Raw genomic sequence first — 56121 nt, forward strand, 5'->3', positions numbered from 1 at the left:
CCGCACCGCGTCCCCTCCGGTCCCAGGTGCCGCAGGGCAGCCCGGCCCTGGCGCAGGAGCCTCGTCGTCTGAGGTGCGGTTTCGTCTCTTGGGGACGTTTTAATATGGTGGCGAGCGCCGTTGTCGCCAAGGGCGAGCGTCAGCTGTGATTTATTTTCATTTTTTTCCTCCTTTTAAGTCTCCGTTTCTGCACGTCCCTGCTTTTTCCCCCTTCCATCCACCTAAATGATTGTATATCTAAAATCAGCACGCTGCTCTAAACTATTTTCCCGCGTTTAAGGCTGTGTTAAGTGAAGGGACACATAGCTGTGCTTTATTTCTTCTTTTTTTTTTTCCAGCGTAGGTTAGCAGTGTGGCAGTGGTGGGTCTGTAACGCTTCAGTTCGTGACCTGCACATATCGCACAGGAAGTGACGTGCAGTTTAGTTCAGACGTTCAGCGTAGCTGGAAGAAAGTGTTTCTGCCCTGTAGGTGGGAAGTTTCATGGTAAAAACGTTGCTTAAAATTCTTTGAGACTGGGATCAAACGGGTAAAGTACAGGATATCTAACGTGCTTCTGTCTATATTTCTTGTGAAAGTAGGATGGATGTGATTGCAGCRTAAGTTACAGCTTTCCTAAGGACTCAGTACGTATATAGCAGGGTGGTTAAGTCTCCCTGCCTTACAGGGTATTCTTACCAGGGGGAGAAAAAATTAGTGACAGGAGTTTCCACTGGAATAAAGTTGTTTAACACAGCTCCATACTGAATTTGGCAAGGCCAACTTGTAGAGCCTGGGCGTAACAGGCATCTCAGGCTGCTCAAATGGGCTTTGGGCTTTTATTCTTAGCTTAACATTCTTCTCGGTAATAATTAACCTCTTTTTCTTAGAATGCTTCTGTGGAAGTGCATTTAGTTTTGTGTAGTAGCTTCTGTGTGTATAACAACCATATTTTTAAGTGGTTTGTTTGCATATTATGTTGTTTATAATTATTGTACCGTGCTCACATGGTCTTGGAACATAAAATTTGCAGTATTTCTGCAGAATGCCGGAGTACTTTTTTTTTTTTTTTTTTTTTTTTTTTTTTTTCCCTCTCTCTCTCCCCACCTCCAGTAGTGTCACGGCAACTTCAGTTCTTTTACTGTAGCAAACGATGGAAATCAGCAGAAGATAAACTGCCTTCCAAAAGAGTGACTTTTCCCCTTTGTGTAAACATGGCAATCGTGATTATTCTTAATTGTTCCTCTTTCCTCTATGCACTTAACTGTTTTTAAGTGAGAGAATTTTATGGTGCTCAGGAACTGAAAGTATTTTTGTGTTTGATGTATACTGACCTTTGTGTAACAGTTAACAAAACACAGGGATCACATCACATACTTTTGGAGAAATGGCTTACTTTACCCAAAGAAGAAAATAAAGTTCATAGGAATTTAGAGATTGTAAAAAGGTGCACAGGGATGTCTCATAAAAGTGAGTAGCAYGTATAATATGTTACACATAGCACTTTGAACAAATAAAACGCTATACAAATTTTAAATCCTCACAACACTCTTGGGAAGGCTGCTAGCAAGGATTATGTTGCCATTTTACCTGTAGGAAATGTGGAGCCATGTAATGTGTAATTGGTGTAACTAGAGTCCATCATTTTGAAGTTTAATGTTCAGAACTTGGCTGAGTGCTGCATAGCCACCTAGCACCTACAGAGACAGGAATATATGCACAAAAATGTACATATAGGTGATGCCCAAGCCATAATTTATGGCTTATTTAATTAGCTTGTTGCATTAGCCTCAGAGTAGTTCATTGGAGGTGACCCATCTCTTGTAATGTAAGCAGGAGAGCTATTGATGAAGTGTTACTTCATGATGAACTCTTGCAGCATTTTGCTCTTTTTACCTGTCCTACCAGAAATTCTTATTAGGCAGTGTGGATACTGTAGTGTGGTACACAATTGAAATGTCATTGCACAGAGGAGGAAATAGTTTTTAGTTCACCTGTTTTATTGTGAAGTAGATCTTATGTTGCACCTTGCTTTTCTTGACTGTGGGTGTTAACCTCTTACATGTCATGCATTTCAGAGCAAGCAGTCAACTTTACAGGTATAATTTACAGGCATAACATACATTGTAAGTGAGGGTTTACTGTGCTCTTACTGTAGATCTAGAAATTTTCAATAATTTTTGAATGACTAAGGACCCCAAATGCCAAAATTTTAATGTATTTTATGGCRTTTAGATCAAATATTTCAAAACAGAGTGTCAATAGATCTGTACTGGAAACTCAAATTAATTCTTGTATAATCATAGCTTTGCTGTTGCATTATCAAGGCTGTCTTGTCAGCAGATAGCAGTTCCACTCTGCCGCCAGTTTATTAATAGATATTGAAGTTCTGGAATAGTTGCAGGCCCTGAGTCCGTGTTAATAAACTTAAGATCTGTAAGTGTACTTTCATTTTAATTTGGCTGAGCTCTCCTGGGCAATATCACAAATATACCATATTTTGTGTTTGCTATGATGTACGTGACTATAATACAACTATCCTTCAGTGCTACTTCCTGCAAGTCAAGCATGTCTCTGACTTAAGGCTGCCTTTTCATTATTAAGGGTTGAATTAAAATGTAAAGCTAGTTTTTMCCAATGAGTCAGAGTCAAATCAAAATTATGTGACACCGTAGAGGCATGTTCAAAACTAGAAGGGAAAAAACAACTGAAAACTTGGGTTCAACAGAAATGTTCCGTACTTTAGCATGCAAGTTTTTGGTTGTGTAGAAATGTCATCTTTTAAGTTTTCCTGTATTAGAGAGACAAACATTAGAAACTGAGAGAATAAAACAGCAGAATTTATCTGAAAACTTAATATAACTGAAATTAAGCTAACAATAAAAAGCCCCATAGTGCTATTCTAAAATCTTTTATCTAGTACTGCCATCCTTTTCCCACAAGACCTGTCACATCCAGGCAGTGAGCAGACTTTGGTTGTGAATAGTCCTGGCAACCTGCTCCCTGCCACTCTTTCCTGAAAATCCCACAGCCATCGTGTAACTTGATAACAGTCCCATACACGACCAAAATGCAGACCTCTTCATCACGTGCTGTGTGTTGGCCTTAGGTTGCACAGCCAAAGGATGCAGGTCTGGTCTTGTATGCTGTGGCCCTGCCCTGTCACTGCCTGATGTAGACCGGTTAAAAACCATTACCATGTTTGCAGAGTTGCAAGTTACTTTTGAACCGTCTCGAAGCATAAATTATTTGAAATCAACTAGATTTCCCACAATCTAGTTGAACAACAGTAATTAATTCCAAGGGGATTTGGGGAAGCGTGTTGCTGTTGTTTTTTGGTTTTTCTTTTTTCTTTTTTTTTTTTTTTTTTTTTTGTTTGTTTGTTTTTTTCCCTCCCCTTTTCCCGGCGCATGCAGCTGCAGCTGCACGGCCCGTGCCTCAGTTTCCCCGGCACCCGGTNAGAGTCATAGGTAAGCTTTCTAAGTATTTGTTTTAGAAAACCTACTTAAAATGCCAGCAACTAAGGATGAGCTGTTTATGGTATGTCCACCTACATTAAACATTTGACTTATGAATTTCATTGATGGAGAAGTGTATTGAGAATTCTATGTGTTGCTGACAATTATGGAGCAGTTCAGAGACGAGAATGATATATACAGCGAGGCAATTGGGTTTTGTTCCCTTTTGTATGTAGTTTAAAGATGATGAGATCCAGTGACCGATTATGTCCATTGTTGTACAAAGTAAAGGTGTTCATATAAATTGCTGCTGAACATGGAACTGATAATACCTCCTTATTTAACTTTGGTTTGTAAAAATAAAAATGCTGGAAGGACTGTGTCCAGTAGTAGAATACTCATTCTAAAAATAATCTGCAAAATTGGAAGAAGTTTAGAAGARGATTGCAGGAATGATTCAAGAGCTGAACAATGTTTTTTGATTTGAGTACCTGAGGCTTGGTTTTAAAGAACCAAAGATGTTAATCAGAATTGAATCTGAAGTAAGTAGCATCTGCAACTTCTTGGCCTTTTTCAGAAAGTAAGCTATAAAGGTGCTAAGTTGGGCACCCAGAAGCAAAGATGAAAAAATGAGGTACAGCCTTATCTCTGTAACTTAGTTTAGATACATTCCTAATATAATTCAAAATAGTATTTAAATTCYGTTTAGCTATAGCAGTGGAAGATGTTCCTCATTCATCTACAGAAGAAAATAGCTGTAATGTAAGCTAGAGTTTGCATTTATAGCATAAGTTACACAACACCAATTGCATGTGGATGATTTTGGCATGCTAATAAATCACTAATAAGCTAAACTTAACGTAAAATTTTATTTACTTGTACACATGCAAATTGATTGAATGAATCAAATTGCTTTCTGTAAAACATACTGATATTTCACTTGTAAAGAATGCTTGAGAAAGATACTTGCATCCCAGTGATGAAAACAGGACATGCTTCTATGAGAGAGCAGTAAATTTCCSTGTCTAGCAGCAGCTAAGGTCACAACTGAACGACAATGTTACTTATCAGAAATAAAGGGAAAGGCCTTTCCCTAGGGAAGAACCTAAAACAACAGTACAACCCTTCTGTGTCCTTTATTTGTCCCACCCAGTAGATTCTAGCAATACTTTACTGACTGCTGAATGATTATTTATTTCTCAAAGACCAGTAATTTTAGACTGTGACAGACCAGCAAGCCAAATTTTCATACTGAAGTCTTTCTCCCTGACTGCTTGATTATCCAGTATTTTCCGTTTAAAACAAGAATCTGCTGTCTGGGCTTCAGTAACATAAAAAATTAAATGAGACAGGTGCTTTGTTAATTATTGGTAATTAAAATGAATTTTAATTCTTGAGAATGCAACATAAAAGGTGGTTCAGTCTGTAACAAGCTGGGATAAAGTATAACCTGATAAACTGTTATCTCTGCTTCAGAGGCACGCATTTCTTTGGAACGAGTGAGCTGTYTAAATGTTAATAATATATTTTAAAAAGAGTTTGGGAAAACAYCTGTAGTTTTAGGAATGATACTTCAGTGCTTCATAAGCGTGTTTTAAAGAAGTTGAAAATAGAATGATTTCTTAAGACAGAACTAAATCAGGTAGTCAAATCACTGAGAAGTAGTAGTACAGTGTTGGGCAGCTCTGTTAGATGATGACCTGAGCAAGAACTGTCTGTATCAGTTTGTGACAATCCTAAGTTATGTCCATTTATTAAGAATCTAAGTTGCTTTTTAATCAATGGATTTTATTTTTTTTAATTTTTAATTTAGACAACTCCTTTTTTTAAGAAGTTGTGCATAGGTCTCTTACCTTCTGGCAAACTGTTTCTAGTTGCCAAGTGTAAAACTTACTTCACTTAAAACTAGTGGGATTGCTGACTGGTTTTATATTGTTGTTTTGGATTTTTTGTTTTGATTCCTCTGCAAATCCCAGAAAGGGAAGATGATGCTTAGAATTRGGTTGAATTTTGAGAATATTTGAGTACAAATAAACTTAACTAGTCAGAGAAGCTAGCTGTAAAGAACTGGCAAATCTGAACTCCCACTAAAGGTGCTGCCCACATGTTAGCTACAGTCATTTTGTGCTGTGGGTTTATTTGTTTCAACCTACCTAATAAAGTGCAGCAAGTGCAGAGGAATCAAAGCTGGAATTTGAGGCTGGCTGAATGAATAATAGAAAAAGGTAGGCATATATTTTAGGGGCTGTTCATGGATTCTTTAGGCACTTTATTTTTTTTCCCATTTGTATACTTTGTGTGTAGTAAGGGCAGATGTTTGAAAAACTGAAAATAATAGCATACTTTATTGGTACTGCTGGAACTGGTAGATACAAAAAATAAAGATACTAAAATTAAAAATTTGTTTGAGTTTTCAGAAAATATTGATGAGTAAATATTTTTCTGAGTCTTGCATTGTGTCCAAAGCTAAGAGATCCAAAAGTTCTGTTTATGTGAACCTTTCTTTCCCAAATTTGCTACCAACTAAAGGGACAGATAGATGTTAAAGATAATTTAGAGACWGCTTCCTATTTGGAAACACAAGTGGTTTTTTTTGTTTTGTTTTGTTTTGTTTTKTTTTGAGGTGGGCTGGGGATGGTTAGTGGTGGTKGTTGTTTTTCTGGAACTGCCTCTTTGCTCCCCCAGATCATTTTATTGCTGTATTATATGTTCAGCGAGGTTATTTAAAATGAAAAGCACCAGGTGTCCAGCATATAGAGCTAAATAACATGGAAATTTAACAGTTCTAGATAAAAACTGTTTTTCTGTATTTGAATAGGAAGAGGTGTGTGGCTAATACAAAATTTAAATTAGTTCTTGCAAAGTTTCAGCATTTGATAGAGGAAAAGGGTGCATCTGAAGAAGCATTTTCTTGTTTTGTTCTGGAGGAGAAAAAATCATCATTCATATCCCCTGAGATAAAATGCATCCTTAGCAGCTTAACATATCTGCAGTCTCTATATCCTGCATGATTTCTAGTCTACATATTTACCAGTCAGTATCATGTATCTTTATATACAGCATTTGTTACTATTTGTACACAGAGGCAGAGGTAATGTTTGTTCTGTGGATCTTACATAGTTTGTATTCTTTAAATAAGACTCAATACATTTATTTGGAAAASAGGCAAATGCCACTATTTTGTCATGCCATTTTGTCATGCAGTAAAGTACAACTTTTTACTATTGCRAATTTTATAGGGAGAAGAATAAATATATTTTTCAATCTGTAACCAACTGATTCTTGACAAACTTACTCTGTGGAGAAGGAGAAGCATTGGTATTATATTTCTAAACTTGTAATCTGCCCTATATTTTCCTTTTTTCTCTTATCTAGAGGGCAAAAATCTTTTACCAAAATAATGTGTTTATTTTTAGATTATTTTCCAAACATACAGTGGCACAGATCAACTTCTGTTTATTGATTTGTTGTGTCAATAATTCCATTAACTGTGCCTCATATAATTCAGAATATGCACTACTGCCCAAACACATGGTGTGGCATCAGCAGCAGGGGACAAGAAGGAATGAGTGTGAAGAAACTAAAGTTCAAACAGCTCTTCCCTCCTGTGCTATTGAATTACTTGGTTCTAGCACACGGTGTTGAAGGAGACTTTACTTAGAGTGTTTAAATTGTTCTTACAGTTTCTAAGTCTTTCTCCTTTAAAGACTAAATCAGGTGAAAGCTTGAAGGGAGAAAGTGAAACGTAAGTGGAAGCTGCCATGAGCTTCATTCCTGCCTCTTACACAGGATGTTTTTGCAATGAATGCTTTTTCCAGATTAAGTAGGGAAGACGTACTGGGATATCGCGTATAGTAAACCTCGAGGTTGTATCGGATCCATCATTGCTCCTGACAGTTTGCGATGGCTTTCACACGATGTCCCAGAGGCTGCGCCTGCCTAGTGTGGGATCTGCTCTTCTGTTTTCCCTGTATCCTAGGTAAATAGTGCGTTCATGTCCTCTCCTCAAGTTCAAGCCGCTGCGTAAGCAGACGCAGACAAAGTCACTGATAAATTGTTACGAAAGCTTGGTTGTTATGCAACCTTTAATTCTATTAAGTGTCTATGTTTTAATCTTTGAATATTTCTTTTTTTTCCGAAGCATCTTTTCTTTTTTCTTTTTGTTTTTTTTTGGAGGGGGGGTGGGGGATAATGTCATTAATAATTGTGACTTTTTGGTGAAAATTTTTGAACTTAATTCATAATTAGGAGATTTTTTTCACAATGTTTTTCTATCCAAAATAATCTTTGTKTGTAAGCTTTAGCCGTTTTAAGGAAGACGGTAGAAATAAATTCTGCCATAATAAGCTGCTRTGATAATGTTATTGGTAGATGCCTCCATTCCTCTCTTGTTGTTTTCTCTTCTCCTTTCCCTTTTCTTCCCCCTACCTCCAAAACAAGTTTTCAGTGGACAAAAAGTGTCTGTTTTGTTCCTCAAGATCCATACTAGAAATCTAGGACTAATAACATGAGCACCGCATGCTGTTAAAACGAGGTGAGGAAAGGCTGCTGGGGCCAAAATTAATTTCAGTCCTACCTAGCAAGCCCATGATCCCTTTCTTCTTTCCCTGCCCTTCTCATCTGGCCCCCTCGTGTTTTGGGAGAGTTGGAAGAACTCCCATCCTTTAGCTTCTTTTACAGTTTTGTCTGCCTTCCCTCTCTCCCTTTCCCCCTCTTTGCCTTTCTCTTACCAGGCATATGTGTAACAGCTTGTTTGTCTGTGCCCTTATCTGGCAGCTAGTCGCTGTCTTGTAAGGGCCTGGTTTCACCTTTAAATTGCAAATGCATGTTTTGCTGTTATTTTTGTGTGTTGCCATTTTTCCCCTGAAGAATGCAATGAAAAGAAAGAAAAGTTTGTCATGGTTTATAACTGATTCGTAATTGGAAGTAACCTCATAGAATACCCAAGGTGTTTCTCTGTCCTGCTTTCGTTCTCTGCTAGGTTTCAAAGAACATTTCCAAATTTTTAGCCACTGTTAATTTCACGTGAATTAGAAAGCATACATTAACCAAAATGGAGGAAGCATGGTTATGCAGATGCTGTACTTAGTTGGAGGAGCTCGGAGGATTTTACTGTTCTCATGCTATTGAGGCATCTGTGAGAAAACTGAAGGATAATTTTGAGCACATTGAACTCCTCTGCCATACTTCAACATAGTCCTGTACAATTATCTGCATCTAAGTTTCAGAAGTGTGAATTCCTATTACTAGCAAGTAGAAATGAATACAACAGATAAATTTGGCCAGTGAAATTATATCTTCATAAAAATAAATCTGCCATCGTTTCCCTAGTTGTCATCTGAGCAGATTTCACTTGAAGTAATTAAGATCTGAAAGACTAGTACTGCATACAGAATAATAAAATGTTTTGTATACATGTTTTTCTGTTTTTTTGTAAATGATCTTTAAAGGAAGCTGAGGTAAGCACCAGTTATGCCTTAACTGCATAATATTAAACTGCTATTGTGGAATTCAGGACTTCATCTATCTTCAGTTTTTTAACTTAAATTACTTTTCTATTTGTAAAGTTCTGTTCAGAAAAACAAAATCTTCTAAAATTTTAATTTCAATATTTCATGTTATATTGTTCTAGGTTGTTGGAAGAGGAGCCTTTGGTGTGGTCTGCAAGGCAAAATGGCGAGCTAAAGATGTAGCCATTAAGCAAATAGAAAGTGAATCTGAAAGAAAAGCCTTCATTGTAGAGGTACAATAAACTTGCTGGAAAACCTTAGGGGCTTTTTTTGTAGAGCTTGACTTCTTTTCCTGTTAAGTTCATGAATGCATTTAGTGTATTAAAAGCTGTGTCTGTACAAGGTAGATACAGTGTCTGCTACCCCCACAGTCCTAGACCCTCCATCATACAGACCTGGAGACCTGCTGGAGCACATTGTAGCTCCCTTAATTCACTTCCCATGGAACCTGTGGTGGGAAAGGGGGAAGAGGCAGGCACACAGGTGGGAGAAAAGTGAGTTCCTGGATTCGGTCCCCAGTGGCGTCAGGATGCTGCTGAACTACACACAGCAGTCTTGGAGCTGAGAAACACTGCCAGGTGCTGCGGTATGAACAGATCCAGAGTCATGTCGTATCTGCTCTGAATTAAAGTTTCTCATTTTTTTCAGTATAAGATTTAGACATTTATGTTTARCTAAGTCAGAGGGTTGGATTTTTCTTAAACTGTGAATGTAATCTGAAAATACAGTCAGGTTTTTCTTGTTCTTTTACAGCACTGTGAAAATTAATATTCTTTTACCTCTAATGGAGTGTGACAGCTTCAAATATGAACATTTACAGTTCACTGTTGAAGTAGTGCAGTCTTAATTATCTAAAGCATTTGTAGCCACATCTGTGTTAGCTACTTTACATAAAAGTTCTACAGTTTTGGGTCTAGTATCAATTATTCAGGATATTGGGGGGTTGGTTTCCTTATCTTCAGTTCAAATCTAATAATGACATAAAATTTCTTGAATATTTTACATAGTTTCTATCTGAATGTGAGATATTTGCAGTTGCTGAGAAACCCTGAAATTAACTGCAGGCATCCCTGTTTTCTAAATTTACAGCCTCTGCTTTTTCCACAATTTTCCAATGTTACATGCTTTTTCCTCCTACATTACATCCCTCATGCTCACAGTCATACCTGTTCTAACAGGACTCCTGAGGGCAGCCACTGTGGGACTCTGCATGCTTTCCTGCAGAAGAAATTCCCACATGTCTGGGAGTTTTTAAAATCTCTTCATACACTCCACTCTTTTATCTGCCCTAATAAGAGCAGGGCCATTAGATCCATACTTGAAAATGTTTCTTAAAATTTTAAGTTTTAATAATATTTAGGGGGGGTACCTTTAAGTTTATTAATATATGTATCTCATTTAAGGGCAAATCACCTCTTTATCTCTTCACTGTCTRCTTCTTTAGAAAGGTCAATATTTCCTAAAATCAAACCTTAGATAAATAATCTAAATGAGTTGTTTTATGTCATGTTACTAGTATTCAGTCAGTAAGAATCTTGGATGTTCAAGATATACAAAATAGATTAAGAATAAATCTCTGAAGATTAGAACTAAAAATGTGATATACTTAAGGGTTAAAGGAACTGTATTTGTAGTAGGCCTGTTGTGTAAATATTTAAATGTTGTTTATTACCATGGTACGTTTGTGATGTTATTAATTTTAGACTGGTTGAATAGGGAGTAGATCTGATTAGTCTCCTAGCATTTTTGTGTTGGAAACATATCTAAGAGAATCCCAGAAATATTTTAAGAATTACTGGGATTCAGGAAACCCACATAGTGCAAGTAGATACAACGATCTATTCTGTTCTATTAGAACTCCTAAGGTGCACAGGAAAAAAATAGCATCAGCTCCCTAGACTGAATGAAGAACAGCATATGAGAGTACATATGATGCAGATGAAGAGCAGCATGCGATAGCACAAAGCTGCCTTAGAAATCTGTGTAAAGGGAGAAAATTACTTTTTCGTATGCTCTTCTCTTTACTTGGAAAAGTTCAGTAGAAAATGGTCTCATTTCTGTAGCAGTCATGCATCTAAACACTAACAATTAGTACAAGCAGCAGCAACTCCTTGCAACTGTATCACCTTAAATCTCATGGCTTATTTTATAGTTATTTTTCTTTTTTTAAAAGAACAATAGTTTTGTATATTATAAAATATTGTTTATGAAGTCAGACAACCATGATTCCAACATCGGAGGCTCCAGGAAGAACACAAAGTTCAGAAAGCCATGGTTGCGCAGTGTTTATTATCTAAGTGGTTTTACTACTTAATGGAATAAATTATTTTCTTTAAAATTAATTTAAAATTTCTTTTAAATTCAATTCCAGTTGGACAAAAATCCAATTAGATAAATAAACGTGTAAACTAGGGCATCAGTCTTTTAATTCCTAAATCCCTGTTATATAGGGTGTAAGGGTTATGGAGGCATGTAAAATTGTAATTACAATTTTTACATATAAACTGTAAATGTGAAAACAAAGCTTTAGCATTTTTTTCTTGTGGTTTGAAATGAGATGTGATTTGTATTACAGCTTCGACAACTGTCACGAGTAAACCATCCCAATATTGTCAAGTTATATGGAGCCTGTCTAAACCCAGTAAGTTATAGCTAGTCATCTTACATCATATTGATAAATCTTATCATAAGCAAGCATCAACCCACAAAAGATATATTTTATATATATTTTATATGTTTTAGCCGCAGTAAGGATATATAGAGAGAGGTTGAGATTGATTGGTGTTTTTAATTTAACTTTTCTGTGGAAAAAATAAATTATTTCAAGAAAACCCCATACACTTTCTAGACACCTATTAAATTTCAGTTTATCTTGGTATTGTACAGAATGACATGTGGTGTACTATATACATAATTTCATTTGTATCTATATTAGCATTGTGATGCGTAGTTTGTGAATCAGTTCCAATTCCCATAGATGCAGTCTTCAAGAGTCGCTATTTCTGTCATAGCTGCAAATGTTCCTACAAATTCTCAAAGCAGAAAAGCAACGACTGTGTCAGGACAGATGCATCCTTAGTTAGTTCTAGTCTGGGATATTTAATTGGTTAAAATAATGTTCCATCACTATTTTTAGCTAAATTCTTTTGTCATTATGTTTAAATTTTTTTTGTAAGCTACTCTTAAAAAAAAAATAGCAGAGGCAAATGAATTGCAATTTGAAGAGAGAGCATTTGTTTTTCAAGATGACGGGGGTGGTGATGGGGGGAGGGGGCGTCGTTCTCTCCTTTCCTAGCACTACTAATCTCTTATCCCTAAATATGTACCATTCAAACTGATCTTGCACCTCATAGATAAATTTTCTGTTAGCTTAGATATGAACACATTGCAGTTCCTCTGAAAGCGCTTTCCTTTCAGGTTACAAAATATGTTGTCTGCCCCTACATTTAAAACATCCCTATTTTTTTGTCCCTTCCCCCGAAGGTGTGTCTTGTTATGGAGTATGCTGAAGGAGGTTCTCTCTACAATGGTGAGTATCACTTCAGCGTAGCGTCTTCCTGGAGCTGAAGTGCTAGTGTTAGGGRAATCATAATCTGATATGTAAAATTCATCTTGAATGTATTTTTTTTTTAAAGAATTCTGAATAGAAAATGGTTTACTTTAAAAATTGTTTTTCAGTACACTGATCTGTTTCTTGATACCAGATTTTTATATTTTGCCTAAGTTATTTAAGGTTTTTCAGTGGGAGAACTTCAGCTGACAAAACTGTCCCTTATTTGTAAATTCCCTGAGCACTTGTTTAGTGTAGACTTCATTAGGTATAGCTGAAAATAAGCATCATGGTTCATATTGGTAGTTATAGCAGAATGCTAATGAAAAATGTTATGAAAAAGATTGTCAAAATAATAATTTCCAGTTTTTAATTTCCATTATTTTTACATTTGGAAAAAGAGATTTTCAGTGGTAGTGATAAGATACTGATAAGTAACTACTTAGGTTCTGTAGACCTTTCTGCTGGGTATGTTGTTGACTCCATTGTATCTGTTGTAATATGCAATAAAGTTCTTTTTAGTTTGTGCCTTTGTTTTGCAGTGCTACATGGTGCTGAACCTCTGCCTCATTATACTGCTGCACATGCAATGAGTTGGTGTTTACAGTGTTCCCAAGGAGTGGCGTATCTCCACAGTATGAAACCAAAGGCTCTAATTCACAGAGACCTGAAACCACCAAAGTAGGTTTATAGCTAATATTTAACATGTTGCAATTTGAATTTAAGGTCATTTGTAATATATTTGTTTTATTGTTTTTGGAAGAAATACCTTTAATTGGTACTGATTTTATTTGATATAGTGTATTCTAAATGAAAGCTGTGCATTTGAGACTTCAGTTACAGAATAATGATGAATAGTGCAGGAAACAAACTGTACTCACTTACCGTTTGTTAAATATGAAAAACATCATGTTCCCACCCTCCATCCTGGAAAAGGATTTTAATAGGAACATGGTTTCTAAGCAGAGGCCTTAAAACGCCTTAAGTTTGCTACTACTGTTTTGTGGTGTTGAATAGGAGATCAGGAGAGTTTTTCTTGTGTCATACTTAACCTGGTGTATTTGAGCTCTTTTCCAATATGATCAATCCTCTGTCTGTTCTACATACTCAGCCAGAATCTCTAACCACTTCTCACCAAAGCAAAAGTGAATAGTATTCTCTCCATTCTGWTAATCTGACTTATCTTGCAGGGGCACAATCTTTAGATCTGACTCCGAAGATTAGGAGGAAATGGGTTTGGGGGTCAGCAACATCATCCCGTTTTGGTGGTGGCCTGCAGTTATACCAGATAAAATTATAATGTGAAACCATGCCATGAGTCTCCAGTTCTTTCCCTAGTTATGATTTAGACGGTTATTAACATGTAACTGAGTTCCTTCATTTAAAGAAATAATTACATTGACTGACATTAATGGGACTCTTGATCATTCTTCTTTCAGTAAAATTATTACTGCAATTGTTAGGTTTTTATCTCTGGCATATGAAATACTAATTTTGTCAACGTATGCTTTGTGGATTACTATGCCTACATATATTTATTTTAAATCTTTTGTGTACAAATGTTAATAAATTATTATATGTGTTTGTGTTTTGTTTTGTTTCTTTTACTRTTTCATATGCTCAGATTATGCCCCAGTGACCTTTACTTATTTTTTTCAAAATTATAAAATTAAATATTGAGAAGCAAACCTGCTAGAATTTCAATTACGTAAAGTTATAGTTGTTAGAATAAAGTTTCAGTGGTTTATTACCAGACTATTTTATCCCACAATTTTGATTTATTTTCTTTTTTCTTGACAGTTTGCTCTTGGTAGCTGGGGGGACAGTTCTAAAAATCTGTGATTTTGGTACAGCCTGTGATATTCAAACGCACATGACCAACAATAAGGGAAGTGCTGCTTGGATGGCACCTGAAGTTTTTGAAGGTAACAGTATTTACAGTGTCGATATTATGTGTTCTTTCTAAGAATGTAACTTTGAAAAAATTCTGATATAAGAAAAAAGAGCATCATTTACATGCACTTTATGTTAATAACCTTATTAAAGTTTAAAGTAAGAGGTAAAACAAAGTCTTGTCAGGAGCCTTTTGTTTAAAAATCAGTGACAGTAGCTTCTGTATGATTGTAAATTGGGAAATAATTATGGAGATTTTCAAAGAGTAGCACTAAGCAGATTGTACCATGTTAACATTAAACAGCTAATTACCTGAAGATCTGAAACCATTATTTGTTGATTTTGAGGTTTACATAAGTGGGACCTTTAGACTGTTGCTGTTTCTTATTTTACAACCATATGCAGCTGAAACAGCCAGCAGGCTTCTTCCCCAGGACTGTGCCGATTCTGAGATTTTAAATGTAATCTCAAACTCTTGTAACATTGAAAAATGCCACCATTATTTCACTCCATATTCTGATGAGCTTTTATCTTTAGAATTTCTTTGTTACTGTCTCTAAATTGAACATAATTACCTTCCTTTTCAGTCCCTCACTTTCTTATAACTCTATCCAAGTCTGCTTTTTTTCTTATCTCCTTCATAGTTTCTCCTTGTCTCTAGAGGTTTGATATACTTCCTCTTTTCCACATACTAAGGAACTCATTATTAACAGTTAATTTAGTTAAGTAGGAAAACAAGCTATTTCTTGGAATATAGCTAGGGAAGACTGACATTTAGTAATTAGGGAGAATTGCTGCCTGATTATTTAGGAAATAATCCAGTCATTAGATTACAAATTAGATACGTCTTAACCAATCAGGACCTTAGATTTAAGCTTATCGCTGTGAATAGCAGGGGGTTTGGAGAAGTCATCTCTGTGCTTTAGGAAACAGGAGTCCAATTGTTGCTGTATTTTGCAAGTGATCTCCCAGACTCTGCATCCAAATAGCCTCTTTTCTTTTTCTGCTCKTAATTAGAGAGGAGCAGCAAATTAAATGTCTGTACTTAACTTTTTGGGGAGGAGTTTCCTCCCAGACACCATCTTAAGAGCCTGTGTTTTGAAGGTACCCGATTCTCTCACATACTGCTTAGAAGACCTCCAAGACTGATTCTGTTGCACTCTAATGCCTAAAAATTTGTCATTATGGCACTTTATGTTGAGGCACCTACATTTCTTCTAAAACTTGTTCACAATTAAATGAACTTGTATAATTCAGGACTCTTTCTTTTGGAAGTAATTAGTCTGTGTTAAAGCTAGATTTTTTTTTTGAGAGTGAGAAATCCCTATCTAAAATAGATTATGAAATAAATTGAAAATATATTGTWATAGGGATTTACAGCACATATCATAATTTCTCTCAAAAATAAATTCAACAAGGCAGAAAAATGTAGATTTTGAATTGCAAATTTATTTTTTGGTTGACAGCAAAAGCCTTGGGTTTAAAGTTGTTTTGTACTTAATATCAGTAAATATTTTTAAAAACAAAGTATCAAATACAAAGACGCCTAGTAATTTTTATGACATAGCGTATCAAATTAATCTTGAAATAGTCATTAATCAGAATTTTAAAGTCAAATGTCTAAATTGTTAAGAACTTATTTGCATATACTATTGTATCAAATCAACAATGGAGTAAATGTTAATACTTAGTTCTGTTTTAGTACTGACAAAGATTTTTAGACAAGAACAATGAATGGGCAGGAGTTGTCTTTGCTGTAATGGCAGACTTAGAGTGCTCGTGGAAATAATTGCTCTGATATAAATACTTTCTTGTGATTTTAAATATTGAGGCACCTAATTTGATTTGCAGATCAAATAATCTAAATCAAAATAATGTCATTTAGACCAGGATTAGCTGAAGGAGCAGGTACTCTAGCCTCAGAACTCCTGTTAGAAAAAAATATTTATAATTGCTTTGGGATAATTGGATAAATTAAGGAATGATTGTGTGCGTCTGCTACTTATCCTGCCTTGTTCTGTTACATAATGAAATGATATAGAATATTCTTGGTATGTTAGATACTACTTTAGCACTGTCAATTTCCAAAGCTACAAGAGGACTTAGCCACAAAGGGAAAACTTACTTGCCCAAGCACGAGAATAACATTACCTCTCTGTCATAGGCTATGTGTCTGTGTCCTACTTTGTACCACATAGGATCCTCGTTCCTTCAATGGGACCAACCAATCATTTGCTGTTGTAGAAGGCTTTGTCCTCTGGAAAGCGACCTCAGCAGATCTTCAGATGCCAGTTGCTGTCAGAGAGTAGTCTAAAAGCTGTTGCTTTCTTGTTGCCACGGTAGTGTTTCGACTTAAGGGATGGAGAGCAAGCTCTTCAGTGCTTGGCTCCATGCAGTTGAATGGCAGTCTTGCTGGACCCCCATTTGCCATTACTGGGGAGGAGAACAGCTGGTAGAAGTGAAGTGTCTAGGAGGGAATGAAGATGTAACCGGAAGGGCTATGGCTGCATAGGAGGACAGACTGTTTCGCTTTTGTTAGTAATCTGCCGTTGTTGACTACTACTTGTTTTTCCAGCATCTTTGAAAAAAACTGACTGATGAAGCTGGCTTTGACATTCCTCTTTAGTAACTTCTGAACCCATTAGGCCATATTTAGCAAATTTGAGAGAGTGTAAAGGGTCTTAGAGATGCTACATTCTTAAAAGTTTTGTAAAGTCAGCCTCTGGGAGAAGTCCAAATTAATGCCTCCGCTGAGAGAGGGCTTCTGGTTCACACTGTAGCCTGTCTGTTCTGTTTGGCTTGCAGGCTGGCCAGTCTGCAAGAGCTGGTCTGAGAGTATGCTGCGCAGTTTGTCGGAGGTATAGGAGCAGAAGATGATGGCTTACAGGGAGAGTAGAAGCTGTTGCAATGGTTTGTTCTATGATGGATATCCACATGAAACTAGGCTTCATTAATTCCACTACTTAYGAAATGATTTACCTCAGCAATGCTTTCTGATTGCATATTACCAAAAAAATCTCTTGGTTATTTTATGCTGTTTTTGTTTCATGCCTAAAGACAGATGAACAAATCCGTAGCATTTATATTCCTGGACTTTATTGTCATGTCATTGGCCATTCACGTTTCTTTTCAGTATTTGCATAAGTTATGATTGTAGAGCACAAATTCTTCTTCTGCAATCTCTGAACATTTTTATTCTTTATTTTATTATCACCTAAATGTCTTCTGCAGCTTTCATGGGAGACCTAGAAATACTTAATTTATGATGAAAGAACTTGGAATAAGTAATGACATGACAATAAGAAAGGAGTAAATAAGGTGGTGAAGAATTGGGAAATCTATTGATTTGTTCACCTAGTAACTTACTGGTTCTGCTAAAATTTGTAATTAATAAACAGTGATGGATATGATAAAGATGTTACTGACTGACATGTTGTGACTGACAGGAGAGAAGTAAGTTCAAGGAGAATACTGAGAGGAAACAAGCCTCATCAGTAAGTCCTGAATGCAGGAGAGTTTTGAAACTTATTAGATCATGTTTGGGAAGACTTCARGTGAAAAGAATGACTTCTAGAGAGAGACATTCTTAATTGGTCGTGCTGTCAAATGATTTCAGACTTAAGTTAGCATAGATCAAACAGCTTTAGAAAACACTTTCTGTCTCAACAAAACTAGTATGAGGTGAAAGGAAGCATATAGAACTATTTATCAGCAGAAACTGTACTTCTTCTTAATGTATTATATAGAAAAGAAACAATTTATTGTGATGGCTTTTTTCCAGGTAGCAATTACAGTGAAAAATGTGATGTTTTCAGTTGGGGTATTATTCTCTGGGAGGTAATCACCCGTAGGAAACCTTTTGATGAGATTGGTGGTCCAGCTTTCCGCATAATGTGGGCAGTTCACAATGGTGAGTTGAAAATACTTTACAACATTTAAAGTTGTATATTTGACCCATAAATTTACTAAACACTAACTCTGCTGCTTAAATAAATAGTTTTTCAGTTTTATACCTCACTAAATGTGCGCATTTGTCATAAAGCCTTGGTAGTTACACACTGCCACCTTTGTGCCAATATGGGATTTTTGTATTGGTTGCTACATTGCTTGTCTTTCCCGCTATGTATAATTGTAGTGCATGAACAAATAGGGGAGGAGAGCTGATTTTGTTTTAAAAAAAAAACGGTTTTTGCTTCTCTAGATTTTTATCATGCTTCATCGTACTTGAAACCTATGTAGCACTTTTACTTGATGTCTTACTTTTTATGGCCAGCATGTTTTAAATGCTTGCTGCTTTCTGTACACAATGTCACTGCATCTCTTGTGTTTATACACAACCAAATGTTTATAAATTGTATTTGTTGTTAAAATAGTAAAATGAGTAGAAACTTGAGCAAAGAAACAACTGAATAGTGTGTAGTACATTTGAAGTAAAATACATAATTGAAAAAAATACATATTTTTTTATATATATAAAATTCTGTCTTGGGCCATAAAAATATGGCCCAAAATTGATCCTTCCACTACTTAGCAATATTTCAGGAAGTTCTTAAGAGCAAAAGCTGCCTCAGAAATACTATTCTTCTTTTATGAGTACAGTATTAAGAATCAAAGACTGACTACTGCTTTATTCCTAGCATTAACTAGAGCTTTACTCTTTAGAAAGTGGTAACATTTTAATTACCCATTGTAATTATCATTGCAATGCATCTTGTCAGGTAATTTGTTCAAAGCACTACTAAAAGAAGAGCTCACTTATTTCTTCATGCTTGTATGTAGCTGAGACTTGCACATAGTGTAAGCAAAGGAATGTTTTTGKCAGTGTGGGTGGTTTAGGGGGGCAGTATTTGTTTGGGGGGAGTTGTCTTGGGGGTGAGGTGAGATGCAATTAAGTACAGGCAAGTTCCTTCAGACTATGATTAGCTATACGTTTTCCTGTACTTATGTAGCAAAATACCAGAAAGAGGTCAATCACTATCAGCCTTTTTATGGTCCACTGAGCGAATTAAGGAGTTTTTCTAACTTCAATTGTAGGTACTCGGCCACCACTGATCAAAAACTTACCTAAACCAATTGAGAGTTTAATGACCCGTTGTTGGTCCAAGGATCCTTCACAACGACCATCCATGGAGGAAATTGTCAAAATAATGACACATTTGATGCGGGTATAAGATTTGTTTTAGTATCATAATCATTTTTTAAACAATTACTTTGTGAAATTATGTTATGGAAGGCATGCCTTTTTTTCAGTGTTTTCTCCACACTTCAGATGCAAATTATCAAAGCAGAATTTGTAGGCAAGACTTTAAAAAGATATGAAACATAGTGGCAGAGAAGAGCATAAATTCCATTCCTCTGCTTACAGGGCCTATGCTAGATCAAACTAATGCTAGTTGGACCAGCAAAATTTTGGCTATTACAGAGCTCTCCTCTCTTGTTGCTTTTTCTGTTTTTCTAACATGGAGATATAAGCAAGTCACTTTGCCATTTCCTAAATTTTAACTGGTCCCCTGAAGACCAGAATATGCATAATTACGTTCTTGAAGACTGCAGAGTGAACAGATGCTGTCTAAGTCTGTAATACTTTTGTCAACAGCAGTACTGTTTCATATGTCAGTTATTTCAACAACTTTTTTTTTTTGGCAGGGAGGGTAGCAGAAGTTTTTATTTTGTTAAATAATCTAAAACTAGAACACAATATGGATAGAACACTTTGAGCATAGCATGTGTAGTATTCGCATCCTTTTCTAATCCAGAAAGCTTTCCATAGAATGCCAACAAGCTGAATTCCTTATTTCTTAAGGCTTTCATTTGCAGTAGTGTCCTTCCATAGTATTAAATATTATGAAAACTTGTTGGGTTGATAAGATATTGAATATTCATTGTTCTATCCTTATGCCATGTTACGCTGGGTACTGCCTGAATGGCATCATGGAAGTGATTCATTATGATTATCACCGGTGCAGAGTTTCTTGGGGATATTCTTATAGAACTAGACTAAAAAAGAGATATCAATGAGAGTCTGCTATAATGTTTCATTTGTAACAAATATGGAGAAATTAATAAAAATAGTCATGTGTTTTGTAATGTATTTTTTAAAAATACTTGCATTTATTTCTCTTTTAGATAAGTAAATTAGAAATTTTTTTTTAACTACTGTTTTAAAAAATCAAAAACAAATTTGTAATTATATATTTTTAATTAAAACATTACTTTTTTTTTTCCACAGTACTTTCCCGGAGCTGATGAACCTCTTCAATATCCTTGCCAGTATTCAGATGAAGGCCAAAGCAACTCTGCCACTAGTACAGGTACACTTGTATAAATGAGAGAAAAGAACAGGGAAGTGAAATGATACAGGTGGATTATAAAGCCCAGTCTCACCTTGATTTTGAACTTGAATTGGAAAGGCTCACCTTTCCAAAATCTTAAGCATTGGCAAGAGTCTGGTATTTTATTAATATCTTCCCCGACGTGATGTTCAGTGTTTTCATCCAGGTAGTTTTGCTGAAGTAGACCAKGAATGAGAATGAACATATGGATAAAGGCTATTTCAGAGTGTCCAGGTTTAAGGTCTCCCTTTTTTCATGAACATTGGTAGCATTTTTCACTCATCTGTAATGTTTAGGAGCTAGTATTTTTTAATATTCTACTGTTCTAGAAACTGTAGCTGCTTTCAGTTGTGATCTCCACTTTTTAAACTTGCAGCTGTTTTATTTTAAGCTGCAATAAGTATACTAATGTAAACCAGGTATAAAAATGCCTTTTATTAGAGGAAAGGTGAATGGAACAAAACCTGGGCTAGGATTTCAGATGGTCTTGGCCCCAGAAAAAAAAATTATAATAGGAAATAAAGATCATTCAGTCCTTTCATTTTGTAGAGTAGTTTTCATCCTTTATTAGTTTTTAGCTGAAGTGTCTTCAACTTCTACTATGTGTTTGTGGTGGGTTGTGGGGTGTTTGGAGTTGTTTTTTGTTGTTGTTTGTTTTTTCCTTTTTTTTTTCCTCCAAACCAATTCCTACTTTTCTGGATAAAATTCCCTGACTGATTTGCAACTTAATGACTTGCAAGTTACATTATAGAATCTTTTCAATTGTAGCATTATACTGACTTTACTAGCTGTTCTCTTCATTCAGCACATGATTTTTAAGATGTAATTTATCTTTTTAAATTATCAATATATACTGACTATTACTTCAGGTATTTGTTTCTCTGTTGTTATTCTAAAGTATGATTAATGATGAACCTTGTCATTAATTGTGAATGAAGGTGCTGATTGTATTGTCTGAAATTGTTGCAGTAGATGTTAAATTAACAAAGCTAAACCTTGAGTTTGAAATGTCATCCTAGTACTTATTAAAAATATTCTGGCTTTTTTCTCCTTTTACGTGTTTATATGAATGAATCTACAGAAATATGCAACACGGCTTTTATTAAAAGTTTTCAGAAAATTACTTTAAAGCAAAGTGAGGCTTCTGAGTAGACCCCAGAAAAGAATACACTTTGGTATTTTTAGTGGAAAGGTAGTTTCTTAATTATTTTTCCATGTTGCTGATTCTAGGTTCATTCATGGACATCACTTCTACAAACACAAGTAACAAGAGTGATGCTAACTTAGAACCAAGTGACTTTCAAGGAACTTCTACCAATGACACTATTAAACGTTTAGAATCAAAATTACAGCAAATGAAAAATACAGCTAAGCAGCCGGTAAGCAAATGCGTGGAATTTTGAGCCATAATAATGAAATAGATTTTAGCTGAATAAATGCTAGATAATGCTAGATATCTATTTTAGTTTATTTTTTTCAATTTAGTGAAATTCAGTGGTCTTTAAATGTAAGGACTATAAATGTACTATATGTTTTTTTTGCATATCCTGATAGTCCGTAGATACATAAAATTTTTATTAAACACTCACAGTCCTTTTTTACAAAGGATTGTAGCAAGGAGGATATTTCACTTGTAAATGTAGACATAAATAGAGAGTAAACTAGATTCCTCTTTGCCTTGTACTCTTGCTTCCTGTAGAGAAAAGTAATAACACTTTCTTCATTGGTGGTAGTAACCAGATGTTGTTTCCAGGCGATAGCTGCAGTTAACAGCAGTGGGCTGGCATGTCCGTAGTGAAATGAGGACAGAGTGAAACAACATATGCAAAGCAGGAAATAGGAAGAATATAAGTCAGTAAGGAGCTCGAAGTGGCAAGACTGTATTGTACACTTCTGCTTTTTTAATTCAAAATTTGTACATTGGGTAGTTGCAAATCAAATAAATTTATTTTCTAGATAACCATTTGCTCTAGCTGCACGGGAATACTTTGCARGTAGTCTTGGACCCTGACGGGGAAGTATATAGGTGGTTCTCAGAGTAAGTTAGTTCACTACTTTAAGTTAGTGGTAAGCTGAGTTGGTCACTAACATAAGTTAGTGATCCTCCCTCAAGAAATACTTTGAAGATATTGAACTTAAGAAAACATTAGTATATTTTCTTTCAAAAGTAGTGCAAAGTTGGAGCCAGTTAGTTATAGTAAAGAACATAAAAAGGCAAGAAAATTACTGAATAATTCTGAAAAGATAAATCGGGAAGCTCTAATAAGATATTGCTGAAATACCAAAACAATTCACTTAATTTAAAAGGATTCCCTAGTTTAAAAATAGCATTTATATTTGAAACTCACTTCTTTAAGTTAGCACCAAAATAATAGTATGACACAAAAGGATTAAGCATTTATATGAATTATGAAAATACTAAGTTTTATTTCAGCTGGGATGGAAAACTAGAAAGATTCTTTTGTCCCAACATTGGCATAATTCTACTCAATTTCAGTCTRAGTAAAGTTAGGTTCTTTTGAAAGTTGCAAGGTATTTGGTTCTATGCACCAATAATAGCTAAAATATTTTCTTTTTTATAAACCATACAATTTTAAATGCTATAATTTTTAAATGCAAATTATAGAAATATATTTTAACCTACATACTTAGCATGTTATGGAGGGGCTCCTGCAGATTTTTTTTTTCTTTTTAAAAATGTGGTTGTTGAAACAGGGTGATCCTGGCCGTTTGAGTTTACCCCCATCTCGTGGGAGCAGTGTGGAGAGCTTGTCAGATGTTCGTGGGCGACCACAGTCAGCCCTTGTTTCAGGAGAAGCCAAAAGGATGAGTGCTGACATGTCTGAAATAGAAGCAAGAATAACTTCCACCACAGGTAAAAATAAAGGGTGCTTGGGGAAAAGAATGAGGAACTGGAAGAAAGGAAGGAAGATTCAAAACATAGTAGTCTTACAGAACGTTAATAAGATTAGCCATGTGAAAATACTTAAACTTTGCATGTATTCTTTATTGTCATTTAAATGTGGAGGAAAATACGGCATTTTTAGCAGTTGTGCACTCAACTTAAAATAAATAAATAAATAAATAAAGTTGAGTTTTGCAATTGAGTGCTTCTAAGGTTGCAGAGAGATTAATTTGTTGAATTAGACTTTTACCCTTCTAAAATAATTTTGAGATTTTTAAATATCAGTCCTACTCTGAGTGCATAAATGTTTGCCTTTGCATCCAATTAATGTTATTCCGTATCTGCTGTCATAATTATTGCTGGGATAACATTTCTTCAAGGTTATTCTAATCTATTGGAATGAAAAGATGGGTTTAAAGTTTGGCACATTCCCTAATAAATTTTAAAATCCTCTTTGACAGAAGTGGGTTTCAGAAAGAGAAACTAGAAGATTACTTTATTTATCAGTATAACGAAGTGCTTGTATCTCTTAAAAACACACACACACACACACACACACACACACACACACACACACACACACACAGGTACAGGTGTGTTGCTGGGTTTGCTTCAGGTAGCTATAAACTGTTCTGTCTAAATATTAAATCCCTGAGTGAATTGGAGTTTTATGTAAGTATACATACATAATTTTATGATGAAAACAATTTTTATTTTTCCCAGAAAAACAAATTAATAAAAGTGCGTATACCTGACAAACACTTTCTTGTCTCTTTTCTTCATCAAAGATACTGGTTTTTAATCCATGCAAACTTTAGGTTTAAGTTTCATATATGAAACTTTTTCTAACAGCACATAACCATATTTTGAAATTATAAGACAAAATTACCTTGGTTAGGCCGGGTTTATTTAGTTCGTTTAGTATTTCTCCACCAATCTTAAAATTATGGTTACTGAGTAACCATAATTAATAAGGAAATACATATCATATTCTGGCTACCTTCTGCATTATGACTATTTGATTTTTATTCTTTACTGTATTATAATTACTCCAGGATCCTGTTCTACTAAATATTGAAGATACTCACGAGATAATACTATCTTGCCCTGAACTGTTTTTATATTAATGTTTTTATTTTAAGCCCTTACGCTAAGATTTGTTTTCTGTACTGTCAGTATTTGACTGGATGACTGTGTAGCACTTCTCACCCTGAATATCTCTAAAGGTTTTCTAACACAGAAGGCAACTCTATACTTACCTGATGATAACATGTTGTTTTCATTTTTAATTATGTCAGGACTCACTTTAGTCTCTGACACTATAAAGTCAAAGACACTATAACATCAAATATTTTTGACAATAGCAGAGATAACTCCAACCCTACATTGTGTGAGGTTTTTAACTTTCCTTATTTGTCTTTCATAAATAGATTGTTTTGAGTAGTAATTATTATTTCAGAATATTTTAAGATTTTTGTTATGACTGCAGGGTTTCTTTTTCTTACAGCAAATGCATATATTTGATATACTAGTTATTTAAAAAATACTTTAGGTATTAGTGGTCTACTGGAAATGAGACCAAACTTACCTGATATTTTTTTTAGAGAGGTGAAACAGCACTGATTTAGTGGGTTGGATGGGTTTTTTGTTGTTGTTTTTGGTTTGTTTTTTTTAAACTGTGTGACAGAGATGATGATACACTGTGAACCTGAAGAAAAAATTATGGCTGGGTTGAGTTTGGGGTGGTGGTAAGAGTAAATAAGTTAAGAATTATTTTATTTTGTTTCATCTATTGTTAGATTAAATGTAAGAACAAATCACATAAGACAYGTTAGTATTAGGTAGCAAGTTTTAGGTGGATATGCTGCAATACTACATTTGGGAGATATAATTTTCTCCAAGTAGGAACTCTATAATCTCAAACTATGCAAGTGGCAAAATAAAAATAATAAAAGGGGATTAGATTTTATTCCAAAGTACGTAACGTTTGTTGAACATCATTCAGAAATGGAAAGGTTGGTGGTGATACTCTGTTTTCAAAACAAAAAATATTCAGTAATAGAACAAAAGAATAGAAGGCAGGAATGATTATCAAGTCTACCAGAACACTAAGCGTAATTTAGAGACAGGTTAGATTTCCCTTAAAAGGAAATGATGATTCAAGGAAACAAAAGATCCAACTAGTAGTCTGTCTGTAAATACGTATGCCTGACACTAAAGAGGAAGTATAATACAAGTTCAGGGAATCAAGAATATTTATATATTCTGAATATACAGGTGACCTGAATGATTTGATTTAATCCCTTTTTGGATAACTACATTTGTTTTCTCCCTTCTTTGTTGCCATGCTGCTTTCTGTGTTTGACTTTTATGTTGCTAACTCTAACTAATTACACATTGTTGTACTGATGGCTAGTTCTGCATTTTTGCTTTTTAACAGTTGCTTTACTATTTGTAAGCATGAGTGGAAGGCAATGCAGTTTATTCTGCATGACATATTCTGCATGAACAATAGTTTAACAAAATTTATGAAAAATGCAATATTAGATATTCAGTAATTTTGCTATTGCCATTTTAGTGTTTTGCATGTGTATTGTGTATGTGTATTTTTTCAGCCTATTCCAAGCCTAAACGAGGCCACCGTAAAACTGCTTCATTTGGCAACATTCTGGATGTCCCTGAGATCATCATACCAGGTATCGCAGACCAGGTGAACGGGTCTATTGATTAAGATGCTGGAATAATGATCAGACTGCTAAAAATACTTTTTGCTCCAGCTGCTCTAGGGCAGAGCTAGAAATATCCTGATAAAATTTTTCACAGTGTCTCTGTAGGGAGAAGCTTGAGCTCTTAGTGCCAACTTTTTATCAGTAAAGGTTTTTTTCCTTTATGATACTGATATTAGATTCTTATTATGCAGCAAAGGTATTTATGCAGTATTTTATTACAAAACCTCATATTTAGTAAAAATGGACTGAAACTGAAAAATCATGCAGTATTTTATCACAAAAGCTCATATTTAGTAAAAATGGACTGAAACTGAAAAATTCTTGCCTAGATAATTGTCTTGCCCTGATCTTTGTAGGTTTTGAGCAACCATTTTTGATCTAATCAAATATTCTAGAAGAACAAAAGACTTAATTACATTCTATACAGTACTTCAAATCCATATTATACTTGAGATTAAACAAGATTGGAGCTTAATCTGTGTAATTTTTATATTCAGTTACAATCTTCTAGAGCTCAATGGGTTTGCATGAAGTATTCCCATTGTGTTTAATGCAAACTAAAATTATTAGAACAGGCTTCTGACAGGAAGAAAATCAGGATAATCAGCACCATAGCCGGTAATTTCAATTGGAAGTCTAATGAATAATTCTCATCTATCCTAAGTCTAAATTTAATTAGAAATATATCTTTTCCTTTCCCATTACTTTTTTGCAATCAAAATGGATTTATCTCTTTCATTCCATACTTCTCAAAGCCTAAAAATAAGTACAATCAATCCCAAACTGTGATAGGTGCACCATTAGTGGTATGCAAGTCACTTCAAAACAATTTGTCAGAGTCAGGAGCTGCCAGTAATAGTATCTGTTGCTAATCAGGAGATCCATTAAAAACTGTGGACCGATACTCTAAATATGTGTCATCTGATGAAGCTTCTATGTAAATCTTGATCATATGTGAATCTTAGTAAATTTCTTTGTATAATATTCCCCAAAGATAAAAATATTGGATATTACAACTGCAACAGTTTGGTTTGTATTTCCAAGTTGAATGCAAAAGATACAGCACTGCACAAGATTTTTTTTCAAATATCTTTATTGAAGATTATGTATAGAAACATAGAATGTCAAAAAGTAGCTGGCAAAAAGTAGCTACCAAGGAAATACAGCACTATCAGTGAAAACAAAACCTCTTTTGCTTTGAGACTAACCAAGCAGCAAGAAATTATGCCAGTATAGCTTTCTACTGTATTTTCAAACAGTCCTGGCTTCCTGTGACATAGGAAATCCTGAGGGAGCAAGGAAAGAGAAAGTGAAGCCACATACTAAGGAGATCTTTCAAGCTTGGCCTTGTCAATAAGCAATGGGAGCATGGCAAATATGCCCTAGAGGTTATTTGGGCACCTGTTACTCTATTTGTCTGCCTATAACAGTACACGAGATTTTTAAAGAAGAAAAATTAAAYGTAAAAAGGTCAGTGAAATCTAATGCCACGCAGTTTTCTCAAAATAGATTGTGCTAGACATGTCTGATACCTTTTTTTTTTTTGAGGTCTGTCTCTCTTAGGCAAAGGGACTCAATTAGATACCCTTCATCTGGACAGTTTTAATTATTAATTGAACTTGACTAAAATAAGCATTCTAAGAATAAGAAATAAGAATTTGGGGTAGATAAACAAGAAATATCGACCAGTAGAATTAGAAGAGTGTGTAGGACTGGAGCAAGCATATGAATGAATTTTCTCAAAGGTTACTCTTAAGGAATTTAAGCCTTAAATGAGTGCCAAGGAAATTTGCTGTTAATGCTTTATCAGGAGTCGCTATTCATAAAGAAGAGGGTTGGAGTGTTACATAGGATAAACTGTGTTGTGACTAAAAAACAATATAAGTAAGGTAAAATTCAYGGTCATACACTGAAAGACTAGTAGCAACAGTCCCTTTAAGATGAGAGCTTGTTAGTGGAAATGATTGCAAAGGACCATAGTATATGCATGCAAATGAAACCAAGCTGGAATAAGTCACTCATGTGATGTCATTGTAAAATCAAGTATATGAAATCTTAGGATTCATTTCCAAAGGTCTCTTTCTGGGAGAGAGATGATGATAATAATGCTATTGAATAAGTCCTTGGCTGTCTGATCTGGAATATAATACRCTATTCTGGTCAGCCATATGAAAGAAACGTAATTGCAGTCTGAAATAATAGCAAGAAGAGCTACTGGCATGGTATGGAGAATAGGAAGAAGATACTAAAAAAGCATGGCTTTTTTTAAGCTCACAAAATGAAAGCTGAGAAATTAATAATTATTTTCTATAAATGAATCTGCAGGTAAGGACTACTAAGCTACTTAAGCTAAAAAAACAGTATTGGCACAAAGTAAAAAAAAAAAAAAAAGATATAAATTGTCTGCAAATACGTCTGGGCTGTATATTAAAGGATTTCTAGCTGTCAGAACAGCTTTCTAGTACAAATCGCAGGGCCAGAAAAAAAGAACATTTCCTATACTTAAAGTATAATCACTTAATCATTATGTGAAAGGGATGTGATTATCTGCATGGCAAAGTAACTATATCTATGTATCTGTATACTTTAAGCAGTGTTTCTCAAAAGCTTCTTGCTCTTAACACAATTTAATGTACCTATTTCTCACCTCATTCTTTCCACTACTGTTTTAGAACACAGCCTTCAATACTGGCCTCTTAGCACACTTTCCCCTTTATAATTACACTTCCCACATCCCCAGACCGAAACCCAGACTAGCTCCCACCCCGTTCCCCGCTTCTCTGCCACATACCCGGCTCCTTGGCACTTYGCTCCACGCGTCGCTGTCGCGGCCCCCGGAGCCCCGCGAGCGCGGACGCTCACCGCCACCGCTGCTGCGTGCGGTTCTGCAGAGCACATGGCAAAGCAGCTGCTTCCGTGAGGACGCAGGGCAGCACGCAGGCATGTTCCCATGAGTCAGCTGCTTTGGGGTAGGGCTATTTTCGAAGTATGAGTGCTCCATCTGCTATCATTGTTTTCTGTAGTATGTTTCCCTGGCTGCTTTTCGTCCATGAACCGATTATGCTACTTTAGGTCGTAAAGAGTAAATTTTGATCAGCTCAAGGTAATGTTTGCAGAAGTAGAATTTTTCAATATATTTCCTGTTCTTTCTAAATAATTCTTTTAAAATAAGTGAGTTGAACTTTTTTCATTTATGATACTATGTTTTGAGACTTAGTATACAAAAATTATGAACTAAAAAATGGATCAGCTAATTGCCTTTTAGTCTAACAGTTTGGTAGATGACCTTTCAGTGGTTGTAATGTGCAACCAGATAGCCAAGTGTAGTATCCCTTTATAGCATAGATAATGCACACCAACATTTGATTTTATATATAAATACATGTAAAAAAAATAAAAGCTAAGAACCACCAAAGGTTTAAATAGCCACATGTTTAAAGAAGAAAATGTAAATAYAGTTTGTAAGATGATGAAGACAGATGTGCAAAACACTTTTTGGATGCAAACAAGTCAAGCAACATCTAGCAAGAGTACCTGAAAGTACAGTATTTTTCTTCATTGGGAGCATTAGACACCTCATGCATACAGTATGTATGTATTTATCTCTGTAATCTTGTCATCCAAAACTTTGTACCACACATAGTTGTAAGATTTTTATAGCATTAATGCTGCATAAATGATTGGTTGAGATAGCTCTATTTTGCTGAGTATGTTCAGGAAATGAATAGGAATCATAGATGCTTCAGTCTGTAATTTTTTTATAAACTTTTAAAACAAATACAAGCCATAAATCTCACCTTTGTCTCTCCAGATCACTTCATTCTTCTGCAGTTGAGATCAGTGTCTTCATTGACATTGAGAGAGGGGAGTGAGAGAAAGTCTGAATGAGAGGAGAGCTAAAAGAGGCAGAGAGAGTTTGTGCATTGGCTGAGGGGATGCAAACAATATGTTATTGTATTAATGAGAGGAGAACAAGCAGTATCTGTGTTTGTGAAAGCAGCTTGTTGGTTTTTGAGACCAGGAAGCATGTTTGTGATGTTTATGGGGAAAGATTAATGTGAGAATCTTGAAGCAGCTAGGAGGGAGTAAGGTCAGGGAAGACGAAGTGAAATGAGAGCAATTCAAGAAGGAAGAGAATATATTGTGAGAAAAGGAAGAAAGAGCTGGAGGACGAAAAAGGGAAAATGTAGAAAGGAAAAGTAAAATAGAACAAAGGAAATGAGTGGAAAAGAACATAAATCTTAGCAGTTCAAGTATTTTCTTACAGACACATTTAAAATTACCATTTACAAGTAATGCTTTACAGCATCAAACTCATAAGACCCTAATGACTGCCTTATGTCTCTTTTCAACTCCTAGATATTTCAACAAGTGATACTTTCCTTGGAGTCTCCTTTTGTCTTTTCTCCTCTCCTCCTATCTGTCCTTAGCTTTTTTCTTCTGTTCCGCTTTCATTGTACTCTTACAGTTTATATATTCAGGTATCATTAAACAGAACATAGGTTGGACATTTCAGTAATTGTACTTCTTGCTCACAAGATAGGTACATAGAGAAAAGCTATAAGTATGACTCCGCAGATGCTCTAAATCTTTGGAACTTCTAGAACTGTGTTACAGTAAGCATTTGAACCATAATTGGCATATGATTTCATAGGATATATTTCTATTCCAGCATAACTTTTTTTTTAACTTCTGCCATAAGAATATTTTTTAGCTTGTTTTAGCCTTTTTTTTTTCTTTCTTTCTAGTAACTGGAAAAAAAATATGACTTCAGATGGTGATCAGGCATTTAGAACCCTTTAATAAAGGTGTCATTTCGAAACAAATGTGTAATTGGGTGCCTGTTGATTTGTAACGTTAAAATTCTATAAACTGTTGAAAACCTGACATCGTGCAACTGTATATTACATACTGTTACTGCAGGTTTTGGGGAGGGGCATTGTAAAAAAATGTTTTACAAAGAGGGCAAATTAAGTTGTAAATGGATGTAGAGATAAGAACAAGATCAAAACCATGCAAGGGAAAGCATAAAGAAGTAGGAGTAATAATTTCAAATAAAGATTTCATGTTGTATACTACATTTTTCATTTGAAATTAATCTTTAATCTGGAGCAATAAGTATTTGTTGATTTTTAGTCTGTTTCTGCTTTGTCTAAGCTCTTTGCCAGATGTCTGCAGTAGTTAACACTAATTCAAATGGCATTGCCTAGTAGAGCTTGCTCTTCGCTCATGCTACTAACTTGAAGATTTTTCAATTAAAGGTGTTCATTTATTACAACACAATAGTTTTTGGCCCTTCTTCTTCCCCCAAAGCATTTTCTTTTCTTTCTTGCACCCCACCCTGATTATTTTAACTTTTTGGCAACCGTGATCTAATACTTCAGCAACACATGTGCTGGGTTCTTTAAATTCACAAACGTTGCTAATCTGAAATGAGAATTTCAGATATTTTTGCAAGCTTATTTCAGCTGGGCTAATTTTAGAGTGGTGTTGTTGAATGAAATGTTCACATAATTGTTGTGTCAGTTACGAGTGGATCATCCGTTTCTTGAGTACTGAGATGATCTATGGCAGTCGAATGAATTATCTATAGTACATAATTATATTAAATATGATTTTGTTTATAAATGGTCAGGTAGCTATTTTAAAATGAATATATTCAAAAATTTTGACCTACCTTTGTCATTCATATGATCTCTAATACCTTTGTACAGAAGTATTAAATGCAATATAGTCATTGTTGCTTAGGTAAGTTTCTCTGAATTTCAGAAGCAAAACATTAAGGCCACAGAAAATCTGCAGTTCAAATTCACTTATAGGCAGAGCCAATCATATATTTCCAGTATAGAATGCTCAATTTTCTGATACACTTGTTTCCTGCAGTACTTTCTAGAGATTTTAGAATATCAAATGTCATGACAAGCTGATAAAATAGCACAGAATTTTGTATTGCTGCTTTGTGGTAATGTGTTCCTACATGCAATAGTAACTGATGTTTAGAGTTTTAAGTTATGATCCTTTAAAAAGGTATAGATTAATATTGGGTAAATAGTTTTATGTTTTTGTAGTAATTGCTGTGAATCAAAACATCTATCAAGAAAGGCTATGCAGTAATATTGAAATGATGCTGAAAAAAGAAATATCAAGTTAAAAAATTAGATGCCTGTTACAAGACATTGCTGAGTGAGTTGTGCTGATTGAGTACTTTGGGGGCTAGGGGCTGCAACTGCTGTAGTACGTGTTTCAAATGCTACCCACTAGTAGAGAAGTTACGTAATGCAGATCTAAGACCAAGAATTTTGAGCATTGTCAGCTGTTACTCAGGGCATTTTGGTGTTTCCTTTTGGACAGCTGATCTACTCTCAAGAGACAATATAAACAATCGCAGCAATAAAAATCAAAGTGCTTAGAGAGATTCTGTTGCATAATCTACTTTATTTTTAAGGAGACTTGGTTTCCTGGAAATGCCTTTGAGTGTCAGTGTTACAATTTAAGCTCTTTCTCTATAGCTGTCACTAGTGGGTAATTGCTAACAGGTGGAAGGAGAAGAGGAAAAGATTACAGCATTGTGCTCCATAGGTTGATAAGCAAGATGCAATTYAGCTGAACAGTCTCCTTTTCACACTTGTTAGAGCATGGGAATAGGACGTAGGTTAGGACATATTTTTGTTTGTATGAAGAAGACGAAGAGCTTTCACTTTGACCAGAAGAAAGCGCTTTCACCTCTTAATTTTAGTGAGAGGAGCCTAACACAGGCAAAAGTCCTTGCTATGTTTCTTAAGCATACCAAAGAGTAACAGGTTAGAGCTGGCAGTGTGTTATCTTAGCAGTCTAGCTTTTAGAAATCCCCATAACGTAACGCACTTGAAATAGATGTCGTCATCAGCTCCTGCCCCGAGTACTAAGCCCAGTCAAATACATGTGACAGAAGATGGTGGAGTAGAGTGCAGAAGCTATTCAAGTGGTAGGAGTGGTTATTGTATTAGGGTATACTTTTTGTTGACAGGCCAGCATGTTTTGAGTTAAAATTCTGCAGCTGTCTCTCTCTCCCCCTCTCTCACTTTCTCTCTTGTGGATTTGTACAAATTCCAAGCTCCTCTGCTACAGTCGCACCCTTCTTATTTTGCTCTGAATAGATTTCACTGATTTGTTTTGGTTTTGTTTCTTCCCCAGCAGGAAACGGACAGCAGAGGCGCAGATCCATTCAGGATCTCAGTGTTGCTGGAACAGAATCCAGTCAGGTAAAAGCTTTGTTTTCTTTATCTTTCGGTAAAGCCCGTAGTGAGTCTGTACAAGAAACTGCTCTGTGACTCTTCACCTTCTGTGCTTAGGTAGAAACGGTGCGGATGACCTGGCATCTTTTAGCTTGACAGAATGGAGCGTCATTTGTATGGTATTTAAATTAGAATCCATGGGGTAGTCTATGAATAAGATTCTAGATGAGAAGTGTTACTTTTGTAGCTTACACACAGCATATTTCCCTTTTATATACCAATATTTTGTATGTAGCCACTCCATATGGCTTAAGGCAGATGTCATACAGGAAAGGCATTTCATTTCTCGGTATGTAAAAAACAATCGTAGTTACTGCTTATGATTGTCTGAAGCACTTATGCGTAGATCATATTCACTTTAGCATGAAAATAAAAACTATATGCATTAACAATAAATTTATAATATTGATAACTGAATCCTGAAAAGTGACTTCTAGTAATGTCACTCCAGTTACTTCAAAAAGGTGTACAGGAGGGTGCTGTCATTCAGTACATAAAATCGCTATCTCAGTAAGATAATTTAAAATAACATAGCTTTGTATCTGGTATCTTAAGTGCCATGGTAACAGACATAGTGGTGTACTGTGTAAAAATTTAAATAAACTGCAAACTCTTAAATGCAAAAAGTACAACTAACATTTCATTTGATTGTATTTATTTTACGATTTAATCGCTGCCTTCTCTGTTTTAGTAGCACATAGAGGATATTTAGTCATTAGTGTGAATTAACAATTTTGAGATCCCTGATATTATTTGGATGTGGAAAAAAGCTTAGCGTATTCATCAGGTTAGTCTGGTTTCCATATTAAACATCCTACTGTAATAAACTAAAATAGGTGGTAATTTTAGGGGTGTGTAGTTATCAGGGAGATTAACATTTGATCCTTCTTTAATTTCATGGAGCATGGTAGCCACAGAAACTTCATCAAACTCCAGATATTATTAGTCCAGCTTACTATGTTCATCTATCAGAAAATAATAGAATGATTCTTAAATACAATATAATACCATTAAAGAAGGCAGATTTTAGAAAGAAATGAGTCTGCAAAATTTAGTAAAGAACTAGATTAGCCTGCCAATTCAGTTAATTTTTTTTTCCACGTCTTGCCTAATTTTTGTTCTGCAGTTAAGAGACAGCCTATCAGTTATTTCAAATTCCACTGTTTGCTGTGTAAATATATTTAAGTGTAGTTTTTTAAAGATATTTTCAGTTCTATTCATTTTCATGAATGATCAATATTTGAACCCATTATATAATTTCAGCATTTACTTCAAATATTAATAACTCTTAAAGAACCTTTCTTTGAAAGTTGCTCTGTTACTTGTATATATAGATGTTCTTGTCACCAGCAGGATACAGAAAAATTCTGTTTAACTCACCAGTTTCTGACAAGGCTCTATAGAAGTACAAGCATCGCATTTTACTTTCCTGCTTGTGATATCCTACGTATTGGAAAACTAATTGAAAGAATTACAGTAACCTTCTTTAGCCTTATGCTGTTTTGGTAACACTATAATAAAATCTGGGAAACAACATATTTTAACAGGCATGAAAAATGCTCTTTGGAGAACATTTCATGCACTACTCATATAAATAAATAATGAATTTTCACACTTTGCTCTGTGGTGTAAGAAGAGATAGAAAAGGGCTGAAATATTTTAAAAAATAAGAAAACAATTTGCAAAAAGCAAGCACAATGTATTACATCAAAAACCTAGATTCTAAGGTTCAGGATTCCCTTTTATAAGTTTATGTAGTTCTGGATGTCCTTCCTCTGAACTTTCATTAGAAATCTTCAGTTGCTATCCATGTACTCAATCTGTGAGGCAAAGCAGAAAAATGTAATCTACAACTAGCTTAGCTCTGGTCAGTTTATCACGTCTCCCCATATGTACCATACCGTATATAGGTTTTCCTTTCAAATGTGAAAATCCCCTACCCCCTCCTTCTCTTCATGGCAAACATCCTTCTTTTCTACGTTCCAGTCTCTTACACCCACTCTTCCACATAGCATTTTTCACTGATCTGCCATAGTACTGTGTGCTTCCCTTCTGGTGCTTTGTCCTTTGAAGTCCTTATCCAGCTCAAAGTTTAATGATGCTGAGGGGGGGGGTTGATTTTTTTTTTTTTTTTTAAACACCATTTCACTGAAATGCTGATTATTAAAGCTGATAAGAAATATTTTTATTAAATGTGTTTTTCTGGAAATTGCCCATGTGTCAATATAAAATTATTCTTTTAAAACTGGAATTTTTTTTACTAGGAGAGATTTTTCCAGTTCAGATGGAATTTTTGTTTGGTTGTAGAGAAACACAGGACTTAATCAGTACAGCAATGATTGGGGTGCTTAGCTGTGAAAACATAGACCAAGACTCACATCTTCCTGCTTTAACATCTGACCCTCTTGTATATCATATGATTATTCATATCTGTATACAAGAGTTAGCATCTCCATTTGTGACATGCTGAATGTTATTTGTATAAGGTAAAATGGCTCCAAGAGAAGTTAGAGACATTCGGAAGAAGTAAGCTCATTTTTAGCAACCGTAAGTGGAGGGTAGCTAAAAACAAAGAACTGTATTTTATATATGGATTTCTTTGGTTGATTTGTGGCTACTATTTTAATTGTATTTTGAGACCTGAGGCATTTTCTGTTTTCCGTTATTCTTACTGAAGTTATCAACAGACAGTGACAGTGCTTTACAGGTGATTGTACTAATCAGCTTTTACATCAAGAGGTTAGATAGAAAAATGTACTAAACCAGCTAGTTTTCAACCATCAGATCAGCCTTCCTAGAGAAGCTCAGTGTTGAAAACATGCATATGTGTTAAGTCCATTTATTTACAGATTTCTGTAATGCTTAGTGACCTTGGACTGAACCTTCCTCTGAGTGACCTGAGCAACACTCTTTACAGTCAAATACTATGTTTCTGTCTGTTACCATCCATATAACGTGATGCTTATTTTTCCATGTAAAACTTCTGAATCACTGAATGTGATTCACCTACCTCCTCATTTGCCAGTACGCGTGTTTTAAAAGCTCACAGACTTGTCCTATATTTCTCTGGTTACACTACTTCTCTTGCCTAAATACACTCTTAACAAAAATTAAATGTTGAGGCTCCAAACTGCAGCCATAGAAAGTGTTCAGTGACTTTATGAACACAGCAAACCTCGATAGAATCATCTTCCCAGAATTTGTTATTTCATACAAATAGACTGAGAAACATACTTGACGTAATCCTGCAAGAGTTACAGATTGTGATCAGATGATTACTAAGATACTGATATTCTTGCTTACGTATTTTTGGGGGGCTTTTTTGGTATGTCATCCTCCACAGGGCTATCTTAATATCAAACCATCTCTTAAAGGGATGATATTCTTGTAACAACTGCTGCTAGACTTTGTTTTTTCCACCTCAAACTGTAAGAATTATAGTATAAAGAAAATCATGCACTGAACAGCTGAGAAACAAGGTCTGTATGTACATGCCCACATGCATGCAAATTAAGTGAGATAATTTGTGGAATCTGATATTATATAGATGAATCACTCTATCAGTGAGATTATGCARTTGGTCACAGATGCAGGGTTGTTTTTTCTGTCCTTTCATAAGAAGATAAAATCCACAGAAGATGAGAAGGCAGGGCCAGTAGCAGTGGGGTTTGGGTGTGAGGGGTTTGTTTTGTTTTTTTAATTTGGTTACCCATTTAAATTAAACTTAATTAAATTTAATTAAATTTAAATTATGGAAAAATAGTACTTTTCTTAGACAGAGGGGGAGTTATTTTCAGAGCAAGGCAGATTCTCTAGACTGTGTGTCTTTGAGAGATGGAAGCTAAGAAGCTGATAACGTAGCATGGGTTTGATGACTTGGCAAAAATGATCAGAGAGTACCCTGACACAGGAAATGAAGCAAAAGGGTTTTATCGGTAATTTCTGAGACAGTGGGAAGGAGCTGACAGAAGACTTCATGCTCCCATAAGCAAAGCCTTGTGTAGAAGGGGAAGGGAGGTAGGAAATCCAGACGTTCCTAAGAGGACTCTGTCTTAAGCCTAGGCATTCAGACAGGGTGAGAAAATGGAGAAAGGGAAGTGTGTTTATTTTGCTTAGCCCATTCTCTCATCTCTCAAAACCTTTTTCTGTTAGCTACACTGGAGGTTAAGTTGAGTTTTATAATCTTTGTAAAACCTATGTTTCAACTCTTACTGGAAGCTGAAGAAATGAAGTGTTAACACACAGTGCTTGCCAGGTGATGGTTCTGTGAAGGGTCCATTGAGGGTATGGAGATATCTGGAGGAAGCAAGGATGAAAAGATATTCATAAAAGGATGAGAAAAAAAAATTGCTAAGGAATAGCCAGGGCTTAGCTGTCAGAAGAAGTGGCTGCAGCCTGTTGGGACTTCAGGAGTCCTAAAGCATCTGGCTCAACGTACAAGCTCAAACATGATAACCAAGCAACTGGTTTGTTTGGGGAATTCCCTTGGGTGTTGTGATGTTATGTAAATGTGCTTCACAARTGAATCCTTTATTCTAACTCTCGTAGTTTCATCTAAATAATATTATCAAGGAAATGGTCTTATTCTGTGGATGGATCAAAATGATCTAGGTCAGCAAACAATCTACTATAGAATGTTTTTGCTCAGTTACTTCAACTAGAGTACTTTTCCACTTTACTATCAACTGTAGATATTCAACTAATATTTTTTTCCTTAAAGGAAACAGCCAGTTTCTGTAACTGCACACTGTTAAATATGCTTAGTCAATCTTACGATCTTTCAAGTCACTTAAGTGTGTTTGTCATTCAGATCTGATCATGCTGGCAGTAAACAATTAATATATCTCCCTAATATCAGCAGAGACTTCAACATGAAAGCTTCTTCAAAATAAGTAATGTAGTTATCCTGACAGTTAATATCATCCCATCTGGAAATTTCTATGGAATACTGATAGTATATTGCCCTGTTTCTGACCTGTAAAAATAAAACATTAGATGGTTAATAAAAATGAAATTACTTCTCTTGATACCACTTGCCATGGCTGTCAAAGAGTTAATGGATACATTAGTTGTCCTAATTTGGAAATTCCTTTGTTCTTATGGAGTTTCTTTTTATTTACTCTGTACTTATGAATACATATATTTCCCTTGACAGCATAAAATGCATTCACATATATGAGCTTCCTCAACAACTGAAGACTGAAATCATTTGGGAATATTAAATAGTATAATCACAGAATGGTTGAGGCTGGAAGGGACCTCTGGAGATCATCTAGTCCAGCTCCCCTGCTCAAGCAGGATCATCTAGAGCACATTGCACAGGATTGCATCCAGGCATTTTGAATATCTCCAGAGAAGGAGACTCCACAACCTCTCTGGGCAACCTGTGCCAGTGCTCTGTCACTCTCACAGGGAAGAAGTTCTTCTTCATATTCATGTGGAACTTCCTGTGTGTCAGTTTGTGCCTGTTGCCTCTTGTCTTGTTGCATGAAACCACTGAAAAGAGTCCAGCCTCATCCTCTTGACACCTTCCCTTCAGATACTTAAAGACATTTGTAAGGTTCCACCCCCCGCCCCAGTCTTCTCTTCTCCAGGCTAAACAGGCCCAGCTCTCACAGCCGTTCCTCATAGGGCAGATGCCCCACTCCCCTAATCATCTTTGTAGCCCTACGCTGCACTCTCTCCAGTTGCTCTGTGTCTCTCTTGTAGTGGGGAGCCCAGCACTGGAAACAGGACTCGAGATGAGGCCTCACCAGGGCTGAGTAGAGGGGTGGGATCACCTCCCTCGACCTGCTGGTAATGCTCTTCCCAATGCACCCCAGGAGACCATTGGCTTTCTTGGCCGCAGGGGCACATTGATGGCTCATGGCCAACTTGTCACCCACCTGGACTCCCAGGTCCTTCTCTGCAGAGCTGCTTTTCAGCAGGTCAGCCCCCAGCCTGTACTGGTGCCTAGGGTTATTTTTCCCTAGGTGCAGGACTCTGCACTTGCCCTTGTTGAACCTCAGGAGGTTCCTYTCTGCCCAGCTCTCCAGCMTGTCCAGGCCTCTGAATGGCAGCACAGCCCTCAGGTGTGTCAGCCACTCCTCCCAGCTTGCGATCAGCAGCAAACTTGATGAGGAGTCACTCTGTCCCTTCGTCCATAAGTAAATATATAAGTAAATTCTATTTATTAACATAATTTCTCTGTTACAATTAAGGTGTTCCACTTCAGTACAAATAATTCTTATGTTTGCAAGCGTTTTGTCATTGCATAAGTAAGCAAGACTAAAATGTTCAGCATTGGCACAGGAATAGTGTTAACTGCTGCAAAATAAGGTTTGCTTTTTAAACAGTTTTTAAAGCTCTGAAAAGGTAGTAATTGAGCCATGTTTCTGACTTCCCTGATTTACCCTCTAGATTTAAATTATTGTTCTTATATAGATGTTTCATTTTAGAAAGTATGGTCATTTATCATTATAGGTCTTGTGTGTAGTAATTGTGTCTTCCAAGCTCTTAAACTGAAGCAATTACAAGAGAAATGTGTTCTAATGTCATTGAAATAATGGATGTTTTGGTGTGTAAAGTCTTGTAGCTGTTTGGATTGTTACTTGACTGACTGAAGTCTTTACTTCTAAAAATCAAAGTTAAGATATTTGGAAATTAGACCCATAAAGAAAGCCTGTTTCCAGGTAATGTACAYTTGAGTACTTCACTTAAAAAATAATAATAATCCATTTTTTTTGGTAAACACACTGTACTCAAAATAATTATGTTTTAACAGCATCTTTTCTCTTGACTAGTTTTTTCTTGCAAGATTTGAGGGGCAAGATCCATAGTCAAAGTCTTAATTTTATATCAGTCAGAGGATATATAGAATATAAGAATGTTGTGAATAAGGATTTTGAAAAGGAAACCAGGTAGAATAACAAAGTCTTGTATTAGGTTGGATGTTAAAAAAGTTCCTACAGAATTTTGTTTTCGTTTCCAATTTAAGGGGGAATTTTTCTTCATTTTCTAATTTCCTTTCTTTAATTCATTGTTCCTTTTTGGTTAAAAACTTTCTCATGTTTTCTGAAGATGACTCATACAACCTGCAAGTCAACACGGGAATCATAACAAAACTTGTAGATTTAATACATAGCAGTCTAGTACAGAATTACAAAACTGCACTGCCTTCAGTTGAATGCAGTACCATTTATTGATTGGTATTGCAAATGAACTTTATTGCTTCCTTATTTACAGAACTCTTTCCTGAACAGTTGTGAAAATTATTAGATGTTATGTCATGGTTCAACATTGCTTTTCCTTACGCAGAATAGAAAAATCATATTTCTTTCTTTTTATGTGGTAAAAATTGAGTAGAAATGAGGGTAAAATAATCCCTGTAATACATGTAAAGTTAATCAAGCTATTTGAAATGCTTTCATGGTAAAAGACTTTTAGATCTTTTACTCCTCTTTTCACCCCTCCCCCACCACATTGCAGGGAGCGTAGGACCAGGTTTCTTTGTTTTAGTTTATCACTTTAGTGCTGTTATGTAAAATGAACACTTGGAACAATCTTCTTTTGACTTTCATTGTCATTTTAGTTTGTCATCTTATATTGTTTCAGGAGAGTAGAAACAGCAGTAGGTCATCTAGTCCTAGTGTGAGAATGATCACTACCTCGGGACCAACCTCTGAAAAACCAACTCGTAACCCATGGACACCTGATGATGCAGGTAATGCTTTGTTATTTCACTTTTACTGTTAGTTCACTTCTAGTCTGTAAAAAGTAAGAACTATTTCTTTCATTTTATTGTGTATGCAGACATTAATAAAAGTAAGCAGTGAAAGTGCTGGTCTGTTTTAATACTGCTTAAATTAAATTATAAAATTATTGTTTTGTTTTGCACACTGAATATAAAAATTTTTAATGTAGGTTATATTAAATTACGTAAACGTTTCAATATTTTGCCTATAACAAATTATTGTTCATATACAGTGATGCTACTATTTAGTGCAGATCTTTGAGCACCGGTTTTTGGCTACAGTGTGTTGTTGGGAGAGAGGGGAATAGACATCTTGCAGCATTTTAGTCTGGTGCGTTTGTATTGTGAGTGCACAGATAAAGCTTTCATTGCTCTGACTTCTGGAATGAAGTGCTAATTAGGTGAGTATGAGCTAGAATACATTAATTCTGTTTTTGTGTGTGTTGTAATTTTGCTTATGCAAAATACACGTGCACACAAATCATTGTTTTTAAATGAATGAATGTAAATAGTGTGTTTACAAAATTGTTGTAAATATAAATACTTTTACATTTGCATCACTTATGAAATATACTTAAGAGTGAATGTAATTTAATAGTTGAATTCAATTTTAAAAGTTGTAATGCACATTGTTATGAAAAGGATTGATACTGGACTGCATTAAAGCAATGGATCCCTACAAATTCCTTTTTTAGAATATAAATAAGAATTACACTTTGCTATGAAAGTGTGTATGTTAGTCTCTGATGCTTTGCAGTGCCTTAAATTCTGAAATCTTTTGCTGGTGATCTATTTAATCTTTGGGCTGATGAGACTGTCATTCTTTTCCTGTAAACCAACTGCAAAATGATATCTCCCTCATCAACTAATTTTGTCCCAGCATATATTTAAGCAAATATAAGGTGATCCAGTATGTAAGATACGTGCTTTTCTTTTTTTCCCCTGTTTCAGTGGGAAGAGGAGGACATCCTCTCATATTTTGCTTCCACACTTCCTTCTTTCTGTCCATTATCACTTTTCGTTATCACACACTCTGCCTTGTAACACATAATTCCCAAACCCCCTGTGTTCTGCCACAGCCCACCCTGGGTCGTTATTTGTGCAGCTTAGGTTCTGAGTTCCTTTAGGCAACGTGCACTCACAAGAATTGCTACCTCATGCAGAGGCAAGCTCTTACCCATGAGTTGAATCAAYAGTTCTTTGGGAACTGAGAGCTGCTGATACTGTGCCACTGCAAAGGCAGCGTGTCCCAAACTTTTGTCCTTAAATGCAACACAGAACTAGAGTAAAAGGTCCATCACTATGGCAAATTTCTTCTGCAAAAAAAGGCCTCACCTATACCCAGATAAATGCAGAACATGCCATGCATATATTTTTTTCAAATTAAGTTTATGCAGTCCATTAACAAAGGATTGTTTTTCACTTCTGAACAGAGAAATAATTTTGTAACAGGGAGGACACTAATAATTAATGAAGCCAAATGATAAAAGAAAGACAAGGTCAAATATGGACAATCACAGAAAAAGTTACAGTTCTGTGATACACACCTGAAACGCACAAGAATGTAACTCAAAATATTTGCATGTCTTGATGTATTTGAAACATTGCAGTAATTCCTTTTCTGTGGCAGTATGCCGTATATGGCAATTGTCTAATGTAGGGACTTTTATATTATTCTAATTTAAGACATTGTGGTGATTAAGTCTCTGGTTTTAGGGTTTTTTTTCTACCACCTTCCAGTTTCCTTACAAACATACACTTAACCACTGTTTCTCCATTCCCACCCTCTTATTTCTGTTTCCTTTTGAAGCTGCTCTTGGAGATAGCGTAGTCTTTGAGGGCAACACCTTAGTTTGTCTACCACGRCTACTGTGTGGCAGGTGCTTTTGGGGTATGGGTAAGCAGCCCCTTTTTTTTCCCCACCTACCCTCTTCCATATGATCCTCTGGTAGAAGTAATGCAGCTATGAAATCAGTAGTTTCTCGATGTATCTTTACTCCTGTGTTTCCTAGAGCTTAAGAGTAACCTTGTGCTCCCTAGATTGTGGGTTACTAAAAGATAAGATCTATAAGAATTCAGATACATGTTAAATCTGGAACGAAAGTACTAGAGAAACCCAATGGAACCGCAGTGTAAGAAGAGAGCAGCCGGGCCCAGGAGATGGATTGGTTACTGGGTTCCTTGCAACCCACAAAGTATCTCTACAGAGCAGAGAAGATGCATGTTGTGAGGAAGATATTTACAGTCCTCACAGGGAGTAGGTTTCAAAACTGTGCTGGGGTTTGTGCTTATTCTATTTTAGCAGAGCTGGTTTGCATAGCTTCTAATTTTAAAATCATTAGATGCACGGGCTGGCTGGCTGATCCTTCATAAACAAGAATGGAATGGCAATTTTTTTTTCTTTTCATAAACAGAGAACAAGATTGCAAACTGTACAGAAATAATATTTGTTCTTAAATCTGTGTGCTTTTACATGGCTTCTAGAAATTTAGAATGATAACATTAATCTTTATTTCCTCTTGGTGTGATAGATCATTTGAAGTTCTCATATAACATTATCAGAAAAACAAATGAAGTCATCTGCCTTGGGATTGGAACACTGATATTTCCATTTGCCTTTCCACATTCAGACTGTATATATTTTTGAAATGTTTCATTATTTTTTGTATCCTTTAAAAATCAAATTAACTCATTTTGAAGCTATATTAAAATTTTCTTGATATTGTTACAGAGACCAATGGGTCAGATAACTCCATCCCAATGGCGTATCTTACATTAGATCATCAGTTACAGGTAATAAATATAAGCTTCATTAAATACTTTTTTGCATTTCATTTTAATGCATGAGTTGTGAGCTGCAACATAGTGTCACATGTTTACCTGTGTTTATATCCTGTCTAATTTTTGACCAAAACTAAAAAGTATATATATTATGTAATTTGAGATTGGTTGACTCAGATTTGATCAAGCTATTAAAGCAAGCCATGAGAAATACGATCTATAAAACCAAATTAAATCTGAGTTTGACTATCAAAATAAGACATTGTTTGCTTGGGTGTTATTAGGTCAAACTTTTGTATTCACTTTATTTTTCCTTGTAACAGAGATTTAGATTAATAACAGCAGGTTTGGTGTTTGAATCAACTTTGACATCAGTGCTGTAAAGTTTTCCAGGGCATGGTTTAACACTTATTTTTAAATGCTTACTAATTTCTAAAAGTTGATACAAATATATTACAGACACATTCTAACACGCTTTATATTAGAATATCAGTTGATTGGTTTTTAAAATGTCTGATTTATTTTCAGCCTTTAGCACCATGCCCAAACTCCAAAGAATCTATGGCTGTGTTTGAACAGCACTGTAAAATGGCACAAGAGTATATGAAAGTTCAGACAGAAATTGCATTGCTTTTGCAGAGAAAGTAAGTGAAATGTTTTGAACCTTTTCTGTTCTTCTGTATGTTTACTTTACACTAAATTATTTATCTGAGAGCATTCTTTCTCAATATCTCAATGTTACTCATTCGGCAGTTGATCTTTATATCTGGCTTTTGTCGACTGGATGCAAAACAGTAATATCAATGTGTGTACTGTTTTTTCTACCACAGGTTTAGACTTTAATATTTAAAAGCTCTTACATACTTTCTTACCCCTGTGCACTAGAAATCATCTTTTTAATCTTAGTAGGACTGTAAACATGTATTTGATAAGCAAGTGCTTGCATGTATTGTTGGATAGGTGCCAAAGCTATTGCCAAGTCAGAAATTAAGTTTGCAGTACAATCTGTTGAGTTCTGCTTCCCTTCATTTTTGCTTCCCGATGTCAGGAAGTGGATCTGAGATATAATATGTACTCGCATGCTAGACAAAGGAACCAGCTTGTTGCTCGCCAGTGGTCTGAGGCACTGCAGGCAAGAGACTTAATGAGGAGTTCATCTTGGTGTTTGTGGAATAGCTAGTGAGAAAAATAGGTGTATCTGAATAGCTTGTACAATAGGAAGAGCAGACAAAATAGTTTAAAAAAAAAAGTTACTTCACAATCAGCCTCATCTGTTGACTTTCAGTTTAGCATTCTGAGAACAATTTTTTCCCCCAAATATTAGAATTCCTAGACTTCATTAGGAGATATTGAGGCTAGCTTGAAATTCGTAATTTTTTTTTTATTATTTCTGTTGTTCCTAAGGATCAGTAAGTTAAGGAAAAACAAGTTTATTTTTCAGAACTGTTACTTCTCTAATGTCATGCTTCTCCTTTTTCTTTCTTTCTAGAAAATCTGAGTGCACATTTCTTCCAAGTTGTTTTTGTTAATCAGAATGTAGTTGAGTTGCCCTTATGTATTAAACAAAAAGTAGTATTATCTGAAATAGTAACTAGGGTATTTAATGCTGTTTGAGATAGTTAATTATTGTATAAAGGTTGAACTAGTAAGTTTTCCTTAACTGTAATACAAACTATATGGCAACAGTTAATTAACATGATTAATTTTCTCCTCTACTATTTGATTGCTAAAACATTGTTGGCCTTCTTGTCACCTCATAAACAAATAGTAAAACAAACTGCATTCTATCTGCTACAGCAGTTTTGTAGGATAATTTTTAGTGAGTTTATCAGTGTGTTTGTTCCTCTAGAATAGTTACTGAAAATGTACTGAACACTTATTACATAAATTAACTGAAATGACCATTTTAGAAATAATCTGCCTCATTCTGCTTTTGACTGCTTTGAAAAGTATGGTTCTGAATACAAAACGGTATTTCAGTGAAATGTTACCAAAATCCCTGCCATGCTCTTTCCAGGAGTCAAACAGCTTCTACTGTAGCAGAACTTAAAAGCTTAGGCTGTGAGAGTACATACAGTACAGAATCATTTTACTGCCGTTTTGAACGTTTACATGATGAAATCATAACAGAATTTTTGAGAGCACTGCAAGTATGAAAGTGTTCTTTAAATTGTCTGTCTGTAAATACTTAATATGCTGGAAAAGAGCAATTTATGAAAAAACAAAACTCTAACATCATCACTTCATTGAAGTTCAAAGATACAAAAGTAGACAATTTGTTTCCCTAAAAACAGCTGCTAAAATARTACTGATCACTAATTGCATAAATCAGCTGAAAGTACAGTTGTAAAAATAATCTGCCTGATACTGCTTTCTACTGAATTTTAAGAATTTTTCAGTGAAACACTTTTCTACTTGGAGCTGAACTTAACAGAGTTATTGTAGTTCTGCCTTTTAAGTTGGAGCTTTAAGGTTTTAAATATACATATGGTTAAGCAAAAATAGAGTTAAGGATCCACACAGAAATTCATAAACATACTCAGGTGCTTTAATGTAACTTGTAGAATTGCATTTGCAAGCTATTATAAAAAGGATGATTTTAGAGATTGAGACTGTTTCGCAGCTATTTTAAAGCTTTTATGTGGATTTTCTTTGAAAGAGCACTTTTTTTCAGGTTACAGCAAAGAATAAGGAATTTTTTTGTGAACAAATTCTTTGCACAAAATAATACCAGCTATGAATTCAGACCAATAATCAAATAATGATTTAAGCATGTGAAATTGACTTTTTTTTTCTTTTTCTTTCTTTTTTTTTTTTTTTTTTTTTTTTTTTTTTAAAAAAAACTCTAGACAAGAACTAATAGCAGAACTGGACCAGGATGAAAAAGACCAGCAAAATACATCCCGTCTGGTACAAGAACATAAAAAGCTGTTAGATGAAAACAAAAGTCTCTCAACTTACTATCAGCAATGCAAAAAACAGTTAGAGGTCATCAGAAATCAACAACAGAAACGGCCAGGCACATCATGATTCCCTGGGACCTTTTGAATGAAAAATATGCACAGAAAAGACTGACTTTTTTTTATTCTCCCTTATTATGAAACTCATGAGTGTTAGCTTCTTGGTGTGGTCTGTATTTGTCTGCTACACTTAAAACATCGTTTAATTTTCCTTTTCCTATGGTGGACATTCAGTTCAACAGGTTAATCAAATAGGGTGAGAAAACAGTGACAGTGACTTGAATCAACAGCCCTCAACTTACAGCAAGTACAGTAAACCGTGGCTGTATGCATGCTCCTTGTGTGAAGGCTAGCCTAACAAGTGTTAAAATGGCTGCTAAATTGTAAGATCTTGTATTTAGTTTTTGGTGTTACCTCGATAAGAGCAAAACAAAAAAATTCCTGTTTAAGAATGGTTTTGTTCTAGTGTCTCATCTCAAACAGATGTACAATAGCAGTTATTTTCAGGATTTAAACATGCACCAAGCTGCAGAGATGGTTGGCTGACCAGAGTAATTCATGATGCATTAGTGAAGCCTTTTACCTGTAGATGTAGTGTATTTTTTTTTCCCAAATGCAAAATGGTAGTCAAACTGATGCCAGCATCCTTGGTTCAGTGCTTGATAGCCCTGCATTTTGACTAATGTTTCTTGTAATCTTGCATTCATAAAATATTTGAAGTAAAAGGCTGTATTTTCTTTACTTTCTTGGGGGGAATAGTATGTAGTTTCATCTGGTTACTGGGCAAAAGTTATGGAGGTGATTCACTGGGCAAAGTTAGTCTCTTGGTAAATGAGAGAAAGAATCAAAAAATGTGTGAAAGTGTGCTTTAAACCTTTACAGCTTTTGTCCTTTTAGCATCTTTGGAAGGAAGTTGAGAAAGGCAAGTTTTTATAAACTCATTGCCTTAATATCATTTATTGGATTTTTCTTACACCTTATTTGCTGAAAAATACTTAAAATAAATGTAAATAAGTTTGTTTTGGATAGAGAGAGAAGGGTGTGGGGAGATGCAGTTATTTTAAATAGCGAATTATGAAACGGACTTGAGTACGCAAATAGCGGAAGCTATTAAGAGAATGAGGGAAATGGCTTAGATCTCTGTCAGGAATATCAGTTATTCCACTCATTTGAACATAGTTCAAAGCAAGCCCATCACAGAATGCCTGCTGCCTTTGTGGCTGAAGAATTGTATTTAATGAACTGAGGCAGAATATGTAACGATTGGTATTGTTATTTACCATTATAACATGGGAGAAAATAACTACTTGTTTACATTGCAGGTTGATTATTTGGATTATGAATTAACTTTTAGCTGGTACAAAAATGAAGCACTTATAATGAGAAATTATTCCTTGCACAAGCTCTTGGCATACTCATTTGTGGGTTGAGTTTTAATAACACTCTTCTGCAAAAAGAAAATAGAAAATTGAAATTTAGCGACTGAGCCCTCAAAATAGGGATAATCAAAATTTTGATTTATGCTTATGTAAAATGAATGATTGTTCATAGGAGCCCATGAGCAGGACTTGGTAAAATATTAATGGTAAAAATCTCACAGTATTTTCTCTCCCCCTTCCTGCCTACYTGATAATAAACATAAATAGTATTGTGCTTATTTGTGAACAGCAAAGATGAAGGACAGTTTTCTGAACAGTGTCCTTCTGTCTGGAAAATAAATCTATGGTTGGCAAAATTTTGGAAGTGAAAAATCCTTCCCTCATTTTATTTAAATAAAGGAAGGGTTATCATTCCCAAAACCTTAGCAGATAATTTGATTAGTTGGCTGAAACTGATATTGGGATCAACTTAAGGGCACACATATTTATAGCAAAATGTAATTGGCAGAGAAAATAACTCTAGTATTAGGAATAGCACAAGTTATCCAAAGCATTGCTGTTTGAATACATCTGTCCCTCTACCAAAATGGACACAGTCAGTGTTCAGCAGCTTGCTTAGCATATGTATAAGTTTGAAGTAAAGCAGGGTAAATACTAATGCTTGACTTCAGACGCATGGTTGATAATTACATACACAAATTCATTTCCCAGGACAGTTTTTATGGTTTACCTTCTCATAAAACAGATATGCTTAATCAGTATTGTGTGTGAAAAGTCACTTAACGGTGAGTTTAAATAATAGAAGTGAATGCAACACTAACTTAATGGTACATAATACAAAAGTCATTTCTAACAGCCATTTACGACTTTTCAAAGTTTACATTAAAAAGGGTCTCAGATTGTAAAATAAGTACTTTACTGCCATACACTGTTGAACTCAGCCCCGTTCAATAGTTAGGTTGTATTTGCTCTTCTTATGATGTACAAAGGGGATTTGGTCTTTGACCTTTTGCTATCAAATCAAATTATCCCTTTCCTAATTCCACCAAAAATTAAATTATTTGCCTTGATATCTCAGTAAGGTGTTCTGTGTGGGGAAATTTGTATATCATAATAAGCTATAAAGGTAGAATATAGTAATTTGTGTTAAGCAGAATTTAGCAGCTTATCTTTCTAGTGACTTTTAACATTTTGATAAGGCTCTTGTTTTAAAGTTGTTTACAGATGTACTTTTATTTTTCTGTTAAACTGTTTCGGAGTATTCAGGAAATTTTTCATTTCCTCTTATGTCCAGTTAAAGCCATTGCTCTGATCATGGAGGTGAAACATCTAGTTTTGTCTGGGCACTGCCGCCTTAAAAAGGTAACAGGCTCTGCCTTTTGTTAAAGTATGTGCTGTGTAAGATAATATGTAATTGAAAGTATGCTTTTGTATACTGTGCAGTTCTACCAAAATTACTTTTTTTAGGCTCTGTTTTTTTCTGATGAGAAGTTGAAGATTGTAATTCAAAACTTGTACATAAAATGGGGAATGATTTCATATGATTCAGGAATGAGCAGTGTGGCTTTCTGCTACAAGGTTTTATTTCGTTCATCAGGAATCTAATTAATAAAAGCTGAGAGATTTCAACAAGCATGTAATGCTGCAGCACGGCAGCCACGGCATCCTGGCTTGGTGATGGAATCCCACGTTGGGTGGGGGCTCATCGTCATGCAGTTGTTCCCACCACTGAAAGAAAATTCTTCTCTTCTTAGCTCTTCCCTTCCTGTGTGCCTAAGTAGAGCACTGGGTGGATAGGCCTGGTCATAACTGGATATCAAGATATTTTAAAAATGCCACATATTTAGTATTGATGGTCTGTTAAAGAAATAAGTTATCTTCTTTCATTGTTCAGTGTGGACAAATTCCATTCTCTGTAACTTCTCTGTTTTATTCCTTATATATTCCACTGTTTGAGTGTTTCCATTGGCATACTGCTGGCAATTACAACCTGTTAATTATCTCCCTGCCTTTGAAGAACACAAGATTTACTTCAAATAGGTTCTGAGCTCCTTTGACCAGCTCCAGCACTTCAGGTGCCCTGCTCAAACTTCCAGGCAAATTTAAAAGAATAGGGGCAGAGAAAGGTGCAGCACACTTGACTCTTCAGAGCAGAAGTTACCCCATACTGAACTGATTGAAGAGGAGAATCTTATGAAAGTAAGCGTATGTGTATATATGACCACAATGTAATATATTTATTTGTATAGGTATAGACAAATACCTATATAAAATCAGAGTTCACAAAAATTTATTTCCAAAATCAGCTGAGCTGAGGCAAGTTGGCTTTCTGAAGTTAGCTTTATTTACTCTACATATGTCACTAGATGAAGTAGTAGCTAAATACTGTGAGGATGAAGTTCCAGAAAGAAAGGTAAATAAGGATGTGCATTTGCAAGAGTGCATTGATTATTTCCCATGAGTGGTTAACCTTTTTCAGCTTCTTACAGAGACCATTTAGATTTCCCACTGTGCTTTCACAGACCTACTCCAAATGCTTTGACTTTGAACCTGTGGCTTCACTCTGGTCTTGGAGAGGTATTTAATGAAAAAGTAAAATGTAACTTAGAATAACTATTTTCAATTTATAATAAAATATTGTCATAAAAATCTTCAAAAACAAAGCTAAAGCTAAGGGTTTAAGCTAAACAAGCATTAATGAATTTTTTTATTATTATTAGTCACAGCTATGTGCTTTATGCTGAGTAGCTAAAAACTTGAAATAAGCCTAATTTCGTCTTTGGAGTGTGTTCCCATAATTACATGTGTTTAGTTGTGCCCCCTGTCTAACTTGGTTAGCGGTGATAGTTAAAAGCAGCCCAGCTACTCTTATACTGGGGAGTTGTTGCCTCTTGTAGGTGGAAGGAGAGGAGCAGATTGTGGCACTGAGACGTTAAAAAACATAAGCCATGTTGTCAAGCAAAGCCCTGGAAAGGCCAAAATAGGAATCGGTGGTGGGTAGCCTTTTACAAGGCCTATAGCTGCTGCTGTGCTCTGCATAAATCCCAGTTCACTAACGCAAGTGTGCAAATGGGTAAATTAAAGGACCTTCCCTCTCCCCAGCCACTCTTTTCCTTCCCCCCACTAGTGCTGAAGGGAAGAGCGTAGCAGCTGTGTGGAGGCTGCTGTCCTCCGGTATGTAGGGAGAGGATCAAGGAGCGGCTCGTATTCGTATTATCCTTGGGGTAAGTACACAGGATAGGACACAATCTTAGTTTGCAGCAGAATATTAGAAAAAATCCTCCTCAAATTAGTGTTTAGGAGGATTGAAGATCATGACGTGACGTATGTTAGAGCCCAGAGCACCTCTACCTGGACCTGTTCCTCCCGTTTTTCATGTGGAGTGAAAAAGTATTTTACACGTTGGGCCGCCTTTGAGCAGAGCTGCAGAGCCGTCGCTGCRGTCCTGGCAGAGCCCAGGGTGTAAAAGGGAGGTAGACAACATGCTGCTGAAGGAAGGGAAGAGAGCTGTTTCCGATAAGCCTTTGACCCAGCAGAACTGATGTCAATACAGTGCACATTTAAGACTACTCAGCTTCCCTCCCAAGAGCAGGGTCCTCCTTTGCCAGTTGCCAGAGGACTCTTCGAACAGCTGTCTCCAAAAAGTTAAACCCGGCGTGTGCAAATCAGACTCTTAATAAAAGTTTCTTACATCATCGTTAGCGACGGGGAGAGGACGTGGCTGAGGGTTGTCCGTGAGGCGGGAGGTGAAGCTAATTTAGCTTGCTGCCGGAGGTCTGCTAGGCACTGCAGGGCTGCCAGTCACAGATTATTTCTGTCGGGAAAGTGAGCAGATAGGACCGAAGACGGAGGGAGCACAAGGAGCCCTTTTGGTTAGCGTAGCTGTGCTTTAAATAAGAGCGWAGTGCGTTAACCGAATGTTAAAAGGCCTGCTGGAAAGGACTGTGGTGGTGTTTTCGTTAGAGATAAGTCCTTGGCCACCACTCCRAGGTAGCCTTGAATGCTGGGAACGTTCAAGCTCCCAGCTTGAAACTGTATCAAAAGTTCGAGGTTTTCACCCTCATCAAAAGMGCTGTGCTCCAAGAGATGGCTCAGGAAGTAGGGAGGGGAGGAGGTTATTAAAAAAAAAACAGCAAAAAAAAAGGCCAAGGTCATGGGATGTGCCCCCTGTATCCCACCTCTGGAAATCAGAGAAATGCCCTGGTAGCAGGCAGAACCTGCTCTGAGTGTGCTACCAAAGGAGCAACATGGTGAGATGAGAAGTAGCACAGTGGAGGCTTTACATTTGTTTTGTGATTGCTTTCCTGAGTGCTCTGGCTTCACAGATCTAGAAGGAAGAAGGTCAGAAGTCTTACAAACATCGCTGGGATTGGAGTATAGCTGGCTTATTCTTTACTTCGCCTATCATGGTATGCCAAAAAGAGTACTACAGGCCAAACTGAGTTTCCAGTGTCAACTGCTTTAATCTTATTGTTTTAGGACCGTGTTTCCTGCAACATCTGGGCAAGCCCTCAGCCTTTGCCAGCGTTGAGCAGGTAGAACAAGAGAGGCTGTTTTGCAGGTGGAAGGAGCCAGCGGGCTCCTTGAGAGCTACCGGCAGCAGCGACTTCGCCCCCAAGTCAACAACCTAAGCAAGATGATGGGGTAGATATATGCACCAGCATAGCCTGTTATCTAACTGCTTTTGGAGCAGAATGGCAGGTTAAGAAATTAATTTCTTTGGAATATAGTCCTACAGTGACAAATAGTGAAAGATGCGTAAAAGGATGAAGCTTTTTTTAGGGGGGAGGGGGGGAGCAAGTTTTGTAAGTGAAGTGACTTATTTTCAGAATAGCATCAGTAGGGAGAACATCAGAGTCTGGTGTTTAATGGCAGATGGTAAAGCTGCCAGTTTTTAAGCAATAGTTGCCTGAGTGGTTGGTTTCAAGTCCCTTTCTGAAATCAAACAAAATACTGAAGTATCAAATAGAGAAAGCATGTTTATATTAGAATCAGTTAAAAAATAATACAGAAATGAATATTTAAGAAACCTGAATCTTATATCACTCATTAAACAAATCAGAAGAGCTCTCCGTGCCGGCAGTGTAACATAGAAATCAGCCAGAGTATCCTGAGAGCCAGTCTTGACAGGTCCCAAGAGCCTTTTTGCTTACAGGATGACTCTGAAGGAGCTGAATGTTTTTAAAAGTCCTAAAGAAAAGTTTAAAAATCTTGAGTGATTACATTCTGGTTTAATGTCCCTCCCGCAGTGGATTGGACRAATGTGCAGTAGCTCTAAATGTACCTGAAGTATGAGAAGTGTCCGGGCAGGACACTTACACATCTGCATTCAAACCTCCCCCACAACAGCATTTTCTATTGGGAAGATATTTGCAAGATCATCAGAACAGATCCACAAGGATCACTGTCACCAGCCACACTGTTTGCCCTGCTGCCTAGCCTGATTGCGTTACGCTGGGAAGGGAAGGGAAGAAAAGCAGCTGTGTCCAAAAGCAAGTCAAAAATTAAATGCAACATCAGTGTTGCTGTGGTTAGTTGCATGAAAATACAGCTGTGCAGTACAGCAAGCGAATCACAGGCTATGCTGTTCACTTATTAAGTTGGCAGAAATACAAATCCCTTAAGAATCAGATGATGAACACTAAGCACTTTGAGCTCTCTTGAACCTTTATGATCCAGTGTCTGGTGTTTACTCGAGCTAGTGTTCCCAGTGGTATCTGCTCAGACCTAATCGTTGCTGTGTGGGTGATGATAATGCAGTAATGCTGGCTCCACTTTCTTTGAGGCACAGCAAAGTTAGAAATTTTCAACACAGTTAAAAATAAGCCACAACTCTGAAGATCTTTTTTTTWTTATTTTGCTTTGAAGAGACAAGGAAAATAAATTACAGTTTTCTTTGTATTTTCTGGAGTTGTGTGTGCTTGTTAGGATCAGAAAGCCTACCCGAGTGTATCAAAGATAACAGTGAATGAAAGAAAATCCCATTGCTATGAGCTTTAAGTTATGCAGCCTTTTCCATAATACGGATCAGGGTTATAGAGGGACAATGCTGTTTCTACTCTCTCTATGGCCTGTCTTCCCACATCGGCCACTTGCTCAGAGCACAGCCTTGGAGCAGGTGACTGAAGGGGTGGAGGGGCTGTTAGCAAAGGCACTGTTTCCCACAAGGCTCACGTTACAGGCAAGGGAGAGATGTGTTTCTCCATTATAATCGAAAGCGGTAACACCATTTGGGCTTCTGAAGTGGATGATGCCGTACCTGCATCTCTCTCTCTTGGGAGTCAGCCTTCCCATGGAGTATRACTGGATCTGGGAGAGATTATCCTCAGATGCCTCAAGTTAGCATTAGTGAGAACCCCCAAAAATCCCCATTTGTCCGGATTGGCAGATGCTGAAAAGAACAGAAATGATGCATATTCCTATCTGACCTGGGTCTGCTGTGTTTGTGATGTTGATACATTCAGGACCTTAAAATCACTTGACAGCTACATCTATAACTGACGTGCAGTGTACCTGATAAGGGAGCATAGCATGGTTACTTACCCTGTTATTAACAACAAGGCTAAAGTTTTGAGATAAAATAGCCAGGTTTTTCTAATTATACTAGAATTAACTGCATCAAGAGCAGCAAAGATCGTGTCTGCCCTTGCTGTGTCTCCAAGCAGGCTGCAGGAGGTATTGCAACAAAAAGTCTTGTAGTCACCACAGCTCTTCCTCTCAAAGAGCAGCAGGGGTGTTAAGTTATGGCAATGGTTTTGCAAAATGAACATCTATAATCTAGGCTAATGTCGCCAATTCACTTTGTGTTTGCCACCTAGCAGACAAATTAATGGTATGAGTCATTACCAACCATGCTAAATAAACTAGTGGCCTAGAGATGAAAGGCTCTATATCCAAATTGTTTTCATCAGATGCACTGTGGGGCAAGGATAGATTTAATTTCAAGGACGGAAATATTAACCTCAATTCCCTTCCTTAATTGAGTGTGGAGAAACACAAGGCATAAGCAAGGGAAGCAGGGAACAAGGACATGGGTCATTAACACTGTCATCTGGTCTCACAGGCGGCAGCGTCTTGTAAAAATGTCACCGCAGCAACCAAAAGGCAAAAGCTTACTTGGCAATGTATTGAGCACAAGTAATAAGATTTACGGCAGTGACTGGATTTTCACCAGTATTTAGGTGCATGAGTCTCAGCTCAGGTTTATAATTATAAGCCCTTAACTGGAACCCATCTTGCCACAAATTCATAGGGTAAATACAACAGCAAAATACCAAAGAACAGTTTCCGTGGGTAACACTGGCCCTATGGGAACTCTTTAAAGGCAAAAGCTGCAAATGGGGTCATTAGTCCTCCTTTTTTTACTGATAAAATAGCACCTGCATAATATTTCTCACTTGAAGATTTCAGATCCTCTACGAAAGTTAGTAAGCATTATTACAGGGAAACAGAGGCCCTACGGAGTACGGTTGTCCTTCCAAAAGGTTGATACCTAATTTCGGAATAAAGTTCAAGTTTTGTGACTGTTCATCCACCAATTTAACTAGTGGGCTCCAGTGAATCTGCTGTTGAGCAGCACAGTTCAAGAGAGGTTTCCTGTATCTGGCTTGGCTGGGGAGAAGGTCCTCTCAGTCAGCAAG

At 36.1% G+C, this 56121-nt stretch overlaps 1 protein-coding gene across 1 annotated transcript; it reads left to right on the forward strand.

Annotated features, from left to right (window-relative positions):
- Positions 1 to 7353: 7353 nt before the first annotated feature.
- MAP3K7 (mitogen-activated protein kinase kinase kinase 7) lies at positions 7354 to 50025 on the forward strand. The gene is made up of 18 exons (XM_085318701.1): positions 7354 to 7380; positions 8887 to 8895; positions 9069 to 9179; positions 11522 to 11587; positions 12430 to 12475; positions 13039 to 13177; positions 14297 to 14421; positions 18171 to 18299; positions 19424 to 19554; positions 20619 to 20700; positions 21952 to 22100; positions 23437 to 23596; positions 26242 to 26322; positions 33532 to 33596; positions 41223 to 41331; positions 44093 to 44154; positions 44671 to 44786; positions 46992 to 50025. Exons 1-18 carry the CDS (start codon positions 7354 to 7356, stop codon positions 47170 to 47172), a joined length of 1788 nt encoding a protein of 595 aa, XP_085174827.1. The 3' UTR covers positions 47173 to 50025.
- Positions 50026 to 56121: the final 6096 nt, after the last annotated feature.

The sequence above is a fragment of the Rhea americana genome, unplaced genomic scaffold (assembly GCF_003343005.1).
Source record: "Rhea americana isolate MKP2758 unplaced genomic scaffold, rheAme1 scaffold_55, whole genome shotgun sequence".
Classification (NCBI taxonomy): Eukaryota; Metazoa; Chordata; class Aves; order Rheiformes; family Rheidae; genus Rhea; species Rhea americana.

What these genes read in the sequence shown, in the direction of transcription:
- MAP3K7 (XM_085318701.1), top strand. Translation starts at nt 7,354, where the DNA reads ATGTCCCAGAGGCTGCGCCTGCCTAGT. An exon ending in CTGGAACAGAATCCAGTCAG is followed by an intron (nt 33,597 to 41,222) that starts GTAAAAGCTTTG and finishes ATATTGTTTCAG; the next exon opens with GAGAGTAGAAACAGCAGTAG. An exon ending in CATTAGATCATCAGTTACAG is followed by an intron (nt 44,155 to 44,670) that starts GTAATAAATATA and finishes ATTTATTTTCAG; the next exon opens with CCTTTAGCACCATGCCCAAA.